This window comes from Ruditapes philippinarum, unplaced genomic scaffold (assembly GCF_026571515.1).
Source record: "Ruditapes philippinarum isolate M1 unplaced genomic scaffold, ASM2657151v2 ctg3428_1_1_1_1, whole genome shotgun sequence".
In the NCBI taxonomy this organism is placed as follows: domain Eukaryota; kingdom Metazoa; phylum Mollusca; class Bivalvia; order Venerida; family Veneridae; genus Ruditapes; species Ruditapes philippinarum.
The window spans coordinates 1-72,089 of record NW_026852733.1 but is presented as its reverse complement, the minus strand read 5'-3'; the positions used below and the strand labels follow the sequence as shown (position 1 = coordinate 72,089).

The window sequence follows — 72,089 nt, the reverse complement described above, 5'->3', positions numbered from 1 at the left end:
CAAGTTTGAGTTGAATGTGTTGTACCGTTGGGGAGATAATGAACGGAAACTGAAAATTTCATATTATTTTCAAAGTAAAAGGGGCATAACTCTGCCAAAAATCATCGAACCATGACCAAATTCGAACTTGACCTGTATTTTCTCATGACATATCTATATGTCAAATTTGAGTTGAATGTGTGCAACCGTTCTTAAGATAATGAACGGAAACTGATGATGACGGAATGACAGAAGGACGGAATGACAGAAGGACGGAATGACGGAACAGGGTAACACTATATGCCCCGGCAATTACATGGCGGGGGCATAAAAATTTACAAAGACAATAACTCCAAAATTAGGCAAGGCAGAGTTATGCTTTTTGCACTGCTTATTTTACTCAATAAGATCTATCTACCTACAAACTTTAAAGTTGATATCTCCTGTACATTCTGAGTTATGCCCCTGACAAGAAATTTGCAACGGACAGACCGACAAACCACCAGTTGACTCCAGTAAACCCCGACAAACTTTGTCAGGGGAGGGGAGGGGGTATAATAATTAAAACATTACCTTTTTGTCATGCATTTTACTGCCTTCCACATGTGCCTTTGTATCAGTCACCTTTTTTTGAGTTGCAGTTGATGTTCCTGGCTGTAATAATCAGAAAAAAACAGCTTATAATATTCTAATGTAAACAACTCAAACCATAATGAACAAATGCCGGTTAAACCAGGTGATGCTCCCTGAAGAGGTTTTTGACACAGAAAAGTATACCTCTGGATGTTTCAGGGTTATGTTCCAGACAAAGTTCAAAGTGAAATAATTCCAAAACTAGGCACGGCAGATCAAAACTGCAGCCACAAGAGTGTTATCAAGAAAACTATTTTTTAGCTCATATGACCAATTTTTCAATCCGAGATGACCCATACTCAAACTTGAGCTATAAACCATCAAAACAACCTTCCTGACCAATTTCTATGATATTTGGGCTAAAACAGTAGCCCCTAGAGTGTTTACAAGATTTTTCTATTTCTAGCTCCTGTGACTTAGTTTTCTATCTACGATGACCCACTTTACCTGTGCCTGCTCGAGTGTGAACAACCGAAATGAAGACTCGTTGTGAAGTGGTCTCACACCAGAATGTAGGAAAAAAGTTGGAAAAAGTTGGAACGTTTACCAACAAAAGGGCAAAGATGGCCCTAGATTGCTCACCTGACCCATCCAACTCATCGAAGCAATTATCTAGACAAGCATCCTGACAAAGTTTCATGACAGGTTAGTCAAAAATGAGACCACCACAGTGTTAACAAGGATTTTTTATATTTGAGCAGTGTGACCTAGTTCTTGACTCCAGCTGGCCCATATTCAAACTTGATCTAAAAATCATCAAAAACAAACTTTCATACCAATTTCCAGGATATTTGGATCAAAACAGTAGCCACTTAAGAGTGTTAACAAGATTTTTTCTATTTTTTAGCTCCTGTGACCTAGCTTTTCATCCGAGATGGCCTATGTTAAAACTAATCGGATCAATTACCAAGACAAGCTTCCTGACCAAGTTTTTGATGACAATTGAGTAAAAAATTTGACCACTAGAGTGTTAACAAGGGTTTTCCATATTTGGGCGGTGTGACCTAGTTTTTGACCCCAGGTGACCCATATTCAAACTTGAGCTAGAAATCATCAAAACATACTTTCAGACCAATTTCTAGGATATTTGGATCAAAACAGTAGCCGCTAAAGAGTGTTAACAAGATTTTTCTATTTTTAGCTCCTGTGACCCAGTTTTTCATCCGAGATGACCCATGTTCAAACTCATTGGAGCAATTACCTAGACAAGCATCCTGACAAAGTTTGATGATGATTAAGGCAATTGCATACTGATTAATTGGTCAGTGCACACAATATATTAATCTTCGATAAGTAATAGGTTAATTTTAGATGCATGCAGTGAGATGTGATTAAATTCAATTTGTTTCTATGATATACTTTTACTGACATTTATAGCGCAATAGAGTAAACTACAAATTTGTAATTTCTAAATACCCTTTGTGTTGTGAAATTGAGACCGCGTATGTCCTAATTTTTTTCTTATTTATAATCTTTTTCAACATTATTGTTTTGATTTGGGATTTACGTCACACCGACACAATACAGGTCATTTGGCGACGTTGCAGTTTTACTGGTGGAGGAAGACCTCAAGTGCCCCTCCGTGCATTTTTTCAGGCACGAACGGGCACCTGAGTAGAACCACCGACGTTCCGTAAGCTAGCTGGATAGCTTCCCCACATGAAAGAATCCAAAGTCCCTGTCGGGATTCGAACCCACAGCAGTGAGGGGCAAGTGGTTTGAAGTCAACGACCTTAACCACTCGGCCATGGTCAACATTATTGAAATTTTGATTGTTTTTATGCTGTTCTTTTTGTTTTTAATAACATGGTTTAAGAGTTAATATTTTTTGGGCTATATGTGCCACAAGTTGAAAACTAAAAATCTTTTACAAAGTAAAGGGCATGAACTTTACAAATACTAAAAAAATCCACAAGTAAACCCCAAGGTGCATAAATACACATGCTGACCAACATTCTTGTAAACTTTCAGGCCTGCAGGTCAAATACTTTTTGAACTTTGCATGAACAAAGTAAAATTGCAAATACTAAGTCAGGGTAATGAGTGCCGCAATTCGACGAAAACCAGGTTTTCAGCAACCAAATTTAGATGCGACAGTAATCAATAGGTCAAAATGCATTGAAGTTATTGAGTAGAAGCTGAAAATTCTATTGTCAACAAATAACCTTGCTCCCAGATATCTAAGTGGCTGTCAAAAGCTGCCACAAAGCAAGTTTGGTGAAGCAAACTCAAGTTATAATGTAAAAACTGAATTTCATTTTTTAAGCAACAGTGACATTGACCTTGTTCACAGACATCTGGGTAGCAATCATAAGTTGCCTCTTGATATAAACTACCCACATACTAAATGTGGTGTCAATAGGTCTAAAAACTCAAATCATTATGCGGAGACTGAATTTCTATTTTAGCACTATTTACATTGATCACAGACATCTGGGTAGCAATCCCAAGTTGCGTCCTGATATAAGCTAACCACACATCAAATTTGCTGTCAATAGGTCACAACTAACTAAAGTTATTGAGCCAAAAACTGAATTTCTATTTTTAGCAATTAAGTGACCTTGACCTTAATCATAGTCACCTCGGTAGTTATCCCTAGAAGCCTCTTGATATAAGTTATCAACTCAAGTTATTGAGTGGAAACTGAATATTTATTTTTAGTAACAGTGACTTTGACCTTGATCACAGACACCTGGGTAGCAGTCCCAAGTTGCCGCTTAATATAAGCTACCCATACACCAAGTTTGGTGTCGTCAATAGGCCAAAGTAAACTCAAGTTATCATGCAGAAACTGAATTTCTATTTTTTGTAACAGTGACCTTGATCTTGATTACATACATCTGGGCAGCAATCCAAAGCTGCCTCTTGATATAAGCTGCTTACAGACCAAAGTTTGTAATTGTGTCAAAGGTTGAGCCGCCTGCGACTTCGGCATTTTTGAACAGTTAATATGCAGAAACTGAATTTTTTGTAAGTGACCTTGATCTTGATCACATACATCTGAGCAGCAATTGCCTCTGCTATAAGCTACAAACCAGGTTTGGTGTCAATAGTCAAGCCCAAGTATTCGCTAACAAAAAGCCCGCCTGCGACTTCGGATTTTTGAAACCTGGTTAAAAACTGAAAACATCCACATGCAAATCCCGTGTAATTTTGGGAAGTGGTTTAACAGTTCAGGAAATACTGAATTGAAATCAAACAAAAATATAAATTTCACAAGGAACCCAGGTTCTCAATCCCTCACATGCTGATCACTTCCTGTAAAGTGGGTCATCGCGCTATAACAAAACTTTTTAGTACATGTGAAACGAGTTGAAAAATTGCAAATTTTTATAGTAAGAGCATAATCTAAAATTACGAAATAAATTCAGACCGAAAATATCGCAGTGCACTTTACTACACATGCTGAGGCAACTTTTCCGTAAAGTTCATGAACCCTTAGGTCAAATACTTTTTGAGACTACATGCGGACACAATTTGAAAATTTGTAACTTTATACTAAAGTCATGCAATAACTCTAAATATAAGGCTATCAATTAAAAATATCAGGTGCACACTAACATGTGATTAACTTTCCTGTGAGTTTCATGACTCTAGATCAAATTTTACTTTTGGGAGCTACATGCGACACAAGGTGGAAAATTTGTTTTTACTAGGGCAATAATTAATCAAAATACTATCAGGTGCCAATGCACATGTCGATCAATCCTGTTTTAAGGGTTCACTGAATACCCAAAGCGGTTTTGAGATTACTGGGCGGACAAAATCCACAAAAGGACATTTTTTGGTACTTCTTTTGTTTTAAAGTACCAAATAAGACCTAAAATTACCAACAAGAAGGAAGTGGAAGGAGGACGTGCGATATTATATGCACCTTCATGGGCATGAAATGAACAAGGGCAGTCAACGCAAAACTGAGAAGAGCAGTTTTTACGGTTCTTCTGCATGCACTGCACTACACTCATTCGATTATCTATTACAAATTTAAGTAAAACACTTTATAGTTTCATTTAATGCATACATGCCATATCATTTAGTCTAATTGCCGGGACACTTTTTGAGGGGTAGGCACTAATCAGCAACTAAATTATTTCTAATATTCACAAAATGGCAAACAACCTATATTACCAGTATTTACAACTTGCAAATCTAATGACAACGCATAAACAAGTCAAAATGTCAATAATTATTAACAATTTTTCTAGGAAACGGACAAAGACCTTCCGACAAAAGCCTTCCCATCAAAAATGACAGGGCAGACAAAAGTCCTCACGTGAAACGAACAAGGCGGACAAAACCCTCCCGTAACAAAAATATATATGTAAATTTTCTATCTCTTTTGTAAGTATTAAGGCTTTGTTAATTCAATCAGTCATAGAATATAATAAAACCATGTTTAGTATGGACAATTACCTATGTTGTTTGGTAAAAAATAGCTGGAACATTCGCCGAATCCATTGTGCGTTAGCGATCTGTTATAGCTAAGACTGTCTTATAATAGTAGGATGAATAGGACCATGTATGATTTAGACTTGTGTGCCTTACCAAAATGGGTATTGCTGCTAAGCAGATATAGAGTATGCGTCATTTGTGTTCAACCAAAACAAATTGTTTCAGAAGATAATAATTCTCAAAATGTTTATCTGTAAGTTGGTATTTAACATGTTTTACGGATTTTGATTACCTTTTACTTTTTCTAACTTTTCGCAATTCGGAAAGTTCAAGTAGAAATTCGGATGCTTGTATTGTTTAATGGTGAAAGGCGTCAGAGAGGCTAAGCTCGCGGTATCATTTCATGTGTTGGATGATGGGATTTCTGAGTCATGATAAGGATTATGTTGCTATAGTGAATACTGATCATATTGGAAAGGTAAGCATGATTTTTTTAATAACAGTAGTAGTGATTGATTGCGTCTATTTGGACAAGAATTAGTGGCTAACCCACGAGTGGCACGAAGAGTCACGGAGTATCTCTGCTATTATTAGTTGGAGAAAGGTCGCCAAAGGTGAAGTGTTTATGAATTAGTGGATTCGTAGTGTTTTGGTCTAGTGCTGAGTGGTAAAAGCAGTCAAGTCGAATTCTGAAACGGCTGCTATAGCCTTTTTTAATATTCTAGTTGCCAGTGCATAGCGCTGTGATAAGGTTAGAATTCAAGTGAAAGAAGCAAGGATTAAAGATTAATATCAAAGGACCATATTTAATTAGTAGAGATATGGAAAACAAGATAGAGTGAACGTATAAATGTAAATATGATTTCATAGATATTGATTTCATGAAATTGTTTTAATACGTAATTAAATCATTATTAGTTTTTTCAAAAAAAAAGACACAGGAAGTGTCGAGAAAATGTATATCTTATTTTATATATAGTTTTTCAATTTGGTGATTCATCGCACAGTTGTTATGTAATATAAATCATTGGGTCTTAAAGGCAAAGTCTAGCCAGAGGAAAAATTAAAGTATCATAAGGGATAAGCTCGGTGCAGTTTACACAATTAATCTTTTAGATTGATGTAATGATATTTTGCTGGTAATTGTTAGTTGGAAGGGAACAAAGATTTATCAATCAAAGATTAGTGATCACGGATTTACTGTTATATTGCTAAACGGGTATGGGATAATACGTTCATTATTAGCGGTGACTAATGCTCAATGAAATTATACACTTATAAAAAGTTTTAAATTAATAGCTTTGTCAGTCTGAAGTAATGATCCAAAGTTCAATGTGTAAAAATGAACAAAGGGCAATAATTCAAAAATTAGGGAAGGCAGAGTTATGCTGCTTTTGCACTGCACATCTACCCAATGTGATCTACCTACCTACAAAGTTTCTTGTTAATACCCCTTGTGGTTTCAGAGTTATTTCCTGGACAAAGTTCAGAGTATAAAAATAAACAAAGAACAATAACTCCAAAATTAGGGAAGGCCAAGTTAAGGTTATTTTGCATTGCACTTCTACCAAATGAGATCTATCTACCTACAAAGTTTCCTGTTAATATCCCTTGTGGATTTAGAGTTATGTCCCGGACAAAGTCCAATGTTCAAACATAAACAAAGGGCACAAACTCCAAAATAAGGCAGGTAGAGTTACGGTTCTTTTGCACTGCACTTCTACTAAATGTGATCTATATACCAAGACAGTTTCTTGTTAATAACCCTTGTCATTTAAGAGTTATGTCCCGGACAAAATTGGGCCCTGGGTCGCTCACCTGAGGCATGGGTGTATGCCTGTATTTAGAGTTTGTGAAAACAAACATTCTAGTTTCAATTAAACTTGGTAAAAGGTGATCTCAGTTTAACAAAGGTTTCCCAAAGCTCTGATCGGGTGACTTAGTTTCTGAACCTATTTAACTTAGTTTGAAATCTACACTAGTTTTTGTTGACATATCATGTTGACGAATGGTTAAATGCGTCAATAACATCATAAAAATGTATGTCACAATATTTTGTGGCCAATGTCACTGTGTACAAGTGTAAGACAATGACAAAGACTACAAGTAAATCAATATTTTTTTTATTTAAACGAAGACTTGAAATTACAGTGTTAGGTTGAATACAGTTTGAGTGACAAAGATATCTGAAAGAGAAATATGTAAAATGGTGAATTTTTTAAGAGTAGAGCTGGTAAGTAATGCAATGACTGTTTTTTTGGCTTAGCACCATATTTTATTGTGTAGAGATTCTCTTAGTACAACAGTAGATAATCTTGTGATCTGACCAGTAAGCTTCTACAGTACCCACAGTGGCATCAATATTTGTTATTATCAAGTCTAATGCTGATTGATTATCAGTTGTAGCTTCATTAAGACGTAATTTACAGATAAGCTTATCATACAAAAACTGCAAAACACCCCTATGACATTTTAAAACATCAATATCAAAATCACCCAGAATAACTAAAGGCTTATGAGGTACCAAATGTGGAAAGAGTTTCTCTGTCAGCATAGTGCGAAAAGCAGAATCTGACTTTTTTGGTGATTTATACAATACTACAACTTGCATTTCACTTAATTCTCTTGCAACATTCAGAAGAACAAATTCAAAATTCTGGGAGCTAAAGCGGTCTGCAGATTTTACTAATACATCAGCTTTGACATAAATAAGTAACCCATGTGGAGGTCTTTCAGATGTTGATGCAGTACACTGGTCATTGCGTATTAAATGGTATCCCTGTATCTGATAAGAAGTATTATTATCATTTTCATGTAATCTAGTTTCTGCCAATCCAATAATATCACAAGACAACAATCCCTGGTCATGTTTCACATCAATGAAATGCTTGTTTAATGACCTACAATTGTTGAATGCAATTTTAAAATTCATTTTTGAAAATAAATGTATAGATTCCAAGGGAACATAACACAATTCTAGAAGAGCATCTTTAAGCAATCTCTCCATTTCTGTTTTAACTTTTTCATAAACTTGTAAAGCTTGCTCATTAAAATTGAGAATTTGAAGCTTTTCTAAAGACCGTACTCTACTTAATGCAACATAATGAAGGTGAGGAACTTTTCGTGTTTTTCTTTGGGATAAGTTAATAACGACACTATCAAGTGTTGTTCCTTGTGCTCTATGAACTGATCTCCCACCAGAAGGTTGTAATGGAAACTGGATCCTTTCAAAAGTTTTTTTTGTTATATGTAAAGGTCCATGTGATATCAAATGTTGGTGTCCAATTTTCATTTATTTGTTTATGATAAAAGCCTCGACTTTTATATTTTAATCTAGTTCCACAACCGATTTCAAATCCACAAATTGAATCCATATGATACTAGGACGTTGTGTTTCCTTCAGTTTATACTCTATGAACTTTACAACACATGACGCACCATTTGCAAGGCCATCTTCAGTATTTGTATTGACAGTTAAATCATACAACATCCCTATAACAATATCCAATGAACAATGAATATTGGCAGTTCTGTTTGGATCTGTGGGCAATCTTTGGATAGCCTCTTCTTGTTTATCCTTTGATAATTTTGGTGAAACAACAGAATCATGACAAAGAATGGACACTTTTTGATTGTTTGAACTGTTTAGCAGTGTTTCAAAATAAACAAAGAACAATAACTCCAAAATAAGGGAAGGCCGAGTTAAGGTTATTTTGCATTGCACTTCTACCGAATGAGATCTATCTACCTACAAAGTTTTTTTGTTAATATCCCTTGTGGATTTAGAGTTATGTCCCGGACAAAGTCCAATGTTTAAACATAAACAAAGGGCAAAAACTCCAAAAAAGGCAAGGTAGAGTTACTGTTCTTTTGCACTGTACTTCTACTAAATGTGATCTATATACCCAGACAGTTTCTTGTTAATAACCCTTGTCATTTAAGAGTTATGTCCCGGACAAAATTAAAAGTGAAAAATTAACAAAGACAATAACTCCAAAATTAGGCAAGGCAGAGTTATGCTTTTTGCACTGCTTATTTTACTCAATAAGATCTATCTACCAACAAACTTTGAAGTTGATATCTCCTGTGCATTCTGAGTTATGCCTCTGACAAGAAATTTGCAACGGACAGACCGACAAACCACCAGTTGACTCCAGTAAACCCCCACAAACTTTGTCAGGGGAGGGGAGGGGGTATAATAATTAAAACATTACCTTTTTGTCATGCATTTTACTGCCTTCCCCATGTGCCTTTGTATCAGTCACCTTTTTTTGAGTTGCAGTTGATGTTCCTGGCTGTAATAATCAGAAAAACAGCTTATAATATTCTAATGTAAACAACTCAAACCATAATGAACAAATGCCGGTTAAACCAGGTGATGCTCCCTGAAGAGGTTTTTGACACAGAAAAGTATACCTCTGGATGTTTCAGGGTTATGTTCCAGACAAAGTTCAAAGTGAAATAATTCCAAAACTAGGCACGGCAGATCAAAACTGCAGCCACAAGAGTGTTATCAAGAAAACTATTTTTAGCTCATATGACCTATTTTTCAATCCGAGATGACCCATACTCAAACTTGAGCTATAAATCATCAAAACAACCTTCCTGACCAATTTCTATGATATTTGGGCTAAAACAGTAGCCCCTAGAGTGTTTACAAGATTTTTCTATTTCTAGCTCCTGTGACTTAGTTTTCTATCTACGATGACCCACTTTACCTGTATTTCATTGAGACAAACATTCTGACTAAATTTGATTATGATCCAATTAAAACTGTGCCTGCGCGAGTGTGAACAACCGAAACTAGAACTGCCACTGTCATGGCGTGAATACCCCCGCATACCACTTTGTCAGAATCAACAGTGGCAATTTAGAACTCAAGGACAACCTCCCTGCCAAATCTGAGGTTACTAAGCTAGTGCATTGCTAAGTTATGTATTCTACATGCTTCAAATGTGAAAATGTCAAAATCAATACACTCTGGACAGGCATTCTGAAGCAACTGAGGGGAAAAGCTTTTTGACAAGGTCCCTGTGACCTTGACCATTGACCCGGTGACCTCAAAATCAATAGGGGTCATCTACTAATCATGACTAACCTCCATGCCAAATATGAAGTCTGTGGGTCAAAGGAATCTTAAGTTACTGGGCGGACAAGCTTTTTGAAGTCAAGGCCCCTGTGACCTTGACCTTTGACCTGGTGACCTCAAAATCAATAGGGGTCATCTATTTATTATGACTAACCTCCATGCCAAATATGAAGACTGTGGGTCAAAGGAATCTTAAGTTACTGGGCGGACAAACTTTTTGAAGTCAAGGCCCTTGTGACCTTGACCTTTGGCCTGGTGACCTCAAAATCAATAGGGGTCATCTACTAATCATGACTAACCTCCATGCCAAATATGAAGACTGTGGGTCAAAGGAATCTTAAGTTATTGGGCGGAAAAGCTTTTTGAAGTCAAGGCCCCTGTGACCTTGACCTTTGACATGGTGACCTCAAAATCATTAGGGGTCATCTGCTAATCATGACTAACCTCCATGCCAAATATGAAGACTGTGGGTCAAAGGAATCTTAAGTTATTGGGTGGAGAAGCTTTTTGATGTCAAGGCCCCTGTGACCTTGACCTTTGACCTGGTGACCTCAAAATCAATAGGGGTCATCTATTAATCATGGCTAACCTCCATGCCGAATATGAAGACTGTGGGTCAAAGGAATCTTAAGTTATTGGTCGGACAAGAAAAAACCGACGGACGGAAGGCCGGACGGACAGACAGCCGGACTGCCGGACAGACAAGCTGATTCCAGTTTACCCCCCCTTACAAATTTGTTGTGCGGGGGTATAATGAAGACTCACTGTGAAGTGGTCTCACACCAGAAAGTAGGAAAAAAGTAGGAAAAAGTTGGAACGTTTACCAACAAGAGGGCAAAGATGGCCCTAGATTGCTCACCTGACCCATCAAACTCATCGAAGCAATTATCTAGACAAGCATCCTGACCAAGTTTCATGACAGGTTAGTCAAAAATGAGACCACTACAGTGTTAACAAGGATTTTTATATTTGAGCAGTGTGACCTAGTTCTTGACCCCAGCTGGCCCATATTCAAACTTGATCTAAAAATCATCAAAACAAACTTTCATACCAATTTCCAGGATATTTGGATCAAAACAGTAGCCACTTAAGAGTGTTAACAAGATTTTTCTATTTTTAGCTCCTGTGACCTAGCTTTTCATCCGAGATGGCCCATGTTAAAACTAATCGGATCAATTACCAAGACAGGCTTCCTGACCAAGTTTGATGACAATTGAGTAAAAAATGTGACCACTAGAGTGTTAACAAGGTTTTTCCATATTTGGGCGGTGTGACCTAGTTTTTGACCCCAGGTGACCCATATTCAAACTTGAGCTAGAAATCATCAAAACATACTTTCAGACCAATTTCTAGGATATTTGGATCAAAACAGTAGCCGCTAAAGAGTGTTAACAAGATTTTATTATTTTTAGCTCCTGTGACCCAGTTTTTCATCCGAGATGACCCATGTTCAAACTCATTGGAGCAATTACCTAGACAAGCATCCTGACAAAGTTTGATGATGATTGAGGCAATTGCATACTGATTATTTGGTCAATGCACACAATATATTAATCTTCGATAAGTAATAGGTTAATTTAAGATGCATGCAGTGAGATGTGATTAAATTCAATTTGTTTCTATGAAATACTTTTACTGACATTTATAGCGCAATAGAGTAAACTACAGATTTGTAATTTCTAAATATCCTTTGTGTTGTAAAATTGAGACCGCGTATGTCCTTATTTTTTTTCTTATTCATAATCTTTTTCAACATTATTGTTTTGATTTGGGTTTTACGTCACACCGACACAGTATAGGTCATTTTGGCGACGTTGCAGCTTTACTTGTGGAGGAAGACCTCGGGAGCCCCTCCGTGCATTTTTTCAGGCACGAACGGGCACCTGAGTAGAACCACCAACGTTCCGTAAGCTAGCTGGATAGCTTCCTCACATGAAAGAATCCAAAGTCCCTGTCGGGATTCGAACCCACAGCAGTGAGGGGCAAGTGGTTTGAAGTCAACGACCTTAACCACTCGGCCATGGTCAACATTATTGAAATATGTGCCACAAGTTTAAAAAACTAAAAATCTTTTACAAAGTAAAGGGCATGAACTTTACAAATACTGAATAAATCCACAAGTGAACCCCAAGGTGCATAGATACACATGCTGACCAACATTCTTGTAAACTTTCAGGCTTGCAGGTCAAATACTTTTTGAACTTTGCATGAACAGAGTGAAAATTGCAAATACTAAGTCAAGGGTAATAAGTGCCGCAATGCGACGAAAACCAGGTTTTCAGCAACCAAGTTTAGATGCGACAGTATTCAATAGGTCAAAATGCATTAAAGTTATTGAGTAGAAGCTGAAAATTCTATTGTCAGCAAATGACCTTGCTCCCAGATATCTAAGTGGCAATCAAAAGCTGCCACAAAGCAAAATTCTGAAAATTCCAGAAAATATAACAACACTGAAGTGAAGTACGGGGCAACTTTTTACAGCTGCCACACGGCACTTGACACCTGCTGTTGTGAAGTACAAAATTCTGGAAACAAAGTGATCCCTCGGAAGCATTAATCACAACAAAATTACATAAGAATTGCAGACTCGGTTTGATTGAGTCTGTACATGAGAGATAATGAATAAGTGCAACATCCCTCACGCCCCCTAGCACCGGCTTGAGCGGTACTCAATTCTCAACACTTAATAGTGCTGGCATCAATGATCCCGAAGGACCAGAAAATATAACAACACTGAAGTGAAGTACGGGGCAACTTTTTACAGCTGCCACACGGCACTTGACACCTGCTGTTGTGAAGTACAAAATTCTGGAAACAAAGTGATCCCTCGGAAGCATTAATCACAACAAAATTACAAGTTTGGTGAAGCAAACTCAAGTTATAATGTGAAAACTGAATTTCATTTTTTAAGCAACAGTGACCTTGACCTTGTTCACAGACATCTGGGTAGCAATCCTAAGTTGCCTCTTGATATAAACTACCCACATACTAAATTTGGTGTCAATAGGTCTAAAAACTCAAATTATTATGCGGAGACTGAATTTCTATTTTTAGCACTATTGACATTGATCACAGACATCTGGGTAGCAATCCCAAGTTGCGTCCTGATATAAGCTAACCACACACCAAATTTGCTGTCAATAGGTCACACCTAACTCAAGTTACTGAGCCAGAAACTGAATTTCTATTTTTAGCAATTAAGTGACCTTGACCTTAATCATAGTCACCTCGGTAGTTATCCCTAGTAGCCTCTTGATATTAGCTATCAACTCAAGTTATTGAGTGGAAACTGAATATCTATTTCTAGTAACAGTGACTTTGACCTTGATCACAGACACCTGGGTAGCAGTCCCAAGTTGCCGCTTAATATAAGCTACCCATACACCAAGTTTGGTGTCCATAGGCCAAAGTAAACTCAAGTTATCATGCAGAAACTGAATTTCTATTTTTTGGAACAGTGACCTTGATCTTGATCACATACATCTGGGCAGCAATCCCAAGCTGCCTCTGTATATAAGCTACTTACAGACCGAGTTTGGTGTCAATAGGCCAAAGCAAACTAAAGAAATTGAATTGAAATCAAAAGTTGATGCCCGCCTGCCGACTTCGGCATTTTTGAAAAGTTATCATGCAGAAACTGAATTTCTATTTTTTTGTAACAGTGACCTTGATCTTGATCACATACATCTGAGCAGCAATCCCAAGCTGCCTCTTGATATAAGCTACTTACAGACCAAGTTTGGTGTCAATAGGCCAAAGCAAACTCAAGTAATTCAGCTGAAACCAAAAGTTGATGCCCGCCTGCCGACTTCGGCATTTTTGAAAACCTGGTTAAAAACTGAAAAAATCCACATGCAAAATCCCAGGTGCAAAGCTTCACAGTGATGTTGATTCCTGTAAAGTTGGTTGATTCTAACTCAATCACTCAAGGAACAAATAACAAAACATAATGCAGTGGTTTTTAACTAAGTCAAGGACAATAATTCTACAAATACTGTATAAATCCACAAGGGAAACCCAATTTTACTAGACCAACATTCCGTTTAAGTTTAATGACATAGAAATTCATTTAGAGCTATGCACAACACAAATTAAAAATTGCAAATTTTCACTAAGTCAAGGGCAATAACTCTGACAAAACATATAAATTCACAAGGGAAACCCCAGGTTCTCAACCTCACATGCTGATCAACATTCCTGTAAAGTGTCATGACCCTATAACAAACACTTTTTAGCTACATGTGACACAAGTTGAAAATTGCAAATTTTTAATAAGTCAAGAGCAATAACTCTAAAATTACGAAATAAATTCAAACGAAAATATCCAGGTGCACATTTTACTACACATGCTGAGCAACTTTCCCGAAAAGTTCCATGACCCTAGGTCAAATACTTTTTGAGCTACATGCGACACAATTTGAAAATTGTAACTTTATACTAAGTCAATGACAATAACTAAAAATACTAAGCATATCCACATTAAAAAATATGCAGGTGCACAACTACACATGCTGATTAACTTTCCTGTGAAGTTTCATGACCCTAGATCAAATACTTTTGAGCTACATGCGACACAAGTTGAAAATTGTTTTACTAGGGCAAAAATTAACTCTAAAAATACTATCCAGGTGCACAACGGCACATGTCGATCAACATTCCTGTTAAGGTTCATGACTCTCATATACTTTGCAATACAAAATGAAAACGGACATACCAGCATTTGATATTTAAGAGGCAAATAAGCTCATTAACTAGACCTGGACATAAGTCGCTAAGTAAACATGTATGCCAAGTTATTCCAAAATCCTTCAATGCATGTCAAAGTTACAGCATGAACACGATTGTGTGTACCCATTAACTGATTGTGATAATGTGAAACTTCAAAATGTTAGTGTGACCTTGACCTTTAAGGTAGGGACACAATTTTTGGATGTAACACATCGTCTTGATGTGGTAGACATTTATGCTAGTTATTTTAAAATCCGTCCATGCATGACATGAGTTACAGTCCGGACACAAATGTGTGTACCTTGATTAACTCTTATTGTGATAAAGTGAAACTTCATTTTTTTTTTTGATAAAGTGAAACTTCAATATGTTAGTGTCAACTTGACATTTGACGTAAGGACATGGTTCTTGGACGCGACACATCGTCTTGATCTGGTAGACATTTGTGCCAAGCATTTTCAAAATCTCTATATGTACAGTCCGAACACAAATAAAGTGGGATGCACAGACAGACGTCCAACCAAATAGGGATAAAGGGCCATTTCTATTGTTATTTTCTTTTGCTTAAAAGAAGGCCATGGCCCATTATTCTATTGTTACAGAATAAATTCCATTGTTCTCTTTTGTTCTTTTTACAGTTAGAAGACCACAATCCCTATTCGGCTGTGCGACATACAGATGAACTGTGCGATTTTAACATGCAGCCCTTTGGGGGCAAAAAAAAAGAAGGAATAAAGTAGGAAAAAGCAGAAACACTTACAAAAGTAGGAAAAAGTAGGAAAAGTAGGAACAACTTGACAGCCTGCAAAAGTTGACCTCGCACAATGCTCAATGCACGGCGCACACCACACGACGCCGGACATAGCCCTATCACTATACCTCACCTGACCACAAAGCTAACAAGATTGCATTTGTGAAAAATGCTATGCCACCGCATTAATACAACACTCAGTAGTGTAGGAACATATTTTTTTTGTTTCTATACAATTAAAGATTGTCATAATGCATAGATCCCTGACCTATCTAATTCTTATTATCAAATTAGTGGTTAAATATATCGTTATTCAAATAAAAGATCAGAGTAGGAATATATCAATGCAGTTAAGTCTAGTGAATTTGGTGGTGAAGGTCATATTTCACACCCTTGTTTTGTTTGTTTGTTTGTTTCATTTTACGCCTTTTCCCAACAGTATTTCAGTCATATAGGCGGGCAGTTTCCTAAAATCGTTCCTGGAGAGTTACACCGGTACTAGACTACCTTCCTCCGCGCTAAACTGCCAAAGCATCTCCCGGGGATCGAACCCACGCCAGAGAGGTAACTGGATTAGAAGTCATCGACTCTAACCCCTCGACCACGGAGGCGATATTTCACAAAGCCTAAATTTAAAAGTACTACATCAAAGGACAACATAGTAAGACACTTTGTCAAAATCTAGGTCAGCTGAGTTCACTTTACATCTTATTATGTGCACATGGTTCAAATGTCATAGCTGTAAATCAAAGGATAAGAAAATTGGTCACATCATCAAAATCCAGGTCACCTGATATCAAAGTTCAATTTTACAACTAAAACTGTGCACATGGTCAAAATTTCATTGCTGTACATCTAAGGACAAGAAGGTAGGTCAAACCATCAAAATCAAGGTCACCTGATATCAAAGTTCAATTTTACAACTAAAACTATGCACATGGTCAAAATTTCATTGCTGTACATCAAAGGACAAGAAAGTAGGTCACTGTCCCCTTAGGCAAGGCAAAATTTTGACCCAAGGGTTTAATTCAAAACAATCTTGATACAGGTCCACCAAACAACAATTCATGTTAAATATCTAAGCTGTAGATATCTCCAATTCAGAAAGCATTTGACTGTTTTAGTTTCTGTAAAAATGAGAATCAATGCCCCCCTAGGCAGGGCCAATTATGACACAAGGGGGAAAATTTGAACAACTTTGGTAGAGGACCTATAGATGATATTATATAGCAAACATCAAAGCTCTATGCCTTGTACCTTCATACAAAAAGATTTTTTAAATTTTTTACTATATGTACATAGTGAAAATTAATGACCCCCAGGGCGGGCCAATTTTGACCCCAGGACAAAAGAAAAGTTTTGCCTCTGAGGCAAGGCAATTTCAACACTAGGGGCATAATTAAATCAACTTTAGTAGAGGACCCATAGATGATATTATATACCAAATATCAAAGATCTAAGCCGAGAAGAATTTCATATTCTTACTATATGTATATAGTGAAAATCAATGACCCTCAGGGGTGGGGCCAATTTTGACCCCAGGGCTATAATTTGTACAATCTTGCTAGAGGTTCACTACACAATGTTTCATGCAAAATATCTAACCTCTAGATTTGTCAATTTAGAGTAGATGAGTTTTTAAATTTTTATTATATACATATAAGGAAAAAATCTGGAAACAAAGTGATCTCTCGGAAGCATTAATCACAACAAAATTACATAAGAATTGCAGACTCGGTTTGATTGAGTCTGTACATGAGGGATAATGAATAAGTGCAGCATCCCTCACGCCCCCTAGCACCGGCTTGAGCGGTACTCAATTCTCAACACTTAATAGTGCTGGCATCAATGATCCCGAAGTACCAGAAAAATATAACAACACTGAAGTAAAGTACGGGGCAACTTTTTACACCTGCCACACAGCACTTGACACCTGCTGTTGTGAAGTATAAAAACCTATGACCCTCCCGGGGTGGGGCTAATTTTAACACTAGAGGCAAAATTTGAACAACTTTAGTAGAGTACCTATAGATGATATCACATACCAAATATCAAAGATCTAAGCCTTGTACCTTCAGACAAGAAGTATCTTATGTTTTTAAAAATGGGTACATATAGTGAAAATCAATGACCCCCAGGGGTGGGGCCAATTTTGATCCCAGGGCTATAATTTGTACAATCTTGCTAGAGGTTCACTACATAATGATTCATGCAAAACATCTAACCTCTAGCCTTAGTCAATTTAGAGAATACAACTTTTTAAGTTTTTACTATATACATATAAGGAAAACCTATGACCCTCCCGGGGTGGGGCTAATTTTGCGCTAGAGGCAAAATTTGAACACATTTGGTAGAGTACCTATAGATGATATCACATACCAAATATCAAATCTCTAAGCCTTGTATCTTCAGACAAAAAGTTATTTTAAGTTTTTACTATATGTACATATAGTGAAAAGCAATGATCCCTGGGGCGGGGCCGATTTTGTCCCCACGGCTATAATTTGAACAATCTTGGTAGAGGTCTACCAGACAATGCCTTATGCAAAATATCTAAGCTCTAGGCCTTTTGGGTCTTTACAAGAAGATTTTTTTAATTTATTCTTATAATTCCTTTCGATTGCCATGGCAACCAGATTTCTGCAGGGAAGGATATTCATTGAAAACCTTTTGAAGCCCTTCAACCAAGGATCAATCCTGCCAAGTTTGGTTGAAATTGGACTAGTGGTTTTTCACAAGAAGAAGTTCATGTTATACTCTAAAGAACACACAAACATACATGCATACATACATACAAACACACACACACACACATGCATGCACACACACACACGCACACACATGTGAATCGCTATATGCCACTGCATTGCAGATGCTGCGGTGGCATAAAAATGGCAGTAACTCCAACTAGAACTGCCACTGCCACTCTCATGGCGTGAATAGCCCTGCATACCACTTTGTCAGAATCAACAGTGGCCATTTAGATCTCAAGGACAACTTTCCTGCCAAATCAAAGGTTACAAAGCCAGTGCATTGCTAAGTTATGTAATCTTCATGCTTCAAATGTGAAAATGTAAAAATCATTACACTGCGGACAGGCATTCTTAAGCATTTGAGCAGACAAGCTTATTATAGTAAAACTCCCTGTGGCCTTGACCTTTGACACAGTCACCTAAAATGAATAGTCATAAACAACCTCAATACCAAATATGAAGACTGTTCACCAAAGCATTCTTAAGCAATTGAGCCGACAAGCTTTTTAAGTCAAGGCCCCTGTGACCTTTACCTTTGACCTAGTGACTTCAAAATCAATAGGGGTCACCTAATGATCAACCGCCATGCCAAATATGAAGACTATGGGTCAAAGGTTTCTTTAGTTATTGGGCAGACAAACTTTTAAGGTCAAGGTCCCTGTGACCTTGAACTTTGACCCAGTGACCTTAAAGTCAATAGGGATCATCACTTAGTCATGACTTACCTCCATGCCAAATATGAAGACTGTGGGTTAAAGGAATCTTAAGTTATTGGGTGGACAAGCTTTTTTTAGTCAATGCCTCTGTGACCTTGACCTTTGACCTCAAACTCAATAGGAGTCATCTACTTATCATGGCTAACCTCAATGCCAAATATGAAAACAGTGGGTCAAAGGGATCTTAAGATATTGTGCAGACAAGCATTTTTAGTCAAGGCCCCTGTGACCTTGACCTTTTACCCAGTGACCTCAAAATCAAAAGAAGTCATCTACTAATCATGAATAACCTCCATGGCAAATATGAAGACTGTGGGTAAAAGAAATCTTTATTTATTGGGTGGACAAGGTTTTTTTAGTCAAGGCCCCTGTGACCTTGACCTTTGACCCAAAGACCTCAAAATCAATAGGCGTCATCTAATGGTCATGGCCAACCGCCGTGCCAAATATGAAGACTGTGGGTTTACAGAATCTTATGTTGTTGGTTGGACAAGCTTTTTAAGTCAAGGCCCCTGTGACTTTGACCTTTGACCTGGTGACCTCAAAATCAATAGGGATCATCTACTAATCAATGACCAATCTAAATACCAAATATGAAGACTATGGGTCAAAGGAATCTAAGTTATTGGGCAGACAAGGAAAAAACCAAAGTATTGTTTAATAGAGGACCAATGGCCCCTTATTCTTTTGTTACAGAATGAACTCTATTGTTCTCTTTTGTTGTGCTCCAACTTTAGGAAGGGCATTACGATTTACCGTCCATCCGTTCTCTTTTGTTTCGTACGTAGCTCAAAGAGTATTTGACCTAGAGTCATGAAACTTTATAGAAATGTTGATCAGCATGTGTAATTGTGCACCTGGGTATTTGCGTGTGGATATATTTAGTATTTTTAGAGTTATTGCCCTTGACTTAGGAAAAGTTTACGATTTACAACTTGTGTCGCAAGTAACTCAAAAAGTATTTGATCTAGTGTCATGAAACTTTACAGGAATGTTGCTCAGCATGTGAAGTTGTGCACCTGGGGTTTCACTTTTGGATTTATTCTGTTTTGTCAGATTTATTGCCAATGACATAGTGAAAACCGTTCCAATATGTTGTTTTATTTGTTTCTCGAGTGCTTCAGTTAGAATCAACCAACTTTACAGGAATAATGATCAACATCACTGTGAAGCTATGCACCTGGGGTTTTGCATGTGGATGTTTTTCAGTTTTGTTAGAGTTCATTGCCAATGACTTACAGTAGTATAAATTTGCAATTTTCAACTTGTTCATGCATAGCTCAAAAAGTATTTGACTTGTAGGTCTGAAAGTTTACAAGAATGTTGGTCAGCCATGTACTTATGCATCTTGTGGTTTGCTTGTGGATTTATTCAGTATTTGTAAAATTCTTGCCTTTAACTTAGTAAACAATTTTCAGTTTTCAATTTGTGGCACATGTAGCCCAAAAAATGTTGACCTAAAGTCATATTATTGACAAAACAGTGGAGTGTGGGGGCACCCATGTTCTATGGACACATTTCTAGTTCTGTTTACAGTTAGATGGCCCGTATCCCAATTCGGTAGTGCGGCCAGACGGACGGACAAGCTGATTCCAGTATACCCACTTACAACTTCGTTGTGCAGGGGTATAAAAAAAAGGCAAAACAGAGTTACGGTTCATTTTGATTTTCATATCTAAGTAATGAAAATTATCTACAAACAAAGTTTCATGTTGATATCTCTTATATTTTCAGAGTTATTTCCAGGACAGAGTTCAAAGTGAATCAAAGCACAGAAGGCGCTGAATTTGTTTGGGTCTCAGAAAGTAAAAAAGGTGCAGGTTGTGAGATTATATGTATAGTGCAACCAATGCTTTCCAGCGTTTTAATTGTAGTAAATTGGTTATAAGACTTATTGCAACACTGATATGCAATCCAATTTTTATTTGACTTAAACAATTTGAAAAAAAAAATGAGTTGCCTTTACTGGGATTTGAACTCAAGACCTCTCGCTTCATAGGCGAGCGCGAAAACCCTTTAGCCACGGTGTATTTATATGTGAACGGCCTGAAGAAAACCATATTATTCTAAATTAGGGCTTGTAACGTCTTTAACTGTTGTTTAACACAGATGTAAATAATCCGGGAGCTTACTATAAGCATGTATATTTATAAAGAATCAAAGGAATGCAAGTTCTGTGGTATTTTCTGATCTTTGCAATCTTAATCGTACTGTATATCTGTATGCATTTTCCTGTATAAGTTTATTTTTATGTATTATAATTCATTTTGCAAGGCACCAGAGTTTGATACATACGGAATTCTGCATAACTAGAGATGCATCAAAAATCATTTATGTTCATTTTTCTACGACAGTCACACTTTATCCTTGCATATCATGGCTACTTCCTTAACAAAGACACTTAAAAAAGAATTTTAAAAAAAAGTTTCCTCGACTTGGACTTGAACTCCAGACCTCTCACTCTTGAAGCAAGTGCGTTACCCCTGCACCACGGTGAAGTTATACAAATAATAACTGAATAACATCAGGTCATTCTAGATTTAGAACTTCCATTGCATTTCGGTTTTGTTATCCTTATTAATTTCGAAGTATTTTGTTCAGGATAAACCTGTTGTTTAAAATTGAAGTAAATAATTTAGCGAAAATCTTCTCGCCCAAACAGTCCGACATGTAGAATCTATATATTCCACTATTCGGTTTGTGTAGTATTCGGTAATCAACATCGCTAAAAATAGTATTTTCATTGATAAAATCATATTCATCCGCGTAATTTGTGATTGTGCATTTATTGACAATTCTATTAATTAGCCAACGCTATTTTTAAACTTTGAATGCGTTGTTATTTGTTGGATACTTGTAACAAAATAAAAATATTTCTTTCTTTTAAATCGCTAGTTTTAAGCTGTTTTGAGAACTACTTGTTGTTAGGTTTGTTGTGAACTTCTGTGTCAGAGGTTGAATGTACGCTTTGTATTTACTTAATTTCGATCAGAAAATACAATAAAACAATATTAGAAATCTTCGACCATTCGGGAATTATTTTGCTTGAAAATTAATTCGCCTGTCTTTGACCATCTTTACGCAGTGATCTCCCCTGAATTTTTCGGTGTTAGTGTACATATAAAGGGAAGTAACCGCTTCAAGAAAGTGGACTACTTTCGGCGTTTGCAATTAACAACATTAGACTCTGAAATTTCGCTACCATTATTTGTTTGGTCTGACGACCCAAACAAATAAAAATTGAACAAAGGGCACTAACTCCAAAATTAAGCAAGGCAGAGTTATGATTATTTGCACTGTACATCTACCTAATGAGTTCTATCTACCTATCAAGTTTCTTGTTGAAACTTCTTATGGTTTCAGAGCTATGTTCGGGACAAAGTTCAAAGTAAAAAAAAAATAATAAAGGGCAATAACTCAAAAAATAGGCAAGAAAGAGTTATGGTTCTTTTACACTGCATTATATCTACCCAATTAGATCTTTCTGCTTATAAAGTTAAATGTTGATACCTCTCGTAGTATTAGTTATGTCCCAGACAAACTTCAAAAAGTCAAAATAACTCCAAAATAAGGCAAGGTAGACTTATGGTTCTTTTATACTCAAATTTACCTAATGAGATCTATATACCTACAAAGTGTCTTATTGATACCTTTTATGATTTCAGAGTGATGGCCCAGACTAAGATCAAAGTGTAAGAATGGACAAAGGGCAGTAACTCCAAAGTTAGGCAAAGCAGAGTTATGGTTCTTTCCCTCAATTCTTCACAATGAGAATTATCTACCTACAATGTTACATGTTGATATCTCTTATAGCTTCAGGTTATCATTCTTGTGCGCTGCACTCGTCCTTAATGAGATCTATCCACCTATGAAGTTTCAAGCTGATACGTCTAACACTTTTTGAGATAAGCTCCGGACAAAAAGTTTGAAAAATAATAAAGGGCAATAACTCAAAAATTATAAAAGGTAGAGTTATCATTCTTGCGCACAGCATTCCTCCTCAATAAGATAAATCCGACTATGAAGTTTCATGTTGACATCTCAAAGACTTTTTGAGTTATGCTCCACTCGGGTGGAAAATTAAGTATGAAAAATAACAAAGGGCAATAACTAAAAAACTATGAAGGGTCGACTTATCATTCTTGTGCACTGCATACCTCTTGAGTAAGATCTATCCACCTATGAAGTTTCATGTTGATATCTCACAGACTTTTTGAGTTATGATCTGGACAAAAATTAAGTTTGAAAAATAACAAAGGGCAATAATTAAAGTAATTTGCAGGGTAGAGTTATCATTCTTGTGCACTGCACTCCTCCTCACTATTATCTATCCACCAATAAAGTTTCAAGTTGATACCTCACATATTTTTGAGATATGATCTGGACAAAAATGTCCGATGGACAGAAGGTCGGACGGACGGACGGACATAGATTATTTCTATATCCCCTGTCGCCTTTCGGCGGTGGATAAAAACAAACAAAGGGCAATAACTCCAAAATAAGGAAAGGCAGAGTAACAGGTACTTTTGCATCGCGTTTCTACTTATTGAGATCTATCTACCTACAATGTTTCATGTTGATATCTCTTGTTGTTTAGGAGTTATGTCCCGGACAAGAAAAGCGAACGGAAGGACATTGGGAAGGACAAAGTTGCTCATCTTTCAGGAAGCATAAAAATTGACAGCAATATCACAGCTATGAAAGATTTGATTCACATGCAGTTTTAAAGCAGACGAAAAAAAAACAAGAGCCACCGCCGGGCGGGGTCTACGCTCGACTTTTTACTTTTTCCAAAGGCAAACAAAGAAATGTTTGAACAAATCTTAACGTTTCCTTTTTATAAATTTAATCGGTCTGTCCTGTCACATTAGTTTTGTCTATATATAATTTGTATTATATAAATAAACTCATTTACATATATACATAGATATACAGATATACATATATACATATATATATATATATATATATATATATATATATATATATATATATTATATATATATATATATATATATATAAACAAGCAATGCTTTAAATAGAAAACAAATCTTAACGTTTCCTTTTTATAAATTTAATCGGTCTGTCCTGTCACATTAGTTTTGTCTATATATAATTTGTATTATATAAATAAACTCATTTACATATATACATAGATATACAGATATACATATATACATATATATATATATATATATATATATATATATATAACCGCCTCCGCGGTCGAGGGTTAGAGTCGATGACTTCTAATCCAATTACCTCTCTGGCGTGGGTTCGATCCCCGGGAGATGCTTTGGTAGTTTAGCGCGGAGGAAGGTAGTTTAGTACTGGTGTAACTCTCCAGGAACGATGGTTAGGAAACTACCCGCCTATATGACTGAAATACTGTTGGAAAAAGGCGTAAAATGAAACAAACAAACAACAAACAAACAATATATATATATATATATATATATATATATATATATATATATATATATATATATATATATATATATATATATAAACAAGCAATGCTTTTAAATAGAAACAAGCAATTCTACAAATAGAAACATGCAATACTAGAAATAGAAAATTCTATTAATAGAAACACGCAATTCAATAAATAGAAAATTCTATAAATAGAAACACACAATTCTATAAATAGAAACTTCTATACATAGAAACACGCAATTCTATAATAAGAAACTTCTATAAATAGAAACACACAATTCTATAAATAGAAACACACACTTTTATAAATAGATACACGCAATTCTCTATAAATAGATACACACAATTGTTGTTGATGATGATGATGATTTATAAATATATATATATATATATATATATATATATATATATATATATATATATATATATATATATATATATATATATATATATATATATATATACATACACACACACACACCAATGGTCATTTAATTTACAAATCTGAGAAAATTCAGTAATTTAACCTTTAAGGTCAAGGTCATTAAAGAGCCCAAGTCAATTTCGGTTTGATAAACAACAAGGGCTTGTCCTTAAGAATGTTCTGTTATAATATGACGATGTTCCCTTCAATAATAGCAAAGTTGCAGCCAGTAACAGTCATAACAATGAAAATTTCAATAATTTGACCTTCAAAGTCAAGGTCATTAATGAGTGAAGGTCAAGGTCTGTCTTGTTATTTTTAAGGGTTATCCTTGAAGATTATTATGTTCAATATGGAAGACGATCCATTAAAAAAACAAAGTTACAGCCAATAATAGTAAAACAAAAATGAAAATTTCAATAATTTGACCTTCAAAGTCAATGTCATTTATGAGTGAAGGTCAAAGTCTGTCTGGTTATTTTTAAGGGATATCCTTGAAGATTATTATGATCAAGACAATCCATTCAAAAAAAACAAAGTTAAAGCCAATAATAGCAAGAACATGCAAAATTTGGACTTTTGGCCTTGAAGGTCAAGGTCATTTATGGATAAAGGTCAGGGTTAGTGTGGTCTTCTGAAAGGTCTTGTTCCAAGGGTTGTTGTGGCCAAGTATGCGGACGGCAACGCCGCCGCGACTATCACAATACCTCTTTTTTTTTCAAACAAGATTTAGTAAGAGTTACCAACGTCCCCCGCCTCGGAAAGTTTTATATGAAGCATAAAATTGTGCTATTTCAAAAGATTGAGGTATGGATCTCAAGACATTCAGTCCAAAATTATGATCAATGCTAGATCTGCAAATGCAACAATATTTTGTTAAAAAAATAAAATGAAACACGGAATTTAAAAATCTATCATGTTAAGCTTTGACCTCTAAGTGTGACCTTGACCTTGGAGGTAGGGGAGCAGGTGTTGTGCCATTACATAACGTCGTATTATTGAGACTATTTGTGCAAAGTATTTTCAAAATCCCTTGAACTATGAAGAAGTTATAGATTGGACACAAAATATACCCTATAACAGACTATGTAAATCTTTGACCTCTAAGTGTGACCTTGACCTTGGAGGTAGGGACACAGATGTTACGCATGACATATCATCTTATCATTGTGACTATTTGTGCCAAGTATTTTCAAAGTCCCTTGATCTATGAAGAAGTAAAGGACCGGACACAAAATATACAATATAACAGACTGTGTTAACCTTTGACCTCTAAGTGTGACCTTGACCTTGGAGGTAGGGGTGCAGGTGTTGTACTTGACATATCGTCTTATTATTGTGACTTTTTGTGCCAAGTTATTTTAAAATCCCTTGAACTATGAAAAAGTTCTAGATCCGACACAATATATACCCTATAACAGACTATAATAATTTTTTACCTCTAAGTGTGACCTTGACCTTGGAGGTAGGGATGCAGGTGTTGCGCATGACACATCCTCTTATTATAGTGACTATTTGTGCGAAGTATTTTCAAAATCCTTTGATCTATGAAAAAGTTATGGACTGGACACAAAATATACCCTGTAACAGACTATGTAAGTATTTGACCTCCAAGTTTGACCTCGGTTTTTGCACATGATACATCGTCTGATAATTGTGAACAGTTATGGCAAGTATTTACAAAATTCTTTCATAGATAAGAAAGCTATGGACCGGACACGACATATACCCTCAAATAGACAATGTTGACCTTGAATGAGCAAGTGCGACCTTGACACTGGAGGTAGGATCCTGGTTTTGCGCATGACACATCGTTTTATTATAATAAACATTTAAGCCAAGTTATTTCAAATTCCTTTTATAAATGACAAAGTTATGGACCAGACACGAAAGTGTGACAGACGGACGGACGGACAGACGGACGGTTCAATTACTATATGCCCGGGGGCATAAAAACAAAAAAAAAACAACAAAAACCATACAGTATTTGTTTAATTTTGCGTCATGGAAATATTTGCAATTTTTGTGAATTGAAATTATTCGCAAATATCTGATCGCGCAAAAATTACTTCTTTTTATCAAACTTTCTTCATTTGAAATTTACGTTTTCATGCAGCATCTAACATGAATAAGTCTGACTGTTCAGATTCTGAGATTTATTTTTCCCATTGCTTGTTTGTTTAAGTCTTGTCTTAAGAAATCACAAATAATATACTGAAACAATATATATGTGTTAATAACACAATAATATTATGTTATTTATTGAGCAAAAGAATGTTTCGAAATATGACAAAGAAATGTTTGATCAGGTCCTTTATCAAACCAACAAAAGGATGTATATATCAAACAAATATATAAATAATAAAGGAAATTAACAACTAAACAGAAGAATAACAGTATATGCTTAACAGGTATCTGCCTAATTAATGATATCACGAACACAGTATTAAATTCAAGAAATCATATTTTCGCAAATATTTCCGTACGCAAAAAGTCCACCTTTTGACATTCACAGAATTTTTGTGACGCATAGATATTCACTTATACATTATCATCATCATTTCCAACACATATAATGCATAGTTAGTTAAAAATCCATCCAGGAATTACAGAATTGTAAATAGGATGCAACTCTGTTCTTCAAAATTATCCCATTAAAGGCATGACTTGTGACATGTCCAGGGGTCCGTAATTGACAGCAAAAGCTGCATTTTGTGCCTTAACAGGCCGATGGACCCTCATTTAGCATAGACTACATACATACATAGATAATTTTTATTTGTTCAAAGAGAGCAATCTTAATTTCTTAAAGGGAATAGAAAATTTGATTTGCTTTTAATAATACATACTTTACAGCTAAAAGAGTTACCTTGAGCAAATATTTTTACCAACTTTGGTACCAAATATGCTCATTTGTTTACAACTCTACACCATACACCTTTTCATCCCTTTAATTTCCTAACACGTTTTCAGACACATTAAGCACTTTTCAAGAACCAAATTTAATATATTTTTCCCCTTTTTAAAACATTTTTTTAGAAAGGAGTCATTATGATTTAAGCACTATTTAATTTGTACAAAACCTGTCATAGCACTATTTAATTTGTACAAACCTGTCAAACTACAGACAAACTATTAAATCAATTAAATCATATAAAAGATTATAAAATTACCATGCTGTCTGGATTATAAGTACCGCATATGAACTTTAGTGACTTTTTCTTCTTACTTCTTTTTGTGATCACTAAAAGATACAATATGTATGAATAAATGTGGGCTGTGCTTGATAGCAAGTATATTAATAAATGTGGGCTGTGCTTGATTAAACAAGTATAATGTTTGAACATATACCAGACTGATAAGTGATGACATATGTCACCTGATGATAGCCAATTAACCCTTTACCTCATATATACCCGAAACAACACACTTTCGAACCCTTCCCTCTATAAGGCCTAAAATAGTGAAAAAAATGTCCTGTTTTGGCCCCTGGAAACACATGTTTTCGTTTGAGAAATGTTGTTAAAAAAATGACTTTTTCAACTCCCCCCTCCCCTGCCCCTCAACCAAAAGATACATCAGAGGGTTGTCAGGAGGGGGATGTGCCCCCTTCTGATTTGGGAGTTTGAAGGGGGCGGCAGTCCACCTCATCTCCAGGAAAATTTTGTACTTGTGAGACGCTAAAATGATCCCAGATCGATCATAACGTGTAACCAACGCTGAAAGCATTTGACTCTATCTCAATCCATTGAGAAGTTGCAGCACTTTGAAATCAATTTAGATGGAAATAACGCAACAAAAGTGATTTCTTGCAATTTTGAGATGTCCCCTCGTTGCCATGGTAACAGGAAATTTAAGCCTCAGCATGTTGTTACAAAGGCAATGGTCCAGTCAACATTTATGCCAAGTTTGATTAGTATTGAAGCAGTTTTTATAGTTTTATAGCAATTTGAACTTGTAACGGAAGACTTTTCAATGAAAACAGCCATTCTTTACAAAATGCTTATAAAGTAATGGGTTAAGCAATTGTACTGAAGAGTAATTTGACAGTTCATAAGTCATTCAACAGACAAACCAATTAAATATGCAAAAATACTCGAGGTTTGAATCAATCCTGTTACATTTTATATCAAATTGTGTGTTAGTACATTGTTGTAAAACAGAAGTAGTCCCCACAAACTAATTGAACTGAAAAATATTGAAGATATGCACAACTAAACTTGGTACAGATGTACTGAGCATTCCTGATCATAAAACTTTAATTCTTTTTTTCTATATAAGTCAATATAAATGGACATTACCGAAGATATGAACAACTAGACTTGGTACAAATGTACTGATCATTTTTGATCATAAAACTTAAATTCTTTTTTCAATATAAGTCTATATAAATCAAGCGACTCCCAGGGCAGGCCATATCCCGTCCCTAGATTTGCCACTACTTGCCAGCTATTTTCACTGAAAAGGGTGGCATTAAGTGTAAAAAAGGTGAAATTAACTGGAAAATGACAAAATTCCACTCTTTTTCCACTGTAGTGGCAAAATTACAACCAAATGCCATGTTCCTTTGGTGGCATTTTTGTGTCATTGAGTGGAAATTTGAACATAGACTTTTTTCATGGTTGCAAAAAGGTGGAAATTGGTGAAAAATGAAACTTAGTTTATTTTGAAGGTGGAAAATGAGTGGCATTTAGTGGAAAAGTGAAACTCTAACTATTTTCTGGGTGGCAAATTAGTGGAAAAAAAACTAAGAAAATTTTCTGAATAACTTTTAGTCGAAAAGGGAAACTCTTAACTATTTTCTGGGTGGCATGAAAATTGTAGGAAAAAACTTAGAAATTATTGCGCATTGCAGGGTTTATAAGAATTATTTAAGTTAAAGCTCCAAACTAAAATAAATCTGTTTCTAGTTTTTACTCTATCAAAGCATCAAGTGAGCTTTTTATCAAAAATAGAATTAATTAAAATTGAACAGTTAGAAAATTTATCAGACACTAGTATTTCTTAAAAATCTTTTATATGCTGAGAATACTAGAATGCCATGAACACAATTCTGATACAAAGTCACTGCCCATAACAGTATGATGATTCCAGCTGAAAGTAGCAGGAAAGACACTGAAATTGGACATAAAATCACTTTTCCAGGCGTAAAACACACATAATTAATTAAGAGCAAGAAAAATTAGAAAAGTATGGGGTTACTTTTTTTTTCTTTCTTTTTTCAGTACTTTTCTTTAGGGATTTAAAATTTGACTTAAAATCAAAAATGCCTATGTTCCATTCAATGCTTGTAAAATAAAATTACAGCTTAGTTTTTTTAGATGCAATCTGTACATTAAATAGTAATGTTCTTCAAAGGCCCAGAAAATGCATTTTTCTGCATAAACTTTGTTGCTTCTGGTCAATCTTGAATAAAGTTTGACTTGGTCTTTTCTTCTAATTGAGATTTGTCTCTTTAATATTACTTTAAACTGATATCTGGTGAGTACTAACACTTTTCATGTAATGCTTACAATAATTAAAGTGAAAAATGCAAAGGGCAATAACTCCAAAAGTATGCAAAAAAGTAATGGTTCTTAAACACAGCACAATTCTCAAAAAGATCTATATCTGTGAAGTTTCAAATTAATATCTCCAATACTTTTTAAGCTTAATGATCAAGACAAAAATTAAGCATGGAGAAGTACAAAATGGCAATAAACCCCAAACCATGCAATAAAGAGTTATGGTTCCTAGGCCTTGTGCTTCTCATCAATGAGATTTAGTTATATGTAGAGTTTAAAATTATTGTATCTAACATTTTTTGTACTATACTTTGCAGATGAAACTTACAAAGGGCAATAACTCCATAACTTTGCAGGAGAAAGAAACAAACATGAATCAAACTTGTTAACAATAATATTTAAATGTAATTTAATAAATATACATAGAAAATAGATCAGCCTTCAAGATAATGAAGCACTGTGCTTGCTAAATATTATACCTCACTCTACCAAGTCTGTGTCATACACAATATAGTATGCCTTTCAGAGGCTTTAAATCTGTTGTAAAAATAATTATGTGAAAAGTAAATAGCTAATAATGTCTGATAATTTCTTATAATCAGGATAAGTAAATACTAGCTAGTAAATACTGCATCCTCTAAGATTTAACAAAAAGGCATACAACACAGATCTGATAAAACTACTGCCCTCTTATCTAGTAATCTCTGCATAGGGGTTAATAGTTTACTCAAGCTGACCAGACTGTTCCATTTGATTATTTTGGGAGAGGCAACATTATACATTTATATGTAGAATCTGTGTTAAAATAGCACGCTAAATTATCTTTCAAAAACTTATTTCTACTTAATCTATTTAGGTATTAGACATAATTTATACATTTAAATGAATGTAAAAAATAAAATGATGGGTGCTATGGTTTTTGAATAATCCCTCACAGTTTAAAATTATAATGGAACTTTCCAGTTGTACGGTTGTAAAGTTTGAATTCAAAGGAATTGATGTTAGTTAAAGCTTGCAAACACAAAGGAAATGATTGGTATTATAGCAATTCTGGAGATATTATTTTGTTTAAAATGTAAGGGTGCATATTTTTGATTTCTCAAAGAATACATTAAAAGTCTTATTAGTGTGCAAATAGAAATGAGAAGTTCTAACTGAATGTGAATGTGTAGATTATAACATTAGACAAGAAGATAAACAGCAGAATCATTCCAGGTCAAAGTTTCAGGTAAGCAACTTTTACATACAATAATTATTATTATTTATGCAGAAACTATAAAGTTTTTTAACAGTAAAATATGAAGTGGTATTGTATAAAATTATGTTTTAAATTTGTTTTGTTTGTAACTTGACTAAAAAGGAAAGCTGCATGTACATATAAAGAATGTAGGAATATAAAGAATGTAGGAAGAGCTTCATCATTTCTTAAATACAGTATGTTAGAAATTTTAAGTTTGAGAAAATAATTATAGAAATTAATCAGTAAGTACAATATCATTATGTACAATATTACATCAATCAAACTATAGATAACCAGGTACCTATTACTACAACTTTCATGCTATAAACATTTTTCTTGTGTGTCACATGTGAAGCAGATCAACAGTAACTGTTTTATTAGTAAGTTTCATTCCTTCATTGTTGTAATTCAGCTTTCATGGTGCAGAAGATATATAACCATAACTAGACAGTCTAGAGTAACAAGCTGTTAGGAGAATGACAGTTAATAACAGAAACAGGATTAAATAAGATTTTTTTTTTCCAGACACAAAGCAATGAGGAGTAACCTGGAGCAACGTGCTTGTTCTTCAGTGATTTACAATTAAGGTATCTATCTTGTTTTGTTTCTCAGTTAATTCAAAGATTTTAGAATTGATAGGAAAAAAGTGTCACAGTACACAATTAGACACTTTTCAGTTCTTAATAAATATAGCTATTAGGCACTATTTACAAACTTACTTTTATTCAAACTCTTTATGACATTTTAATTTGCATTTACATTTGAGCCTTGTCATAACAAAACCAACTTAGTGGCATTGCGACCAGCATAGATCCAGACCAGCCTGCGCATCCACGCAGTCTGATCAGGATTCATGCTGTTCCCTTCCTTACAAACCCTATTACAAGTAGAGAAACTGATAGCGAACAGCATGGATCCTGATCAGACTGCGCGGATTATTTCGTTTTACAAATTTTAGAGTTTTTGTACACCTAAGTTTGAAAATTTTGTCAAATATTTATCCTGATGAAGGTTCGTTAAGAACTGAAACTGGAAGATTATTAAATAACTTAACCTGCACTGATGTTGTGTTGTATTTCTTTATTCCCTGCGGTCTGGAGACCGCAGGGTATTGGTACGCGTTTAACTTTTGAGGCATGGAGGAGCACGTGACCTGTTTTCGGTACATGGAGGAGCATGTGATCTGTAAACCGTACATGATTGGTTAATTGACCTTTTCGGAAACCTGGATAAATACCGTTTGCCGGTACGTTACGGATAATCCTCTAGGGAATAAGACACCTAATTAAGAACAAAAAACAAATACGTGATATTTTTAATTTTCTATAATTATGTTACCGTTTTAAGGTGGAAAAACTTGAATGATGTGTTTGAAAATTATCAATGTTTCTTTAATATGTATCTCAAAATGTTACAAACAATAAATTGTTTATACTGAAAATCTACAAAATTAAAATATCCGTAGTGCCGCATCTGCCATGATAAATACTTGTGTGTTTACTTTATTATTTTTTTTTGCTCGGAATTATTCATAAAATGGTAGGCCTATTTAATTATTTTCTTAAAAAAGAAATAATTGTTTTATGTTCGACCTTCTCCGGTCATCAACGGTCACCAGTTTTCAAAGACCTTCTTCTATATTAATCGATTACTGTCAACTATATTCCTGATACAAACGTTTATTTATCCTCGCCCCCCCCCCCCCCCCATTGAAAATAGTTAAACGAAATATATTTATATCATTAAAAACGTTCCCCGCAGGAAACCATTTTACTTGTTTCTTTTTTATTTTAAAATTTTGGAGTTGTATACATATACCGTGCTTAACTTATTGGATATTGATAATTATATTTTAGGTCCAAGTGATGGCAGAACTGAGGCACTATGCGTCAAAAGAGAATGGTACAACAAGGCTTTCAGAATGCTATTCAATATAGAGGAGATTAAAGGCTGCTCATTGTTTGGTATGAGAAATGGGACAGAGAGTCTGAGGCCAGACCTGCTTGTGCAGACAAGGCAAAACTTAAGTTCTTGAAAGGTAACTAATGAACTGAATGAAAATATCATTTTTGATTCTGCGTATATTTTCTGCCTTGGAGAAAATAAGAAAAATCTGATTCTTCCACGTTTGCAATGCTGTTTTGTTAAAGTGTTTGAATCATATCTATGCACTCAACTTAAATATAGAAATATCCAATAGTCATGTAAAAATGTAAGCTAATGTTTTTAATTATTGTATTAATTATTCGTAATATTTTTTGTTTTAGATTGTGCGCTGGAAAAGTGGCTGACAACCCAAAGGACTGAAATCCATAGGGTGATTCAGCACCTCCGCAAACTGTCCAGGAATAGAAAGATAAACTGAAGATAATAAATGGACTAATGTGTTGCTATTTTTTGAGACAATTATTTCATATGGAGACATTAAAAATGATTATTTTTAAAATTTGTTTGTTTCTCTTTACGGGTTCAGGGTGACTTTAAGCATTTTCCAGCTATCGCTACCCACAAGGTGGAAAATTTCTGAAAGGGTGAAAATAGGTGGCATTTGGTGGAAACTGAATTTGCCACTTTGTGGTGGAAAAATGGTGGAAAAGTGTCTAAATACTCCACCAACTTTCCACCCTAATGGTGGCAAAAGGTAGAAATAAGTGGCATTTTGTGGAAAATGAGTTTGCCACTCAATCGTGGCATAATGGTGAAAGTTTGTCTAAATACTCCACCAACTTTCCACTCATTGGTGGCATTAAGTGTAAAAAAAGGTGGAATTAACTTGAAAATTATATAGCATCAGTCCTGCTCAAATTATTCACCATTTTCATGATTTGGGTGGCGTTTTGGTGGCATTATTGGTGGAAAATTGTCTAAATACTCCACCATTGAAAAGGGTGGCATTTAAGTGGCAAATCTAGGGACGGGATATTGGCCAAAGTTGCAAGATTTAAATTAATATCACTTTTATTGAGGCCCATAAGGAATTGCTCAACCAAATATCTAAGCTTTATCATAGTTTAACATGATAAGTCTCAAATAAGTTTTCCTCTAGAAGTCTGTGTAAAATATGTGACCCCCTGGGTTGTGCCAATATCACCCCAAAGGGTATGATTTATATCAATTTTGTCAAACCTGCACATAATATTATGTCTCATCATGTTTAACATTTCTGTTAAGTAGTTTCAATTTCCTCCCAATGCATTTTAGCGGAAAATTTAGCATTTTTTGGAGTAGGGGAAATAGCCTTAAAGGGACCTCACTGAGGTTTTATGACATGACGGGACTGGAAACAACTATTTGGAGATTATTACTCCATTTGATGAAGATCTATACTAATAACTCATGTGCAAAATTTAAGACCATTAGCTCGCTCCGTTTTTCCAGAATAATTATTATAATAATTATTATATTAGTGAACAAGAGCCACCGCCGGGCGGGGGCAACGCTCGACTTTTTACTTTCTCTAAAAGCAAACAAAGAAATGTTTGAACAAAACCTTTAACGTTTCCTTTTTATAAAATTAATCAGTCTGTCTTGTCACATTAGCTTTGTCTATATAATTAGAGTAGAGTCACGTGGTGAAGTCACGTGGTGGAGTCACGTGGTAGAGTCAAGCGGTGAAGTCACGTGGTGGTGTCACATGGTGGAGTCACGTGGTGAAGTCACGTGTTGGAGTCACGTGGTAGAGTCAAGCGGTGAAGTCACGTGGTGGTGTCACATGGTGGAGTCACATGGTGGAGTCATGTGGTGAAGTTACATGGTGGTAGAGTCACGTGGTGCTAAAGTTAGGTGGTGGTAGAGTCACATGGCGAAGTCACATGGTGGAGTCCCGTGGTAGAGTCACGTGGTGGAGTCACGTGGTGGAGTCAGGTGGTGAAGTCACGAGGTGGAGTCACACGGTGCAGTCACGTGGTGAAGTCACGTGGTGGAGTCACGTGGTGGAGTCACTAGTAGAGTCACGTGGTAGAATCACATGGTAGAGTCACGTGGTAGAGTCACGTGGTGAAATAATGTGGTGAAGTCACATGGTGGAGTCAAGTTGTGGAGTCACGTGGTGAAGTCATGTGGTAAAGTCACGTGATGGAGTCACGTGGTGGAGTCACGTGATTGAGTCACGTTGTAGTCACTTGGTAGAGTCACGTGGTGAAATCACATGGTGAAGTCATGCAGTGAAGTCACGCGGTGAAGTCACGTGGTGGAGTCATATGGTGGAGTCATGTGGTGGTAGAGTCACGTGGTGCTAGAGTCAGGTGGTGGTAGAGTCACATGGTGAAGTCACATGGTGGAGTCACGTGGTGGAGTCACGTGGTAGAGTCATGTGGTAGTGTCACGTGGTAGAGTCACGTTGTAGTCACTCGGTAGAGTCACGTGGTGAAATCACATGGTGAAGTCACGCGGTGAAGTTACGTGGTGGAGTTATATGGTGGAGTCACGTAGTAGAGTCACGTGGTGGAGTCACATGGTAGAATCATGTGGTGAGCTCACGTGGTAAAATCACGTGGTGAAATCACGTGGCGGAGTCACGTGGCGGAGTCACGTGGTGGAGTCACGTGGTAGAGTCACGTGGTGAAGTCACATGGTGAAGTCATGTGGCGGAGTCACGTGGCGGAGTCACATGGTAGAGTCACGTGGTGAAGTCACATTGTGAAGTCACATGGTGAAGTCATGTGGTGGAGTCACATGGTGGAGTCAGGTGGTGAAGTCACATGGTGAAGTCACGTGGTGGAGTCATGTGGTGTCACGTGGTGGTGTCACATGGTGGTGGAGTCACTTGTTGTTGATGATGATGATGATATATATATATTTATATATATGTACACACACCAATAAATATATATGAGCCGTGTCACGACAAAACCAACATAATGGGTTTGCCACCAGCATGGATCCAGACCAGCCTGCGCATCCGCCCAGTCTGATCAGGATCCATGCTGTTTGCTATCAGTTTCTCTACTTGTTATAGGGTTTGTAAGCGAACAGCATGGATCCTGTCAGACTGCGCGGATGCGCAGGCTGGTCTGGATCCATGCTGGTCGCAAACGCATTTTGTTGGTTTTGTCGTGACACGGCTCATATGGTCATTTAATGCACAAATCTGAGAAAAGTCAGTAATTTAACCTTCAAGGTCAAGGTCATTATAGAGCCCAAGTGTTTGATAAACCACAACGTCTTGTCCTTAAGAATGTTCTGTTATAATATGAAGTTGATCCCTTCAATAATAGCAAAGTTACAGCCAGTTACAGCCAAAACAATGAAAATTTCGATAATTTGAACTTCAAAGTCAAGGTCATTAATGAGTGAAGGTCAAGGTCTGTCTGGTTATTTTTAAGGGTTATGCTTGAACATTATTATGTTCAAGTTTGAAGACAATCCATTCAAAAATGACTCAGTTACAGCTAATAATAGCCAAAAAAATGAAAATTTCAATAATTTGACCTTCAAAATCAAGGTCATTTATAAGTGAAGGTCAGAGTCTGTCTGGTTATTTTTAAGGGATATCTTTGAAGATTATTATGTTCAAGTTTGAAGACAATCCATTCAAAAATAACCAAGTTACAGCCAATAACAGCATGAACAAGCAAAATTTGGACTTTTAACCTTGAAGGTCAAGGTCATTTATGGATGAAGGTCAAGGTTAGTGGGGTCTACTGAAAGGTCTTGTCCCAAGGGTTGTTGTGGCCAAGTATGAAGACAATACAACAAGAAATAAAAAAGTTTACAAGTTTGCGGACGGCAATGGCAACACCGCCGCGACTATAACAATACCTCTACTTCTTTTTTCCAAAAAAAAAGTCGCGCTAAAAATGTCCCAAAATTGAAAAGCGTTTAAATGCTTTTTACTCAAATTGGACTGAGAATAGCACAAACATACAATTTTCAATGTATTTCTTGTTTATTTCTTAGTTATATTTTATTTATATTTCTGTTTTAAGTGTTCGTGTTGATCTATGTGAAAATTGAAATTTAATGTTTTAGCCTTATAAACCTCAGTGGAGTTCCATTAACATTCGGCTGTAAAATATAGGGAAACAAGAACGTGTTTGTGAAACACAAATACCCCAGGCCCAGTTGTCAGTAACAATTTTTTAAACAAGAAGGCCAAGATGGTCCTAGATTGCTCACTTGACCCATTGAACTCATCCGAACAATTACTTAGACAAGCATCCTGACCAAGTTTGATGACAATTGAGTCAAAAATGTAACCTCTAGAGTGTTAACAACATTTTTACATATTTGGGCAGACTGTGACCTAGTTTTTGACCAAAGGTGACACATATTCGAACTTGACCTAGAAATCATCAAAACAAACTGACAGACCAATTTCCAGGATAATTGGGTAACAACAGTAGCCACTAAAAAGTGAACAAAAGTTTTCTTCTTTTAGCTCCTGTGACCTAATTGTTCTTCAGAGATGACTCATATTCAAACTCCTCCAAGCAATTAAGTAGACCAGCATTCTGACAATTGAGTCCAAAATGTGATCATTAGAGTGTTAGCAAGGTTTATCTATATTTGGGCGAAGTGACCTAGTTTTTGACCCCAGGTAAACCATATTCAAACTTTACCTAGAAATCATCAAAACAAACTTTCAGACATCAAAACAAACTTTCAGACCAATTTCCAGGATATTTGGATCAAAACTGCAGCCACTAGAGAGTTCACAAGATTTTTCTATTTTTAGCCCCAGTGACCTAGTTTTTGACAGGATATTACCCATATTCAAACTTGACCTAGAATCATTAAAACAACCTTCCGGATGAATTTCCAGGATATTTGGACCCAAACTGCAGCCACAAGAGTGTTAACAAGATTTTTCTATTTTTAGCTCCTGTAACCTAGATTTTGACCCGAGACGACCGATATTGGAACTTAACCTAGAAAACATCAAAACAACCTTCCTGATCAATATCAAGGATATATTGATCAAAACTGCAGCCACTTAAGCGTTAATAAGATTTTTTTTATTTTAATCTCCATATTCGAACTCGGCCTAGGAATCACCAAAACAAATCTTCTGACCAATATCCAGAATATTTGGATCAAAACTGCAGCCACTAGAGTGTTAACAAGATTTTTCTATTTTTAGCACCTGTAACCTAGTTTCTGATCGGAGAAGACCCATTTTCAAACTTGATCTAGAAATCATTAAAACAATTTTCCTGACCAATTTCAAGAAAATTTTGGTCTAAACTGCAGATTTTTCTATTTTTAGCTCCTGTGACCTAGCTTTTGACAGAAGATGACCCAGATTCAAACTTGACCTAGAAATTATCAAAAAAACCTTCTTTATAAATTTCCAGGATATTTGGATCAAAACTGCAGCCTCTAGAGTGTAAACAAAAATTTTCTATTTTTAGCGCCTGTGACCTAGTTTTTGACCTGAGGTGACCTATATTCATACATTAACTGTATTTCATTGTAACAAACATTCTGAGTGTTATCAACCCAAATGTTGATGACTAACGAGGACGGATGAGGAAGGACGCCGAGCATAGCCCAATCACTATACCTCACCTAATCATGAAGCTAAAAAGGTTTTCCCATTTACTCAATTATGGACAGAAATATTGTCCAAAAAAATTTAACAGTTATTTAACTTGACGGAGTCAAGATGTTTTGTTATTGTGAAAAATATGAGTTGGCATGTCATTGCTATGTGATGAAGTTGAACAAGAGGGCCAAGATGGCCCTAGATCGCTTACCTGAGCCATCAAACTCATTCGAGTAATTGCCTAGACAAGCATTCTGACCAAGATTCATGATAATTAAGTCAAAAATATGACCACTAGAGAGGAGTTTCCATATTTGAGCAGTGTGATCTCGTTTTTGACCCCAGGTGACCCATATTCGAACTTGACCTAGAAATCATCAAAACAAACTTTCAAACTAATTTCCAGGATATTTTTATCAAAACAGTAGCTACTAGTGTTAACAAAATTTTTCTATTTTTAGCTCCTGTGACCTAGTTTTTCATTCTAGATGACCCATGTTCGATCTCATCCAAGCAATTACCTATACAAGCATCCTGACCAAGTTTGATGACACTTGAGTCAAAAATGTGACCACTAGAGTGTTAACAAGGTTTTTCCATATTTGGGCGGTGTGACCTAGTTTTTTACCCCCAAGGTGACCCATATTCGAACTTGATGTAGAAATCATCAAACCAAATTTTCAGACCAATTTCCAAGATATTAACAAACAAGTGTGGACGGACCTTCAACAATCCTAGAAGCTCACCCTGAGCTAGCTCAGGTGAGCTAAAAATATTCAACTTAACAATAAAAATTTATCATCTAGATATAAATGCAACACCTGAGGTATGTTCCTTCTAAATATGAGACAATTTGATAAAAAAAAAATAAAATACAAAGACTGTATAAGAAAAAGCGTTAAAATTTATTAATACTCCCAACACTGGACCGTCCAAGGTATGTTCCTTCCATATCATATCAGTCTATAAATAAAGGCTGTATATGCTATTTTTGGTACCCCTGACCTTGGCTCACATACCCTTAACTCTATCCAAACGAAGAAGACCATGCAAATTATCATCCTACCAAATATGAAAAAAATGGGTCAAAGACGGAAAAGGCTAGGTTGCATTTGTATACCAAATATCATGAGGCTGTGATGTTACGAAAAATGTTTACCATTGACCCTTAATGTCAAAAATTTAATTAAGTCGGTAAACAGGAAGTGGATGAGCGACAGCCCTGAAATAGGTATGGGACCATGTGTTGATGCTGTATGCCAAATATCAAGAGGCTGTGATAAGTAGTTGCTGAGAAAACTGTTACGAAAATTTCCTACCATTGACCATTAATGCTGAAAATTTAACTAAGTAGATAAACAGGAAGTGGATGAGCGACAGCCCTGAAATAGAATCCCACGGTATGGGACCACGTGTCAATGCTGTATGCCAAATATCAAGAGGCTGTGATGAGTTGTTGCTGAGAAAACTGTTACGAAAATTTCCAGCCATTGACCATTAATGTTGAAAATTTAACTAAGTTGGCAAACAGGATGACCTGAAATCAAATCCCATGGTATGGGACCATGTGTTGATGCTGTATACCAAATATCAAGAGGCTGTGATAAGTAGTTGCTGAGAAAACTGTTACGAAAATTTCCAGCCATTGACCATTAATGTTAAAAATTTAACTAAGTTGGCAAACAGGATGACCTGAAATCAAATCCCATGGTATGGGACCATGTGTTGATGCTGTATACCAAATATCAAGAGGCTGTGATAAGTAGTTGCTGAGAAAACTGTTACGAAAATTTCCTACCATTGACCATTAATGTTGAAAATTTATCTAAGTCGATAAACAGGAAGTGGATGAGCGACAGACCTGAAATCAAATCCCACGGTATGGGACCATGTGTTGATGCTGTATGTCAAATATCAAGAGGCTGTGATAAGTAGTTGCTGAGAAAACTGTTACAAAAGTTTTTCCCCGCCTGCCCGACGCCCACCGCCCGACATTCACCATACTATAATCCGGGTTTGCACCAGTGTAACCCGGCCAAATATCAGTCAAAAAATGAAGGCTGTGTAAGCAAATGTGTAGAAATCTATTGATGACACCATTGATCTTAACCCACTGACCCCTAACTTAGGAAGAATACTATGCAAGTTATCATCCTACCAATATTAAAGGCATTTGTCAATAAAGGTTGTATGGGCAGAATTGTAAAAATCTATTTCAACCAAGTAGGTAGAAACTTCTCAATTCTATGTTTCTGACCAAATATAAAAGACATCTGTCAAGAGAATTAGGCTACACCTATAAAAGTTTTAAAATCTATTTTTGACATTTGTGACTTATTTTAAAGTATAAACAAAAGCAGACATAGAATCTAAATCTAAACTAATATCAGAAAGTTAATATTTGTATTTGAAATAGTTCACATGTAAAACTTGTTGCTTGCTATTGCTAAGGGAAAACAATAGTTTCTAAAATGTCATTGGTTGCTATTCAAAATCAATTAAGTTACCTTTGAAGTCAGTGCCTGTTATGAAATGGAAAGTTAATGTTTGCTATGGAAATCACTGTTTGCTATGCAAAAAGTCAATGTTTGCTATGGAAGTAACGAATTGTTTTGGAAATTTTACCGTTAGTTATGAACCAGGACAAAAAGGCAATAACTCAGCAGTTTCTAAGCACTGCACTTCTTATCAATAAGATCTATCATCCTATGAAGTTTCATGTATATAGCTTTTATAATTCAGGAAAAATGGCCTGGACAAAAGTAAGGTATGAAAATTAATAAAGGATAATAACTCAAATATAAAAAGTGCAGAGTACCGGTTCTTGTACACTACACTTTTTCTTAATGAAATCTATCATCCTATGAAGTTTCAAGTCTATAGCTTTTATACTTTAGGACAAAATAAAGTATGAAAATTAACAAAGGGCAATAACTCAAAAAATAAGAAATGCAGAGTACCGGTTCTTGTGCACGGCACATTTCCTTAATGTGATCTATCATCCTATGAAGTTTCATGTCCATAGCTTTTATACTTAGGATAAATGGCCTGTACAAAAATAAAGTATGAAAATTAAAAATGGGCAATAACTCAAAAAAAAAGAAAAGCAGAGTACCGGTTCTTGTGCACTGCACTTCTGCTTAATGAGATATATCATCCTATGAAGTTTCAAGTCCATAGCTTTTATACTTTAGGAGAAATGGCCTGGACAAAAATAAACTATGAAAATTAACAAAGGGCAATAACTCAAAAATTAAGAAGTCCAGAGTACCGGTTTTTGTGCACTGCATTTGGGTCATTATAAGAAGCATGCATACTAAGTTTGAAGTCAATCCGACTTATAATGACTGACTTATACTCCGGACAAGCTTAAGGGGACGCCGACAACGACCCCGACAACGCCGACAAAAGTAACCCCTATTTGTCGCCTTTTTCAAGGTGACACAAAAATCAATGGCTGCTATGGAAGACAGTGGTGTTATGGAAAGCAAACAGTTGCTATGAGAGTCATTGGTTGCTTTGAAAAGTCAATGGTTGCTATGGAAATAAATTTTATAAAAGTCACTGTTTGCTATTTGAAGTCACTGTTTGCTACTGGCTATGGAAAGTCAATGGTTGCCTTGGAAGTCAATGGTTGCATGGGAAAGTCAAAGTTTGCAATATTGCTCACTGGTTGCTATGGAAAGCCAAATATGTAAGCGAAAGCTTCTATAGTATAATAAAAGATGATTTTTAGTTTAGTTTTACTGCATACATATTTAAGGAATATCAATGATCCCCCTCCCCGGGACAAGACCAATTTTGACTCAAGAGCTATAATTTGAACAGACTTAGTAGAGGACTACTAGATAATGTTTTCTTGTTTTGACTCAAGAGCTATTATTTTGCAGAGGTCTGCCACACCAAATATTTTACTATATACAGTGAAAGTTGAGAAAACCAGACGGCTTACGGACCGAGGGTTTAGTCTGGTTTTCTTAGTGGTCCGGTTTTCTAAATGTCCCGAGCATTGACTAACAACAGATACTGTATATTTGCATTTTCATGATCATATGTACGTAAATTCCAAAATAAACAAGAGCCCGGTTTGAGCCAGGTGATGCTCCCCGAATAGGTTTTGGACACAGGAAAGTACACCTCTTGTAGTTTCAGAGTTATGTCCCTGGAAAAAGTTCAAAGTGCAATAACTCCAAAATTAGATAAGGCAGGAGTTATTGTTCTTTGCACTGCACTTCTACTCAATGAGATCTATCTACCTACAATGTTTCATCTTGATATCTCTTATAGTTTTAGAGTTATGTTCCGAACAAAGTTCAAAGTGTTAAAATTAACAAAGGGCAATAACTCCAAAATTATGACAAAAACAGTTATTGTTCTTATGCACTGCACATCTACCCATTGAGATCTATTCACCTACAAAGTTTCATGTTGATATCTCTTATAGTTTTAGAGTTATGTCATGGACAAGATTTTTCTATAAGGGGAGATATTTATGGTTCTTTGACACTGCACACCCCTCAATGCCCTCTACCACTGTATTAAGTTTAAACAAATTATCTCCAAGGGTTTTCAAGTTATGCTTCCGGACTAGACAACGGACGGACAGACGTTCCAACATTTTGGGTTTAGGGGCTATTTTCTTTGTTATTTTCTTTGTTATCTTAAGGGCTACTAGCCCATAAACCCTTTGATCATGGTATGAACCTATTGTTCTCTTTTGTTCTCTTTACTGTAACATAGCCCCTAAACCCAAAATGTTTGCTCGGACGGACAAGGCGCCGACTATATGCTCCCCCGAAATTCCATGTGCATTTTCACCGTGGGTAAGCAACTTTGGTCACGTGACCACAAAACTCAACGTACACGGCCAAAATAGCTCGGCTGAGGTAAGTTCTTTAGTGATTATTTTTATGTCCAGCTGATTTACATTATGCTACATAGCCTACAGACCACGGCAATTCCGATGCTTTCTGAAAATGTATTTAGTTTCGTCTAACGTTTTGTACTTTTTGAGAACATTCAAACAATATTTGCAAATTGTCGATGACAACGTACACACTATTGTGTAAAAGTGTTGATGAAAGCTTAATAAACGATACGCATGTTATTTCTAAGTAAAATTTCAGGTCTTAAAATATATAAGAGAATGTTTTAATGAAAAATGAACTAGTTTTATGCTGTAATTTTTTGTATCTATTTAAAAATTGACCAACTTACAGAAATGTCAACGTTCACTGATACACGGTCTAGAAAATGTCAACGTTTCGGTTTTTACATATTCCAGTCAATATTAAATGCAATAGTTTAACGAAGGAAAAATTTGGGACTGAATTAATCGTTCGGTATTTAGAGAGTTCTGAATTTCTCAGCGTTCGGTTTTCTCAACATTCACTGTACCTATAAGGAAAATCAATGACCATTTGGGAAAGGGCCAATTTTGACTCAATGAATATAATTAGAACAAACTTGGTAAAGGTCTACTAGGAAATGTTCCATGTCAACTAAGCTTTAGCTGTTGTACTTTGAGGGAAGACTTTTTGAAGTCTTTTATTTCGGTTGCCACTGCAACCAGAATGTAGCATGAAATGGAATTCTTTGAACAATGTTTTTAGAGGGTTTCATGCCAGATATATTCCTGATCAGTTTTAAAAATATTGACCAATTTGTATAGAAGATGTTGTTTAAAGAAAAACTTAGAGGCCATTAACAATGGACAACAGATGCAGTGATAGCAGATGCAAATAGCTCACCTTTGAGCACTTTGTGCTCAGGTGGACTAAAAATAAATTTAGTTCTTAGATTTGTTCTACATGATCAGATATTAAAATTGACATATGAATAATTATGAAGGCCATTAAGCTTTCAATCATTAAAATTGAGGCATATATCTTTAAATATCATACCATCTTTTATTTCAATCCTGACATTTTTCAAGCGATTTGTCCACTCTTGTGCAGAAAATTCATAAACAACAGGAATTTCTTCCCCTTTTGATTTGTTTGCTTTTGGCTCACCCACAACAACAGCACAAATATCACCTCCTGCATTGATGTATTTCAGAAACAATTCGTGCCCATCTTTCTCCACTTTTCCAACAGTTGTCCCATCTTTCATGGTCTCAACTGATTTACTGGCACTCAAGGAACATTTTATACGTTCACCTATTTCTGGGACCCAAAATTTCTTGTAAACTCCAAATTCTCTTAGATTCATTCCATGGATACAGAAATCAAACTCATTTTCGTCATCAGAATATACCTGAATTAAAAAGATTTCTTTTTACATTTTGACTTTATTGACTCAAAGCAATAATGATGAATAGGCAGAACTGATGTAGCAGTTAAGCATTTAGTTAAAATCCCTCATTAACTACATGCAGAATATTAACACTGGATTTGAATGTTAACATATCCTCTAAATGTGATTAAAGGATAATTATGCTGAATAAATTTGGCTATTCCAAGTTATAACAAAATACATTAAAGCTGCACGCTTCCAGATGAGCAAAAATATTTCGATAAAATCAAACCTGAGAAAAATGTACTAAGACTTTAAAAAAAGCATAAAGATTCAAAATTCTGGTAATAATTTACATGTTATGTGCCATGTTATGTGCCATTTGAATGACTGATTTTTCAGTATTTATAACTATATTTCAACTGCGTCTGCGTTACTAACGCAGTAAGGGCTATTTCTGCATATTTTGACCTCTTTATGGTAATTTACATGGGCTGAAAGTGCCATTGATAATGTGTAAATTGCAGGTTTTTGGTAACTCCACAATATTATACTTTGAAAAACATTTTCAAATTTTCATGAAAATTAGTATCAATATGGAGGCGTGCAGCTTTCAACAAGCTTGACACAATTTTGTGGAAGCATGCACAGACAAACATGCGCACAGACACTATAAACAATATAATTATGCTCCTTCACTCTATGAGAATTGCCTGCATACTGTTGCTCACAAACCATTTTGGCATACAAATCAAAACAAGTCATCTAAGTTGTCTGAGACCAATGCTTCTGTAAAGTTTGAGGGCCAAGGGTACACTGGTTGTCAAGTTATTGTTCCAAAACCATTTTCTAATAAAAGGTCAATCTGCCTCTGAAACCCAAAAATCAATAGGGGTCATTTAATGGTCAAGACCATTACCACTTGTGACCTTGACCTTTGACCCAAAATCAATAGGGTCATAAACTGTCTCAAGGCCAATGCAATGCACCTATGAAGTTTTACAGTTATGAGCTCATGCTTTTCCTAATTACTGATCAGAATATGATGAAGAGACGGACCAACTGACTGGCCAACATTATGCTGCAAAACAACAAGATAAGATAATCATTAAATATTACAGTGGCTTGTGTTTTGGCAATTATTACAAAACTATATTAATAATAATGATTACACTGGCCTATTAGTCAATTTTTCAAAGAGGGCATAACAATGGTGGTTTAGTGAGTATAAACTAGAAGGGGTTTGTCACAAAAACATATGTCTCCCAAAAATGTATGGTCACTCGCTTGAAGTTTCATTGAAATCCCACCAGTACCTTGACCTATGAAAGCCAGACAGGTTATTCTATTTATAGCTCTGACAGCCATTTTGTGCAACAAAGCAGAGCTTGCCTGTGATGTGCACAACTAAAGATGGTACTGATCACTCCTGTAAAGTTTGGTTGAAATCCCACCAGTAGTTTGACCTGTGAAGGCTGGACAAGAATTTTCTATTTTAGCTCTGGTGGCCATTTTGTGCAGCAAAGTGGAACCTGCCAGTGATGTGCACAACTAGGGATGGTACTGATCACTCCTGTAAAGTTTGGTTACAATCCCACCAGTTGTTTAACCTGTGAAGGGCAGACAAGCTTAATGCGGACAGACAGACAACTGGACAGACGTCCGAAAAATTTTAGGAGACATAATAAAACAAAATAAAACAAAGAAATATATACAGAACTATCAACATGGAAACAGTTTTGACAAACAAATCACTTTTACTTTAACCTTTGACCCTATACCCCAACAGCAATAGAAGTCCTTTACAGCCCAAGGCAAAATTGCACCTGTGAAGTTTGAGGGCTGGAGCTATATGGGTTGTCAAGTTATTGGTTGGAAACGTTCTTGATTTTCAATAACATGAACTTAACCCTTAAGCCCAAAATCAATAGGGGTCATTAAATGACCAAGACCAATTCACCTTTAAAATATGAGGGCTGAGGGTGCATGGGTTGTCAAGCTATTGGTCAGAAACTATTTTTGAAATATAAGGTCAATGTGACCTTGACCTTTGAACCCTTGACACCAAAATCATTATGTATCATCTACTATACAGACCAATACACCAAAGAAGTTTCTGGGTAATGGACCCACACATTCTCAAGTTATTGATCGGAAACAATGTAAGATGAATCAACGTCATGCTGCAAAATAATGAGAGCTGTCATTGATTCAGTGCAAAGCATATGGACGATAAAATGATATCGGATGACAAATAACTGTGATACACTGATATATTGATAATTTCTTGTACATAATACCTATTTAAATGATCTTAGTACTTAAATACATGATTGAGGCAAAAATGTGACAGCTAGAGTGTTAATGAACAAATGTTGATGATGACAGGCGACTGACAACGGACATTCAACGATCCTAAAAGCTCAACCTAAACAAGCTCAGGTGAGCTAATCAAAATTTACTTTAGTCATGTGAGTTATGCAAAATAAAACATTGAAAAGAATAATGGCAAACTGTTATCTTAATTTGACTTACACATACACTATAATGTAGCATCCTGTTTCTTGAATAATCTTCGGGCGTAACAGCCTAAACTGCCATACTGATGAACTTAACATAGCATTCTTTAGATAGAGATTTTTTGCCCTATATACAGAAAAATACCCCTTTTAGACATTATGAACAAAGAAATCATCAAAATTATCTGAAAACTTTAGGAAGATTTTTCTATATTTGTGAACGTCCTGACAAATCACAAGATGAACTTTGGTTTACACAGAATTTATTTTAGTTTGATTGTGTAGGTAGCTTTAAGTTTACAGACACACTTTCCCCCGGGAATTCATTCTAGATTGAACACTGCCTTTATAAGAAACTTACCACATTTTCAGTCGAGTCACCATCTTTTAAGCTGACACTTTTTTTCTTCTTTTGTAATGAACTAATTCCTGCAAATAAAAAGGCTATGCAAACAATTATAAAAAATACACACAAATGTATTGTATCCTTTGTTAGAACTGTATTTGTCAACCAAAGAATGACAAGTTAGAACCGTCAAGAACATCCTGTGTCAACACAAATAACAAGAGCTGTCACAGGAGACAGCGAAGCTTGACTAATTAAACACTGGACAGAGTATAAGGAAGACAAAACTATGACTAAAAATCAATTAATAAATTAAAAAATCAAAAAATATAAATATCTCTTTGTAGCAGTATCAAGAAAGCACTCAAATGTTCAATATTTCTGCACAACATAATATGCATATGACCTTGTCAATAAATGTTTGTCCAAAAAATCTTTCAATTTTAATTTTTTAAAAAGCTCTAATTATACAAGCCAAAACATCAAGTTTTATCAATTAGGTATCAAACAAAGTCTAGGGGAATTTAGGGTGAACTAGTGGTTAAATCAAAGGAATTCTAAGGGATCTCTTTATCACCGGTCTAGCCGAATGATCTGTTGTTTAAACATAGTGTGGGAATGATGTTTATTTCTGTGAGAGAGAAATATTAATACTAGAACTCTGCTAGTCGAATGTGTTGCCTTGTGGACAGTATAGTTGTCACTTAGGCATTTTCTCTTCTTAAATATAGGTTATTTATTAACACCGCTAAAGGGCAATTACCCCAAAAATAAGAGGTGCGGAGTACAAGTTCTTGTGCATTACACTTCTTCTTGATGAGATCTATCATCCTGTGAAGATTCAAGTCTATAGCTTTTGAAGTTTAGGTGAAATGGCCGGGATAAAAATAAGTAAGAAAATCAACAAAGGGCAATAACTAAAAAATCAGAGAGTATCAGTTTTTGTGCACTGCACTTCATCTCAATGAGATCTATCATACTATGAAGTTTCATGTCCAATGCTTTAATAGTTTAGTAGAAATGGCCCTGACAAAAATCAAGTATGAAAGTTAACAAAGGGCAATTACTAAAAAGAAGAAGTGCAGACTATTGTTTCTTGTGCACTGCACTTCTTCTTAATGAGATCTATCATCCTATGAAGTTTCAAGTAAATAGCTTTTATTGTTTAGGAGAAATAGCCTGGACAAAAATAAAGTATGAAAATTAACAAAGGGCAATAACTCAAAAAATAAGAAACGCAGAGTGCCTGTTCTATGCACTGCACTTCTTCTTAATGAGATCTATCATCCTATCAAAGCTTTTAAAGTTTATGAGAAATGGCACGGACAAAAATAAAGTATGAAAATTAACCAGTGGCAAGAACTGCAGAGTACTGGTTTTTGTGCATTGGGTTTTTCTAAATGAGATGTATGATCCTATGAAGTTTCAAGTCAATAGCTTTTATAATTTATGAGAAATGGCCCAGACAAAAATAAAGTATGAAAATTAACAAATGGCAAATAAAAAACAAAAAACAAGAGGGCCATGATGGCCCTGAAGTCGCTCACCTGTATATAGCCCCCCCCCCCGCCGGGGCAATGCCAATTTAAACCCCAGAGCTGTTATTTGAACAAAGTTGGGTAGAAAATGTTTCATGCTAAATATCTAAGCTCTAGCTCTTGGAGTTTTTTAAAAGAAGATTTTTTAAGTTTTTACTATATACATAATATTATAAGGTAAATCAATGACCAACTTGACCCCCCCCCCCCCTTCGCCCTTGTTCCAATTTTTACCCCAGGGTTTTTATTTAAACAAACTTGGTAGACACCCATTAGAACATGTTTCATACTAAATATCTAAGCTCTAGCTCTTTGAGTTCTTAAAAGAAGATTTTTTTAAGTTTTTACTATATGCATATAGGGAAAATCAATGACCCTCTGACGCAGGGCCTATTTGACCCCAGGCCTTTTATTTGAACAAACTTGGTAGACACCCACTAGAGGATGTTTCATGCTAAATATCTTAGCTCTAGCTCTTTGGGTTCTTTAAAAGAAGATTTTTTAAGTTTTTACTATCTGCATAGACCCCCTCGTGCGGGGAAATTTTGACCCCAGGGCTTTATTTAAACAAAATTGGTAGACACTCACTAGAAGATGTTTCATGCCAAATATCTAAGCTCTAGCACTTTGGGTTTTCTAAAAGAAGGTATTTAAAGTTTTTTCTTTTGGTTGCCATGGCAACCAGAGTTCTGCATTGAATTAAATTCTTTGAACAATTTTTAAAGGTGACCACCAAAGGAACATGCCTGTGAAGTTTGGGTGATATTGGCCTTGTGGTTTATGAGGAGATGTCATTTAAAGTTAAAGTTTACGGACGACGGACTGACGGCCGGACGAAGGACGAAAAGCAATCACAAAAGCTCACCCTATCACTTTGTGACAGTTAAGCTAATAAGAGGTGAAGAGTACTGGTTCTTGTGCACTGCACTTCTTAATGAGATCTATTATCTTATTTAGTTTCATGTCCAAAGCTTTGAAAGTTTAGGAGAAATGGCCCGGACAAAATTAAAGAAAGGCCAATAAGTCAAAAATTAAGAAGTGCAGGGTAATGGTCTTGTTCACTGCACTTTTAGTTATTGAAAGAAGCATGCAAACCAAGTTTGGAGTCAATCCGACTTATAGTGACTGAGTTATGCTCTGGACAAGCCTTAGGGGACGCAGATGCTGACATTTTACATCAACAAAAGTAACACCTTTTCAAGGTGACACAATACTATGTGTGCAAGCTAAATAAGTGCACTTGCCAGAAAGCTGTGAAACTGAAGGTAAAAATTGATAATGTGTGGATAAGAAAAATGATCAAATTTTTAACGAAAGTAAAGAGTCATATCAATGACAATTAAACTGTAGTCACATTGTTGACAAATTCAAAGTGACATCATTGATATATCATATAAGGTGGTCACATTGATGACAAGTTAGTATACAATAAAAGAAAGTGTAGGAATAAATAAAGCTGACGGTATGTTAAAGTTATATTTTTCAACTGCTTCAGTCTCATTTTAAAATTAATTGTTCTTAATATAACATATAACATAATGTTAAGCAAATGATAAGTCTGTCACACAGTCTATGAATTGATTTATTGATTTAACTTTTTCCTATTAATGACATACGGATTGCAATTAATTATTATATTATTTTACCAGAAGATTTCTTGAAAGAAGGTTGTATTTTTTCGGAAGATTTTTCTTGATGGAAGTGGTGCATTTTATAAATTGGAACCTAGTTCACATTTTAAAGAGATGATTTTATAATAAGGAAATCATTAAATTTTAAAACAGGAAAGAAGGATAAAAGCAACAGTAAAAATTAAGACTAACCTTGCCAACAGCATCAGATTTTTTTTTCATTAACACATTTCATAAACATTGCTTATTATTTATGTTTAACTTTTATAATCATCATTATCATTTTTTTTGGTTAAATATCTTTAAACAATAATTATTATTCTATTCATGTCTTACATATAATCTTTTAGTATTTATTATTCTTTAGATTGTTGTAAATAAAATTTTGTAAACCACACAACAGTATTTGTGATTTTACACATGTTGAACCCCTATTTTGCTCATCAAAGGAACATGGTGACAATTTGGTAGTACGGGTGGGATGTGAAAATGTGATATCACACATGAAAATACTGTAGTGTGGTAAACATCAATTATCTGTGAAATATCCCATTATGTACACGGTGTACGGACATAATCCCCTTCTGGCAAAATCCCCTTCGCATACCTGGACAAAATCCCCTACATGGGTGGACATATAAATCCCATTCATGCTTTTGCAAGGCTGGACAAATTCCCCTAACCTACCAAGACAAAATCCCCTTGTTTCATAGGTTTCTTATGTATTAATAGGCTCCATAAAAAATTGATAAACAAGTTAAATGTTGATGCTGCACATCAAAGACGCCGCCAAATGATGTGAACAGTCACAGGTACTGTACAAAATCAGAATTGAAAATCGTTCTCTTTTACAGTTGAATATCCGAAGCACTTATTAATTTTTTCTCCATGTTCTTGGTATGTGTCTGAAATTCTGAAATGTTTGTCTGTTGCGACAAAGATTGAAACGTTTGGTCGAAGCAAAATAAAATGGATAACAAGTGAAATTGAAATTATTGGTAAACTAAAAATAAATTCAAGACAATATGTGCCGAGAATATGTCCATTTAAATATTGGTGCGAATTGCATATAATGTTCGAATGAGGAAAAACTGTCATTATTGTAACATTATTTTACAAATAGCGAAAATAGTTATGAATAAATTGATATATATATAAAATCAATTCTTTGTTACGTATTGTTTACTTATTTATAAAAGATTAAACTACTTGAATAAACATAAGATCTAGAATCTAGGTATTGGATCACAAAATGTTATAAAAAGAGTCACAGAATCCTTCAAAATAACCTATTGCAAATATTTGTGATACGTTTTAAATAAGCTTACTTTTTCACTCAGTTAATCTGTTTTGTAACTTAAATGTTAATTATTTAAATGAATAACATGCCGCACACATTTTGCCTGTTTTGCAAAAAATATTTCCGCTGTGTACGTAGCGCCAAAATAATCTCCATTTCATATTTTAATGATACATCTTGTTCCCTGTCCGTCATTAGATTATAGACGGGTTTAAACGAGTTTTAGAACGATCGACTATAGACTGGCTCATTGGCACGTTATTTATTAGGTAGATAATAAGGGGGCAGGGGACCTAAAAATGAACAATTTTGTATTTCAGTGTGGCCAGAAACACAATTCCAAATATTTCAAACTCTGTTTCACAGGCAGATAACCAGTTGCACAGCATTATTCAATGATATATGACATACATTGAAGAAAATAATAGTTTGCATGCATTGCTCCTTAAAAAAATGACTGACGGCAATTTATGTTTACCCCCACCCAGCCAAAATCACACCTAAAATATACCAATATGGGCAATCTTCGTGAAGGTGCAGCATACTCCAGAATCCGCCCGATCCATAAAAGTATCACTTACACGCAGTGCAAGCTATGGCATTTTCAAAAATGACCAATAAAGTGTCTGTCATATGTTTAGATTTTTCACAAAATTTATCCGAAATTTCTTACTTGTTTGGCGCCAACTGTCAAAGCTTGATTTTTAACTTTTTCACCTCCATTCGGAGAGTCACAAATACATACAAAGCTACCAAAATGCTTAGTTTCGGGTAAAAACCCAAAAATACTGCTCATTTCCTACTTACAAACAAGAAAGAATTACAATGACAGAGAAATATCAGAAGTTCCCAGTACCTTCAAAACACCATGTCTGAGTTATTAAAAATTTGACCGGGGCCATCATTGGAATAATTGTCCCCTGTCCCCTAAGATAATTATAAAAAGAATATGATATTCAAACATAAAATAAGATAATTATAAAAAGAATATGATATTCAAACATGACACTATCACCTCAGTAAGTCGTTTATTTTAATCCTTTAAAGCTTTGTGACATGTTGTATATCAGAAAAGCTATTTTTATGAGAAAATTTGAAAACAATTTGATTTTGTTAAAACAAGAAGAAAATGCACCAAATCAAGTCTAATATTTTTCCCAATGCTATACGGACAAATGAATATCTACTAGACGGCGCATGCATGCGCCGTCTAATAATGAACTTTTGTTTTTTTTTCATTTATAATCATGTAACATGTTAACCTTTATAATTATATAAGCTTGATAAGACATATTTTTTTATTTGTTCTAATCAGTTATCAAATAAATTATCATTAAAACAATTTAATAAGTTTAGCAGTGTTCATTAGCACAGGCCTTAGCAGTATAGGACTGTTGTTGAAACCAATATTCCCGAGTACTTCAAAATCACCACACAGCATAATGCAGTATGTCGCTCTCATACCCACTTTTTAAACAGAAAATTTATCTGAGGGGGATTTTGTTCTAGGTAGCAATTTTATTGAGGGGATTTTGTCCACTTCAAAATTTCACAAATGAAGGGGATTATGTTCACCCATGGAGGGGATAATGTCCAGATATACAAAAATACATGAGGGGGATTTTGTCCAAAGGGGATTTTGTCTGACAATTGGTGTACTACCATTAAATCCCTTTTGCATACCCGGACAAAATCCGCTCCATTGGGTGGACATAATCCCCTTCATGTTTTTGCAAGACTTGACAAAATCCCCTTACCTACCCTGACAAAATCCCCTTGTTTCATAAATTTCAAATGTTTTATTATGCTCCATAAAAATTGATGAACAAGGGGTATCATTATACTCCGTAAAAATTGATGAATAATGAACTTTTCTTTTTTTTATTTATAATTATGTATCATAAGTTAACCTTAAAACATAACTTGAACTATCGCTGAATGCTTTTCATAACCCCACGAATGTCCTTGGCAGAAGAATACTTGGAAAGGTCGTTAAGGGAATAACTTTAGTGGCACAAATACATATACATTAAAAGAATCTCTGGTGAAAAAAAGACAAATTGTACAGGTACATGATATAGTATAAATATATATTGTCAAATCATGTTCGAAACAGTTACAAATAATCTTTCATTTTATCAATGTACTAAAACAAACAAAAGCAGTGAAGATAAGAAAATAGCATAATTATGTCAAAATGTAATTAAAAGTGGAAAAACTTTGGATACTGAGCTTACTTGTGACCCTTTATATATTATATAGTTTCAAGTGATTTTCTGTTCTAGTTTCAGAAACATTTAGAAGAATTAATGGTTATATCAGAACATTTTCTAAATCTAAAAGGGGCATAACTTATGTCATAATTCAATGGAAATGTAGAATTTTCGTCATCTGAGCTTGCTTGTAACCATTCATATAAATTTTAAGTTTCAAGTAAATATCTGTTCTAGTATGAGAAATATAATAGTAAATAAATTTAAAGACATAAAAATGGACTTAACTTTGTCAAAATACAATACAAAGTTATCCCCCCACTTTTTTTAGTTTTTGTTTTGTTTGTTTGTTTGATTTTACGCCTTTTCCCAACAGTATATCAGTCATATAGGCAGGTAGTTTCCTAACCATCGTTCCTGGAGAGTTACACCAGTACTAGACTACCTTCCTCCGCGCTACTAAACTACCAAAGCGTCTCTGGGGAATGAACCCATGCCAGAGAGGTAACTGGATTAGAAGTCATTGACCCTAACCCCTCGACCACGGAGGCGGTGCTTTAGTTATGAAACTTGACCTGCATATCTTATTAAGTGCAACACTTCATATATATTTGAAGTTTCAAATGATTATCTGTTCTAGTTTTTCGAAATATTCAAGTACATGTTAACGTTTCAGAACATTTTCTAAGTCAATTTTTTACCTTTAAGAGGGGCCTTGACCTTAAGCTGGCACAAGGGTAAGATGGGTTCTGCACATTGTCCAGTTGGGGTGAACATTTGAGTCAAGTTTGAAGAAAATCCTCCCATTTGTATAGAATTTATAGAACGGACACAACATATTGTCTAATATTGATTGTATGTAAATTTAAAGACAAATAAGGGGCATAACTTTGTAAAAATGCAATACAGAGTTATGAAACTAGACCTGCATATCTTACTTGTGACACCTCATATATCTTTTAAGTTTCAAGCAAACACCTGTGCTCATTTCAGAAACATTCAAGTACATGTAAAAATTTAAGAACATTTTCTAAGTAAATTTTTTACCTTCAAGTGTGACCTTGACCTTAAGCCGGCAAAAGGGTAGCATGGGTTCTGCACATTACCTTGTTGAGTTGAACATTTTAGCCAAGATTGAAGAAAATCTTTCAATTTGTTTAGGACTTACAGAGCGGACACGACATACTGTCTAATATTTGATATTTGACCTTCAATTGTGACCTTAACCTTAAGCTGACACACAGGCAACATGGGTTCTGCACATCCCCCTTGTTGACGTGAACATTTGAGCCAAGTTTAAAGAAAATACTTCAATTGGTATAGGATTTATAGAGCAAACAGGACAATGGAGACGGACAGACCGACCGACGCTACAAAGCGAATCAATTAGAGCCCCCCCCCCCAACATTTTGCTGTGGGGCTATTATTATATAAGCTTGAGGGGATTTTGTCTACTTCAAAATTTCACACATGAAGGGGATTATGTCCACCCATGGAGGGGATAACGTCCAGATACACAAAAATACATGAAGTGGATGTTGTCCGAAGGGGATTTTGTCAGACATTTAATGAAGTTATGCTTTTGTATCAACAAATTCAGTGATAGGTGATTATGAAATTTAATATACAACATAGTTATAACCTTGTAAAAGTCCTATAGTTTTGCTTTTTTATTAATTTGATCAGCTTCCTTATCTTTCATCATGTCTTAAACAATTGATGTTCAATTTTAATTTAATGTTTCTATCTTGTTCAGATAATTTCGAACTTCTGAATTCCGAAAACTTCCAAATTCCTAACTTTTTGACAACTCCCATGTAGGTGTTTGGTTTTCAGATTAAGTTACACTGTATACACTTTATATAAGGATTTTGAATGAGTCACTATGACCTTGACCTGAGGTAGTCAAAATCTGCGCTCTGCACATCATCTCAGCAATATTAATATTTCTGCCGAATAGATTTAATTTCATACTATCAGTTTAAAGGATACAGGGCAAACACAAAATCTTGAAAGTGATACAAAATGAGGAAGGTCAAACCTGCACTCTACACATCGTCTCAATATGATTAACATTTCTGCCAAGTAGTTTCAATTTCTTTCAATTGTTCAAAAGACTTACAGACCAGACACGAAAACTCATATATAAGACTATGTTTGTTTGTTTGTTTGATTGGGTTTTACGTGGCACCAACACAGTATAGGTCATATGGCAACGTTCCAGCTTTTCTGGTGGAGGAAAACCTCAGGTGCCCCTCCGTGCATTATTTCAGGCACAAATGGGCACCTGAGTAGAACTACCGACGTTCCGTATGTAAGCTGGATAGCTTCCTCACATGAAAGAATCCAAAGTCCCTGTTGGGATTGGAACCCACAGCGGTAATATTTCTGCAAAAAACATTTAATTTCATTCCATTGGTTCAAAAAAATTTGATATTGAAAGAAAATGACAGTGAACTTGACCTGAGAAATGTCAATCCTGCCCTCTGCACATCTTCTCATTATAGTTAACATTGCTGCAAAATAGTTTGAATATCCCTTCACTGGTTCGAAAAGTACAGACTGGACAAGAAAACCTGCTAACAGACGGACGGAAAGACAGCGTTCTCACAGGACAGTAATTATGTGGCTACTCTATTGTTCTCACGATTGTTCTTTTTAGACACACAAAAGAAAATAGCCACATAAAAGCATTACGGCATGAATGACATCAAAGAGAAAGAACAGTTACCTATTGTCCCTCTAGCCATATATTTACTGTCCTGTGAGTGCTGATGGACAAACGAACGGACGTCCTCAAAGTTTGGTATTTAAGTGGCTACTCTTTAGTTCTCTCTATTTTTCTTTAAGCCATGTAAGAGAAAAAGTAGCCACCTAAAAGCTTACTGAATGAATAGCATCAAAGGAAATTTACTGTTATCTATTGTTCCAATAGCCTCCTAAGTATCTATACGTTTGTACGGACAAACAGGTGCAAAAGAATATACGCCAAAACTGTTTTGGGCGTATAAAAATTATCAAAGGGCCATAAGCCCATAACTCTGACAAAAATCATTGAACCAATAGTTTATGAGGAGTACTCGGGAAAAAATTTGTGATAGATGGACAGAAGGGACAGGCGACAGAGAAATGATCCATAACTGTCCCCACTACTCCTTAGAGGCGATACAGAAATCACTGTTCAGCACCAATACCATGTTTTAGCTGAATGAACTGACTCAGACAAATAATACTTCATATCTGATTTTGTTTACTGTCACATCCACTGATAACATCATTCCCAAAAACACTCAACAATATTTGTTGTGCATGTGAAGTATCTTATGAAGGCAACAAACTTTGATATCATAAGCTTTTTCTTTTCCTTATTTTATTCTCAAGTCCAAAAAAAACGCCAACTTTAACATTTATTATAATAAGTGTAAGTCTGCACAATTATTACCTGATTTAATGCCCCTTTTGATGTTTTCCATCAAGCAGCTTTTTACACTTTTAAAAACAAATACAACAGGCACCTCTCTTCCTTTGTTTCTATGCTTTTTTGGCACCGATATAACAACTGCTTCCAATTTGCCATTGCTTTCCAGCCACTCTTTGCATGTATTAGGAGCTTCCTTTGCTACTTTCCCAACACATTGACCATCTTTGAAAACTTCAATGCAACCATAACACAGGGAACAAAGAAGACGCTGACCTTTTTTTGGCACCCAGTTGTCAACATTATAATCAACAGTTAGACCAACAACACTGAATGACAACACTGTCTCCTCGGTCATGCTGACAACTGGTTGCAGCCTGATTACCTAAAATATAACAAGGCTGTTAAGGGAAGAGAACACTTACACATGGAATGATTAATACAATATAAATAAGAAATTAAATTATACTCATATTTTCATAGCAAAGTTGAGCGTAATTTACAATATATTTCAAAGCATAGACTGTTATAATGGTGATTGACCAACAGTTGATATTGTTACGGTTCTTGTGCATTGCACTTCATGTCACTGCGCTAGACCATTGAATGAAGTTGCAATGAATTCCAACCATTAATTTTCAAGTAACAAAGGTTAATAACTCTAAAATGAGCCACGAAAGAGTTATGGTTCCTATGCACTCAATGTATGAACTTGTATTGAATTCCAACCAGTATATTTCATGTTTTGCTCTGCGACAAGGAAAAGTAACAAAGGGCAATCACTCTTTAATTACTGTGGATAGAGTTATGGTTCTTGTGCACTCAACATCCTCTTATAGTGCATGACCATTGCATGAAGTTGCATTGAATTCAAACCATTAGTTTTCAAGTTATGCACTGGACAAGAACAAGATTGCATTTGTGAAAAGTACTATGCCACCGCATTAATACAACTAGGAACAGAATTTTTTTGTTCCCATACAAATGAAGATTGCCATAATGCATAGACCACTCACCTATCTAATTCTTATTATTAAATTAGTGGTTAAATCTATTGTTATTCAAATAAAAGATCAGAGTAGGAATCTATCAATGCAGTTGAGTCTAGTGAATTTGGTGTTGAAGGTCATATTTCACATGGCCAAAATTCCATGACTGTACATCAAAGGACAACACAGTAAGACACTTTGTCAAAATCTAGGCCAGCTGATATCAAAGTTCACTTTACATCTTAATATGTGCAAATGGTTCAAATTTCATAGCTGCACATCAAAGGACAAAAAGGAGGTCACATCATCAAAATCTAGGTCACCTGATATCAAAGTTCAATTTTTCAAATAAAAATGTGCAAATAGTCCAAATTTCATGGTTGTACAAGAAAGTTAAAGTCACTGTCCCCTTGGGCAAGGCAAAAGTTTGACCCAAGGGTTTAGTTTAATAATATTTTATTGCAACTATATAATACATGTAAGATATGAATAACACACAAAGAAACAAAAAACAAATGTACATATAAGTATAGTGCAAATGGGTTGGGCTACAAGTTATTACAACATTAGCAACAGCCCTTCCCACAAAGTCAAACTTTATAATACATATATTCCGGATAGTTTCATAAGAATAGTTACACAAGTGGAAGTGAGAAAAAAATCAAAACAAGCACGCACGCACACACACACACACACACACACACGTGTATTTACCCAAGGGTTTAATTCAACCAATCTTGATACAGATCCACCAAACAACATTTCATGTCAAATGTCTAAGATGTAGCTTTCACCAATTCAGGAAACATCTGTGTTTCTGTTTTTACTATGTGTACATATTGAAAATCAATGCAGGGCCAATTTAAACACCCGGGGCAAAATTTGAACAACTTTGGTAGAGGACCTATGGATGATATTATAAAGCAAACATCAAAGCTCTAAGCCTTGTAACTTCAGACAATAAGATTTTTTAATTTTTTACTTAGTCTTTTAATAATGTACATTGTGAAAATCAATGACCCCTGGAGAGGGCCCAATTTTGACCCCAGGGCTATAATTTGAACAATCCTCAGAGAGGTTCACTATACAAAGTCTCATGACAAATATCTAATCTCTAGCCTTTGTCAATTCAGAGAAGAAATTTTTCAAGTTTTTACTATATACATATAAGGAAAACTATTGCCTCTGGGGCAGGGCAATTTTAACACTAGGGGCATAATTTAAACAACTTTGGTATGATATTATTTACCAAATATCAAAGGTCAAAGCCTTGTACCTTCAGGCAAAAAGATTTTAAATTTTTACTTAATGTACATTATAAGTGACTGAAAATCAATGACCCCCGGGGCGGGTCAATTTTGACCCCATGGCTATAATTTGAACAATCTTGCCAGAGCTTTACAACACAATGTTTCATGCAAAATATCTAAGCTCTAGCCTTTGTCAATTTGTTTTTACTATATACACAATAAGAAAAACCTATTGACACCCAGGGCTGGGCTAATTTTGAAACTAGAGGCGAAATCTGAACAACTTTGGTAGAGTACCTATAGATGATATCATATACCAAATATCAAAGCTCTAAGCCTTGTACCTTCAGACAAGAAGATTTTTTTACTATAATATTATGTACATAGTGAAAATCAATGACCCCCAGGTTTGGCGAATTTTGACCCCAGGGCTATCATTTAAGCAATCTTGCTAGAGGTTCACTACACAATGTTTCATGCAAAATATCTAACCTCTAGCCTTTGTCAATTCAGAGAAGATGATTTTTAAGTTTTTACTATATACATAAAAGGAAAACCTATTACCCCAAGGGCGGGGCTAATTTTGCCGCTAGAGGCAAAATTTGAACAACTTAGGTAGAGTACCTATAGATGATATCATATACCAAATATCAAAGCTCTAAGCCTTGTACCTTCAGACAAGAAGGTATTTTAGTTTTTACTGTATGTAAATATAGTGAAAATCAATGACCCCTGGAGCGGGCCAATTTTGACCCCAGGGCTATAATTTGTACAATCTTGGTAGAGGCCTACCAGACAATGCCTTTTGCAAAATATCTATGCTCTAGGCCTTGTGGGTCTTTACAAGAAGATTTTTTAAAATTTATTCTTAATGAAATTCTTTGAACAACTTTGGAAGCCCTTCACCCAAGGATCAATCCTGCCAAGTTTGGTTGAAATTGGACTAGTGTTTTTTCAAGTTCACTATATAATCTATATAACACACAAACATAAGACACATACATACAAACACTAACACGTGAATCGCTATATGCCACCGCATCGCAGATGCTGCGGCCAGGCACACACACACAGGTGAATCGCTATATGCCACCGCATCGCAAATGCGGCGGTGGCATAGAAAGTTTTGAAGGGCAATAACTTTGTGAGTAGTCAGGATGGAGTTACATTTCTTGTGCATTGCACTTTCTCTCAATGTGCTTGATCATTGTATGAAGTTGTATTTAATTCCACCAAGAGCTTTCAATAGGACAGCAACACTCAACTATTTTAGTGTTTGAAAGAGAGCCTTGATCATGTAAATTTTTCTACGTTAACAAAAGGGTAATTTTTTTTCTTTAAATCCAAGTTACAGTTATAGACCTTGGAGAGAGTCCTATTTTGCTCTCAGACAAAAGTATAAAATTTCAACTTGTTTCAAAACCAGATGTCAATAGAATAGGAAAATATTTGAGGTGGTATGCAAACTTAACTAGAACTGCCACTGTCAAGGCGTGAATACCCCTGCATACCACTTTGTCAGAATCAACAGTGACCAATGAGTTACCAAGACAACCTCCCTGCAAAATCTGAGGTTACTAAGCCACACTGCATTGCTTAGTTATGTATTCTACATGCTTCAAATGTGAAAATGTTAAAATTAATACGCTACAGACAGGCATTCTTAAGCATTTGAGCAGACAAGCTTATTATAGTAAAATCCTTGTGACCTTGACCTTTAACACAGTCACCTTAAAATCAAAAGGGGTCATCTACTAGTCATAAACAACCTCAATACCAAATATGAAGACTGTTGACCAAAGCCTTCTTAAGCAATTGAGCGGACAAGCTTTTTAAACACTGCACTTCCACCCAATGAGACCTATATATCTACAAAGTTTGATGTTGATATCTCTTATAATTTAAATGTCCCGGACAAAGTTCAAAGTGTCAAAATGAACAAAGGGCAATAACTCCAAAAGTAGGCAAGACAGTGTTACAGTTCTTGTGCACTGCAACAAACCTACTTAATGAGATCTATCTACCTACAAAGTTTCATGTTGATACCTTTTATAGTTTTAGAGTTATGTCCTGGACAAAGTTCAAAGTGTAAAAATAAACAAAGGGGAATAATTCAAACATTAGGCAAGGCAGAGTAACGGTTCTTGTGCACTGCGCACCTACTCAATGAGGGGGCAATACACAGTTTTCAAGGCTTCTCGGCAAACAACTGACTGCGCCACAATCAAAACCTCACACACAAGTCTGTAATCACACACCTGAAATAAATGCATTTCATATTTAACATATACATATGTACCTCACAGCAAACAATTAAAAATACATGTCCACCTTCTAGTTTTCTGGCACATAGCCCTGTGTTTTTCATTGTTTTGGTCGCGAAAATCAACGACAACAAGATTGCATTTGAGAAAAATGCTATGCCACCGCATTAATACAACACTAAATAGAAGTGTAGGAACAGATTTTTTTTGTTTCTTTACAATTTTGAAGATTGGCATAAAGCATAGATCCCTGACAAGAAGGCAGACGGACGGACGGAAAGACGGACGGACAAGGCGGCGACTATATGTATATGTATATATAATTTTTTCGGGGAGCATAAAAATGTGACCACTAGAGTGTTCACAAACATTAATGTGGACGGACAACTATATATATACACACACACACCAATAAATATATGGTCATTTAATGCAAAAATCTGAGAAAACTCATTTATTTAACCTTCAAGGTCAAGGTCATTAAAGAGCCCAAGTGTTTGATAAACAACAAGGTCTTGTCCTTAAGTATGTTCTATTATAATATGAAGTTGATCCCTTCAATAATAGCAAAGTTACAGCCAGTTACAGCCAAAACAATGAAAATTACAATAATTTTAACTTCAAAGTCAAGGTCATTAATGAGTGAAGGTCAAGGTCTGTCTGGTTTTATTTAAGAGTTATCCTTGAAGATTATAATGTTCAAGTTTGAAGACAATCCATTCAAAAATAACAAAGTTACAGCCAATAATAGCCAAAAAAAATGAAAATTTCAATAATTTGACCTTCAAAGTCAAGGTCATTTATAAGTGAAGGTCAATGTCTGTCTGGTTATTTTAAGGGATATCTTTGAAGATTATTATGTTCAAGTTTGAAGAGAATCCATTCAAAAATAACAAAGTTACAGCCAATAACAGCATGAACAAGCAAAATTTGGACTTTTAACCTTGAAGGTCAAAGTCATATATGGATGAAGGTCAAGGTTAGTGTGGTCTACTGAAAGGTCTTGTCCCAAGGGTTGTTGTGGCCAAGTATGAAGACAATACCTCAAGAAATAAACAAGAGCCACCGCCGGGCGGGGGCAACGCTCGACTTTTTACTTTTTCTTAATGCAAACATAGAAAGGTTTGAACATATCTTAATGTTTCCTTTTTATAAATTAGTTGGTCTGTCTTGTCACATAAGTTTTGATTATATATTTTGTATATATATATGAATAGAAACATTAGGCAAATTTCTAAAAATAGCAACATTACGCAATTTCATAAAATAGCAACATGACGCAATTTCTTAAAATAGCAACATGACGCAATTTCTAAAAATAGCAACAATGACGCAATTTCTAAAAATAGCAACAATGATGCAATTTCTAACAAGAGCTGTCGGTAGGACAGCACGCTCGACTATTCTAAGTGCTTGATAGTAAAAGAGCCTTGATAATGTTAAATTTTTTAAGATCACAAAAGGTCTAATTTTTTTTTTAATAAATTCATGTTATAGGCCTTAGAGAGAGTCTAATTATACAGTATTGGCTTGACTATTCGGAAGGTAATGTCACAAGGTTGTTTTATTGAGTATAATAATACTAATTACCTATGAATACATAAATTTGACAGAAAAGGTACAAAGGCTTCTAATTAAGATGTTTTATCAAGTAAATCACTGCTTTATTATTATGAATGCATAAAATTGTCCCAAAAAAAGGCACAAACCCTTCAGTAGTAATTGAGATAACAGCTTGAAAGCAAAACTTTACCATGAATTTCTAAGTTGAAAAAGGGTAGAAAAATCAGCCTAAATGCAAGATAGAATTATGGATCTTTGTCAGTGACCTACAATTATGACCCTAAATGCATATGTGAAGTTTTAAATAAATATCTTTAATAGTTATTGAGATATGTAAAACTTGCATGTAAACATTAACCAAGAGACTAAGTAGAAAAGGGGATATGAATCAGCCTTAATGCAAGATAGAGTTATGGAACTTGGTCAGTGACATACAATTATGACCCTCCAATTATGACCCTAAGTGCATGTGTAAAGTTTCAAGTAAATATCTTTGAAGACCTTTAACCAAAATTTCTAAGTTTCAAAGGGGCAAATAATTCTTCAAATTTTGCAGGCAGAGTTATGCAATTTTGCAAACTGATGAACATTGTTACTATAAAAAGGTATTTAAAATTTCAATTGAATATCTCAAGCAATAATTGAGATATTTGACTTTACAAAAAAACTTTAACCAAAATTTCTAAGTTCCAAAGGGGCATAATTCTGTCAATATTGTAGGCAGAGTTATCCAACTTGTCAATCTGATGTACCTTGTCACTATAAATAAGTATTGTAAGTTTCAATTGAATATCTCAAGTAATTATTGAGATATTTGACTTTACAAAAAACTTTAACCAACGCAGACGCCGACGCGGACGCGCCGACGCCGGGGCGACTATAATAGCTCTCATATTCTTCAAATAGTCAAGCTAAAAATAGACGCATTTTCTAAAAATAGAAAAAATGACGCAATTTCTAAAAATAGCTACAATGACGCAATTTCTATAAATAGAAACAATGGCGCAATTTCTAAAAATATCAATAATGACGCAATTTCTAAAAATAGAAAAAATGACGCAATTTCTAAAAATAGAAAAATATGAAGCAATTTCTAAAAATAGCAGGAATGACGCAATTTCTATAAATAGAAACAATGATGCAATTTCTAAAAATAGAAAAAATGACACAATTTCTAAAAATAGAAAAAATGACGCAATTTCTAAAAATAGAAAAAATGACGCAATTTCTAAAAAATAGCAACAATGATGCAATTTCAAAAAATAGAAAAAATGACGCAATTTCTAAAAATAGCAACAATGATGCAATTTCTATAAATAGAAAAAATGACGCAATTTCTAAAAATAAAAAAAAATGACGCAATTTCTAAAAATAGAAAAAATGACGCAATTTCTAAAAATATAAAAAATGACGCAATTTCTAAAAATAGAAACAATGACGCAATTTCTAAAAATAGCAACAATGCTAAAAATAGCAACAATGACGCAATTTCTATAAATAGCAACAATGACGCAATTTCTAAAAAAAGAAAAAATGACGCAATTTCTAAAAAATAGCAGGAATGACGCAATTTCTATAAATAGAAACAATGATGCAATTTCTAAAAATAGAAAAAATGACGCAATTTCTAAAAATAGAAAAAATGACGCAATTTCTAAAAATGGCAACAATGATGCAATTTCTAACAATAGAAAAAATGACGCAATTTCTAAAAATATTTTTACATATTTATTTAATGTAGCTTTAAGGTTGTTCATCCCTGGAAGTTTAAGCAAAATCTGCTATCCGGTTTAAGAGGAGTTGCATTCAAAAGATTTCAGGTCATTGCAAGATATAGTTATGGAACTTGGTCAGTGACATACAATTATGACCCTTCATGCATATGTGAAAAATATGTGAAGTTTCAAATCAAACTCTCTGATACTTATTGAGATATGTAAAACATACATGTAAACATTTACCAAGAGACTATAGTTAACAAGAGCACTGCTAGGCGGAGCATTATATGCCCGAAAGTGTTTTTTTTTTTTTGTAAGGATGAAACATTTGTAAGACATTACATAAATTGAATAAAGTATTACCTCCTTCAAATAGCAATCCTCCTATAAAGTTTGAATATTGTGGGCCAAATGGAACTTAAGTTATGCTCTGGAAACTGTTTAAAGTTTTGAGGTAAAAGTGACATTGACCTTTGACCTTGTGACCCCAAAATCAATAGGGGTATTCTACCCAATATGGACAATCATCCTATGAAGTTTGAATATTGTGGGCCAGATAGACCTTAATTTATGCTCCGGAAACTATTTTCAGTTTTAAGTAATAGTGACCTTGACCTTTGACCTTGTGACCCCAAAATCAATAGGGGTCTTCTACCCATATGGACAATCATCCTATGAAGTTTGACTATTGTGGGCCAAATGGAACTTCAGTTATGTTCCTGAAACTGTTTTCAGTTTTAAGGTAATAATGACCTTGACCTTTGACCTTGTGCCACCAAAATCGATAGGGGTCTTCTACCTAATATGGACAATCATCCTATGAAGTTTGAACACTGTGGGCAAAATGAAACTTAAGTTATGCTCCGGAAACTGTTTTCAGTTTTAAGGTGATAGTGACCTTGACCTTTGACCTTGTGACCCCAAAATCAATAGGGGTCTTCTACCCAATATGGACAATCATCCTATGAAGTTTGAACACTGTGGGCCAAACGGAACTTAAGTTATGCTCCGGAAACTGTTTTCAGTTTAAAGGTGATAGTGACCTTGACCTTTGACCTTGTGACCCCAAAATCAATAGGGGTCTTCTACTCATTATGGACAATCATCTTATGAAGTTTGAATATTGTGGGCCCAACAGAACTTAAGTTATGCTCCGGAAACCAAATTGCTAACAGACAGACGGACGGACATCAGAGGCAAATCAGCTTATAAACTACACCTGAACCAAAGTCCATCTCATAAAAACAAAAAAAAATAGCTCTTAATTTGAATTTTATGAGTTTTTGTTCTTTTTTTAACTACGGAATGAAGCTCATAAATATCAAATGTTTGCTCGGACGGACAGACAGACGGACGCCAGGGGGTATAACATAAAATGCCCGAAATTTTTTCAGGCATATAAAAGGAGGAGATAAATCAGCCTAAATACATGATACAGATATGAGTGCTGTTCAGTGATCATTATTTATGACCACAAATTATAATACATATGGAGTTTCAAGTTTGTACCTTTAATAGTTCCAGAGGTATGCAAAACTTGCATGTTAAACTTGACCAAGAAAAGGAGATTTGGAGGATAATTCAGTCAAAATACATGGCAGAGTAATGAATCTTAAGATGTGACCTTCAATTATGATCCTTAGTACATGTGTAAAGTTTCAAGTATATATATCTTTGAAGACCTTTAACGTTTAACCCTTTACCACATATATACGCGAAACAACGCACTTTTGACCCCCCACCCCTAAAGTAAAGTAAAGTAAAGTAAAGTAAAGTAAAGTAACTTTACTAAAGTAAAGTAAAGTAAAGTAAAGTAAAGTAAAAGTAAAGTAAAAGTAAAAGTAAAGTAAAAGTAAAGTAAAAGTAAAGTAAAAGTAAAGTAAAAGTAAAATAAAGTAAAGTAAAGTAAAGTAAAAGTAAAAGTAAAAGTTAAAAGTTAAAAGTGAAAAGTAAAAGTTAAAGTAAAAGTTAAAGTAAAAGTTAAGTTAAAGTAAAGTAAAGTAAAGTAAAGTAAAGTAAAGTAAATTTTATTATAGTGACATTGTGTTATGTACAATATAATAAACATACACATTACAAATTACAACATCCGGCCACGTTGGGCCTATAAGTCACTTTAAACTATATACAATTCATATAAATGATTTACAATAAAACATGTAAAGCATAGAAAAATTAATCGGAATACAGTGGTCAATAATCAAAATTCCATATAAACAAGCAAAGCATATCAAAATTTCAAAAGCTATAAATTCTAAACAATGTTAAGATGTTGTTACTGGTTGGGGAGATAACTCCGACACTAAATCACATATTTTTTGCAATATCTTAATTATCTTCCTGTATATTTTAAATGTTGAACCACCTAAACAAAGTTCAGTTCAAAGACTTTGCATTACACTACAAGAATTACATATGAAAATGGAAACTGGTACTTCTTTAAGGTCTTGAATGAGGTATACAAAACATGGTCTTCTAACCCCACAACAGTAGATAAAGTCGACACTTAAATTTGTATGTAAAAAATGACAGGAAAATCAGCATCAATAATATATTTTTACATCTTACATGTTTTATCTATTTTTTGTTGATATAAAAACAATTTTTCAAAAATCTTTCCCAAGTCAGTGGCCTGTGGTCAATACATTTCTAACTACCTTATTGTAATTTAGTAAAAAGAACGTTTTGAAGCAGTTTTTGCCAAAGAAAAGTTTAGGTTATTTGAAAATTATTAAAAAGTTTACCAACTTTCAAAAAATCATCACATTCTGTCCTGCTCCTATACTACTAGGTGACCATGTGCTTGTTTGTTGAAAAACAAAGTTATAACAAAAATATTTATCAAGTGTCGGAGTTATCTATGTGTCGGAGTTATCTCTCTGACCAGTATATTTCTTGTTATTTTCAAATATGTCTGGGGATTTTTACATGATTCAATACACTCAAGTAAATTTTTATTATGTAAAACATCAGGTCATTTATAAAGATATAACCTTCTTCTTTTCATACTTTCTACAATAAACTTTGCAGCGCTAACATATTGATTTTGTATCACATAACTTAGTTTTTGAATATCAGACATATTGTCAAAGTCACTACTACTCTCTTTACATTTAGAAATCAAATTAACACGTAAATCGTTGTACCTAGAGCATTTACTCTGCAAATGATTATAGCTGGTATATGAGGTCAGGCATTGCTTTCCTGGCCCCCAAATTTCAATGACAACATTCTTGAAATAGACATTAAAATATTACCAGTTACGGAGGTTGAATAAATTTATTTACTTAATTATAGAAGAAACATGCATTTATTGTTGGTAAAAAAGTGACTGACATCCACTGAACAAAGCAAATACAAAAATAAGCATTTTCTGGGCCGTCCGGGTTTGATGGTTGTCCGGTTTTGGTGGTCTCCAACCAGTAGTATGTACAATTTAGATAATTTTGATACCCTCCTTGACGGGCCTCGGATATAAGTGTCAACATAATCAGAACTAAACAAACTAGTTTATTAGTTAGGAGAAGAACCTAGCTGTACTGTGTCAAATTTTCGTACCTTTAGCTTTAAAATTATGAAATTTGTATAGAAAAATGTTCAAAAAGTGTCCGGTTGATGGTCCCTGACCAGTAAAAGTTTACCAAGTTATAAAAAAAATCATCCATTCTGTCCTGCTCCTATACTTTTAGGTGACCATGTGCTTGTTTGTTGAAAAACAAAGTTATAACAATTATATTTATCAAGTGTCGGGGTTATCTATGCGTCGGAGTTATCTCTCCGACCAGTAGATCTATATTTACTTTCACGACATCATGCAGATTTTACGACTTTCAAATCTGTATAGACGAGTACCTTGTAATTAGTATAGACTTTCGCCCTTTCCTCGTTCAAGGCTACAAAATATCCCCACTACATCTAAAGATATTATTCTGACCAAAAAGCCCAAGTCAAATGACAGTGTAATAATTCAAGACAAAAGAAAATGTCTATGTTATGTTGAGTGGGGTCCTACTAAACACTGCTAAGGACTGCTAAGGACCGCTAAGGTCTGCTAAGGAGCCACAAAGGACTACTAAAGAGGCACAAAGGACCTTAAAATACCTCCTAGGCCATTCTTATATTACATTGTATTATTTTTAGTGAAAAAAAATTTATAATTTTAAGAAAAAATATGATTTTGGTGAAAATTTTATGAGTTGTTGAACCGCTAAGGACTGCTCAGATACACAAAAGACTGCTAGGGAGGCACAAAGGACCTTAAAATACCTCCTAGGGCATTCTTATAATACAAGGTAGTATGTTAAGTGACAAAAAATGTATGATTTTAAGAAAAAATATCATTTTAGTGATAAAATTTATGTTTTTGAAGAGTTGTCGGACCGCTAAGGACTGCTCAGGTGCACTAACAACTGCTAGGAAGGCACAAAGGACCTTCAAATCCCTCCTAGAGCATTCTTATAATATATGGTAGTAAGTTAATAGACAAAAATGTATTATTGTAAGAAAAAAATATAATTTTGGTGATAGAATTTATGCTTTCGATGAGTTGCAGGACCGCTAAGGACTGCTCAGGTGCGAAAAGGACTGCTAGGCAGGCACAAAGACCTATAAATATTTCCTAGGGAGGCACAAAGGACCTTAAAATAACTGTTGGGGCATTCTTATAATTCATGGTAGTATGTTTAGTGACAAAAAATGTATAATTTTAAGAAAAAATATCATTTTAGTGATAAAATTCATGTTTTTGAAGAGTTGTCGGACCGCTAAGGACTGCTCAGGTGCACTAACAACTGCTAGGGAGGCACAAAGGACCTTCAAATCCCTCCTAGAGCATTCTTATAATATATGGTAGTAAGTTAATATACAAAAATGTATTATTGTAAGAAAAAAATATAATTTTGGTGATAGAATTTATGTTTTTGAAGAGTTGTCGGACCGCTAAGGACTGCTCAGGTGCACTAACAACTGCTAGGGAGGCACAAAGGACCTTCAAATCCCTCCTAGAGCATTCTTATAATATATGGTAGTAAGTTAATATACAAAAATGTATTATTGTAAGAAAAAAATATAATTTTGGTGATAGAATTTATGCTTTCGATGAGTTGCAGGACCGCTAAGGACTGCTCAGGTGCGAAAAGGACTGCTAGGCAGGCACAAAGACCTATAAATATTTTCTAGGGAGGCACAAAGGACCTTAAAATAACTGTTGGGGCATTCTTATAATTCATGGTAGTATGTTTAGTGACAAAAAATGTATAATTTTAAGAAAAAATATCATTTTAGTGATAAAATTCATGTTTTTGAAGAGTTGTCGGACCGCTAAGGACTGCTCAGGTGCACTAACAACTGCTAGGGAGGCACAAAGGACCTTCAAATCCCTCCTAGAGCATTCTTATAATATATGGTAGTAAGTTAATATACAAAAATGTATTATTGTAAGAAAAAAATATAATTTTGGTGATAGAATTTATGCTTTCGATGAGTTGTCGGACCGCTAAGGACTGCTCAGGTGCACTAACAACTGCTAGGGAGGCACAAAGGACCTTCAAATCCCTCCTAGAACATTCTTATAATATATGGTAGTAAGTTAATAGACAAAAATGTATTATTGTAAGAAAAAAATATAATTTTGGTGATAGAATTTATGCTTTCGATGAGTTGCCGGACCGCTAAGGACTGCTCAGGTGCGAAAAGGACTGCTAGGGACCTTAAAATATTTCCTAGGGAGGCACAAAGGACCTTAAAATACCTGTAAGGGTATTCTTATAATACATGGAAGTATGTTTAGTGATAAAAAATATATATTTTAAAGGAAAAATATCATTATAGTGATAATTCATGTTTTTGAAGAGTTGTCGGACCGCTAAGGACTGCTCAGGTGCACTAACAACTGCTAGGGAGGCACAATTTCAAATCCCTCCTAGAACATTCTTTTAAATATATGGTAGTAAGTTAATAGACAAAAATGTATT

At 35.1% G+C, this 72,089-nt stretch overlaps 2 protein-coding genes across 2 annotated transcripts; both read right to left on the bottom strand.

Moving 5' to 3' along the window:
- Nucleotides 1-27,043: 27,043 nt before the first annotated feature.
- Nucleotides 27,044-45,510, bottom strand: LOC132722653 (uncharacterized). The gene is made up of 3 exons (XM_060707179.1): nt 45,035-45,510; nt 28,075-28,145; nt 27,044-27,115 (listed from the first exon to the last, which is right to left on the bottom strand). The coding sequence occupies exons 1-3, from the start codon at nt 45,342-45,344 to the stop codon at nt 27,044-27,046; spliced, it is 453 nt and encodes a 150-aa protein (XP_060563162.1). The 5' UTR covers nt 45,345-45,510.
- An 882-nt stretch (nt 45,511-46,392) lies between these two features.
- On the bottom strand, nt 46,393-58,712 carry LOC132722680 (uncharacterized). Its single transcript, XM_060707204.1, has 3 exons — nt 58,358-58,712; nt 48,249-48,316; nt 46,393-46,449 (listed from the first exon to the last, which is right to left on the bottom strand). The coding sequence occupies exons 1-3, from the start codon at nt 58,689-58,691 to the stop codon at nt 46,393-46,395; spliced, it is 459 nt and encodes a 152-aa protein (XP_060563187.1). The 5' UTR covers nt 58,692-58,712.
- Nucleotides 58,713-72,089: the final 13,377 nt, after the last annotated feature.

Coding starts and splice junctions, on each gene's coding strand:
- LOC132722653 (XM_060707179.1), bottom strand. CDS start 45,344: ATGAATCTAAGAGAATTTGGAGTTTACAAGAAATTTTGGGTCCCAGAA. Junction 28,146..45,034: donor CAGGATTGAAATAAAAGATG/GTATGATATTTA, acceptor TGTATCTTTTAG/TGATCACAAAAAGAAGTAAG. Junction 27,116..28,074: donor CTTATAATCCAGACAGCATG/GTAATTTTATAA, acceptor ATATTGTTTCAG/TATATTATTTGTGATTTCTT.
- LOC132722680 (XM_060707204.1), bottom strand. CDS start 58,691: ATGACCGAGGAGACAGTGTTGTCATTCAGTGTTGTTGGTCTAACTGTT. Junction 48,317..58,357: donor CAAAAGGGGCATTAAATCAG/GTAATAATTGTG, acceptor TTTTATTTGCAG/GAATTAGTTCATTACAAAAG. Junction 46,450..48,248: donor GTGACTCGACTGAAAATGTG/GTAAGTTTCTTA, acceptor GTTGTTTTGCAG/CATAATGTTGGCCAGTCAGT.